This window comes from Leguminivora glycinivorella, chromosome 5 (genome assembly GCF_023078275.1).
Source record: "Leguminivora glycinivorella isolate SPB_JAAS2020 chromosome 5, LegGlyc_1.1, whole genome shotgun sequence".
NCBI classification, from domain to species: Eukaryota; Metazoa; Arthropoda; class Insecta; order Lepidoptera; family Tortricidae; genus Leguminivora; species Leguminivora glycinivorella.
Window position 1 is genome coordinate 10,327,342 of NC_062975.1, and position 67,748 is coordinate 10,395,089.

The 67,748-nt window shown below is 37.7% G+C and overlaps 1 protein-coding gene across 2 annotated transcripts; it reads right to left on the minus strand.

Moving 5' to 3' along the window:
• Positions 1–361: 361 nt before the first annotated feature.
• LOC125226065 (elongation of very long chain fatty acids protein-like) lies at positions 362–46,856 on the minus strand. Of its 2 annotated transcripts, none has more exons than XM_048129902.1 (8): positions 46,507–46,856; positions 22,275–22,350; positions 20,753–20,943; positions 19,906–19,986; positions 17,251–17,413; positions 8,231–8,367; positions 5,176–5,358; positions 362–1,875 (listed from the first exon to the last, which is right to left on the minus strand). In XM_048129902.1, exons 2-8 carry the CDS (start codon positions 22,321–22,323, stop codon positions 1,762–1,764), a joined length of 918 nt encoding a protein of 305 aa, XP_047985859.1. In that variant the 5' UTR covers positions 22,324–22,350; positions 46,507–46,856; the 3' UTR covers positions 362–1,761. The 2 variants fall into 2 exon arrangements, with proteins under 2 accessions (XP_047985859.1, XP_047985858.1); XM_048129901.1 differs by lacking the exon at positions 46,507–46,856 and adding an exon at positions 30,173–30,342.
• Between the last annotated feature and the right edge of the window lie 20,892 nt (positions 46,857–67,748).

Below are 67,748 nucleotides of genomic sequence, written 5' to 3' on the forward strand. Positions count from 1 at the left end.
CGTATGTACCAAAGATATATATATATATATATATATATATAACTCCGTATAGACAGATAAAGTCTAAGAAAAAAACGTACCTCAGTACCGTACAGAAAAAGGTACGGGCCTAGATGGCATTACACCTTTGGGGTACGCTCAGCTAGATGGCGCTAGTACTAATATTTGACATTTTAACACATATAAAGCTAAGAATATGGGCCAAATTGTTAAAACTGTGGTTCAAAAGTTTTAAGCCTTTGTCAAGAGATGGCAGTCTATGCACTGTGATTACATAATTTACTTTGACAGTAACTCTCTATAATACTCGATCCTCTTTGGTATGTACCTAGTGTGAAAGGGCATGAAACACCAGAAAAAATACTGTAAACTTCTTTATTAAAATAATAAATAGAATAGCAAAACAGTGAATACGCAGTATTATTTGAGCATATCTGTCGCAAAAAGCAACCGGCACTTCACATTGCACAACATTCAAAGCATTATTACACCATAACATGATACAAAATAATAATTAACATTAATTAATTGGCGAATCCTCGCCCGCGCACACATCTACATAATAATAGAGAAATAAGTAAGCTGTAAAATGTTTACTTATACAAATAAGTTTTTTCTCATTTAACCTGTCGTATACATATGTAACGTGGATCCACGTTAGTAGCTATCAACTCTAATTAAAAATAATAAGAATTTAATATTGACTGCACGGATCCACGTTTCGGCATGCGAAAGGTTAACACTTGTTTTATATGTGTTTTTGTTCATGTATAGAGTGACTACTCGTAAGAACTAATTTACACTGTACGAGAATTCGCATGGGATATTAGCTGGGTCCACACAGGGCGAGGTAGGTCTCGAGGCAATGTGCTCGAGCGGCAAATGTTCACTGAATATTTGCCGCGCGAGTAAATTGCCTCGCTCTGTGTGGACCCGGTTATTGCGGCATTCGACCGGATTGGAGGTCAACTCCGAGGTGTATATACAATCGCATGCGAGTTCGCGCACCGTATGAATCGGCCCTAAAGCTTACTTATTCTCTAAAACGTAACCTATCGGTGGCCTCCGCCGCCGCCGCTCCCGTACTCGCGAACAAGTACAACAATAATGTCACAACTTAAATGCAATCTATACAGTATTCACACAGACCCGACACATTGTACCGAGCTCATACTTGTTCAGTTTTTGGTATTAACAGTAGACATAATAAACGTGAAAGAAACTACGAAAATACACTTCATTCGGGAAAACTCCGAAACAAAATGGACACTGGACACCTTACAGAATTTTATGGTAACGCATTTCAATTATTCGCATTATGGACTACCTAAGCGATAAAATAATATTTACAGACGATCCACTACCCTCCTCAAACGTAAGCCGAGACCCGAACGTTACAAAAACATTATTTACAGTTACGATAATACACAATGCCCGTCCACGATATCGCGAAGTGATCAAAGTAAGATCTACAATTGTGACTAAAAATTACAGACCACACCTTTTTAAATATCCTACAAATTCCGCATTTAGACGGTTTCAGAACTCGAAAATACTACTCAATCCATTCAGTCGATCGACCCAACACGGCAAAGCGACAAAAGTCGCACGCAAGTTCCGGATCCGTCTAAACGGGACATATCTGACCGAATCGTTAACAATTCATAGAATATATTCGGAATATAGCTCTGTACTTCTAAATTACAAGGCATTCGAGTTGCGGTGAGTTTGTGCAGTGCAGTCGGGGTGGCTCGACGGGCACTATGAGACGGGCCGCCGCCGCACGAAGGCGTCCGCGGCCGACGACGCGTACGCGCTCGGCACCTGCGAGCCCTCCTTGTAGCCGCGCGTCGCCGCCGCGCCCACGTCCACCGCCTGCAACAAATACATTTCAATCACATCCTTACACAGATTTACTAAGCCCTAAAGAGGGCTTTTATTATGAGTAATCAGATAAAGTTAAATAAATAAATTAAAACGAGACCGGTCGTAAAATTGACAACAATGGCAAACGCCTTTTTTTCTAGTTTAACCTAACTTGGGGTCTCTTGTAGGATATTAACCTGATAGGGATTGCATGGAGGGAAGATAATCTGGGGTAAATCCAGGATCCTTCCGCAACTCGAGGATCAAACATTTGTGCCAACCATGCAGTAGCGATTGACATTTATGACATTTACCAACCCCCTTGATACGTATTTGTAGAACTCTATTGGTAAAGTCTTAAGACTCGTAAGGGTGCGGATGGTAAATAACTAATGTAACAGGTTGTTACTGCAGCGTAGACAGTAACAGATACTGTTATTTTGTTATTTACTACTCAGCACCGGTCTTTTAGGGCCTTGTCATCACAGTGCATGTTAAATAACTATAACTTATACCTATTTGTTTTGTTTGAACAGAAAATCATAATATGATAGCATTTATCATTAACGCAATCCATGCAATCGAAATTGCGAGTAGAATCTAGTACTACTAATTAGGTACTAGATTCTACTCGCAATCGTCAACAACGCCATAATATAATTGTCTTTTCACATTATAATTGCTTACAAATGACCTCGACTTGTACATAAACGTGCCAATTTAATTCTTCCCTTACGCGAACAAAATGTAAAAGTACTTGGACAATAAAATTATATTTGTCACAGACAAAGAAAAAACTAGATATCGCAATTAAAACTGAACCTATTCACGCAGACATAAATATTAAAATAGGAAAAGAAGCGCGTGTAGACACGTGAATCACGTGATGCTATTAATTTCCTCGTAATAAATGAAATAAAAAGTGCTATGGAATAACTATATTAGTAGTTTCTCCCACGCTTTTATCCGCTACACAGTTAATTAGCGAATAAAAAATGTAAGCAATTTGAAGAGAAAAAAATCACCTGATAATTCGCTTCCTGCCTGGTGTTAGTCCTTTAGCAAATGGCTAACCACTCCATTGTGTTATTGAGTTGCAATTTCATATAAGCTATCAATGGCACGTGATAGGAAACTTGTTGACATTTGTTTGATGTCTTAATTAGGGAAATTAATTGAATTGAATTTGATGATACATACAATTATATGCATCCCTGTTATTTAACATTGCTGTGATATATAGCTATAGTCTACATTTCTATGAAACATAATCATTTTAGAACCCTTTCTAACTAAAGTCATCACTGTCATCAGACATAAGTATTTTTAACGATTTCTATTGTTGATTTTGTACTACCTCTGATTGTGCGCAACATCTTTCCCATTTCTATTAGTTTATTTTGAAACTTAAATTAAAACTATGTAGTTGCATCAATCACAATAGGCTGACATCGTCACATCGCACTACTAACCCTTCTCGTTTTCATCAACCCACCCTGACTTGCATCACGCTCAAGTCAGTTAGTTTGGTTAGAAAGAGGACGAGCATAAAAACGATGCAAGCTTAGTTCAGCGGCGTGTCGCAACAGGGTATAACATTAACAAACTTCGTTTAACATGACACACATCGAATCGCGTCCGAAAGTAGTATCTCCGGGCGGTGGCCTTGGGGCTTTACACCATTTCGCAAGACGGTATTCCGTACAAGTCTTTACACTTTTACAAGACATTTAAAACTACTACTCAATGAAATTCTTAACCCACACGGGTTATCCATGAAAATCAGAGAAATTCTTATGAATTTCACCACCCCCTTTCTTTCTATCGATTTCGTTGAAGTAGACTGGGATATGGATTTAACTGTGGCGTAGGCGGGAGGCTCGCAACCTGTCACTGCATTATCACTAATTCGTTTTCTTGCAACCCCTTAATTGCTAAGAGTGGCAATGAAACTTGAGTAATTTCATGTGCTATGCCTACCCCGCAAGGGAATACATGCATGACTCATCAACACAAGTATGTGTATTAAATGGTTGGACTTAACGACCAAAATACCACAGCCGAGACATTGTACCGATCTAATACAATATAGTTGCCTACTATTTATGCAATACTACAAGATTGTTGTTAAACAATCAAACGATGACTCAAAAAGGGCGTAATGTGTTAGTAAAATTGGTTACGCAAGTCCAGACAATATGTTACACGAGTTTACTGCCACGACTTTTCAGTGAGGTAATACGATCACACAGGTACTTACATTGTTCATTTATAAAACCAAACTAGCCGATATGTGTTGAGCTTGACAAGAACGAGATTTCGCGAAAAGATCACTATATTAATAATTTAATACTATTAGGGCCACTTGCACCAACGAAAATGGTGAGTTAACCCACCATTTTGTATGGAATTTGACAAATGACAGCCCACTCACCCTGAGTTAAGTCACAGTATAATAAAGAGTACTATCGTACAGTACGGCCACTCCCGCTCCCCGCTTAAAGTGCCGCCCACCCCCTCTCGGTTACTTGACAGTTACCGCCTGTCAAAAACGCGAACAGTTGACCTGTCATATCTCACTCATACAAGCATGGTACGCGTTCACCTACACGAGCTTAGACTGTGTGCTAGGAACGCGCCTCTTTCATATATTTAATCGTCAGTGTCCGAGGTGTGGTTAAGTGGTTGGCGCAAGTGGGCCTTAAGGGCTTATAGGTGACTTTCAACATTGTCAATTAATTTATTAGGACATGTGACAGAAAAACTGACATGCGTTTTTTTAGCAATCAATAAAAGATAAATAACATATTTAAGACAATTAAGGGTAAATGAAAACAAATGAAGTAGGTTAAAGACTGGCAGCTCAATGTCAAATCCGTTTGCCTTTAACCGTTTGGTTAACCAACAACTGTTAACTTGTAACTTCCCGAAAATGAAAATATTTGCTTACGTTTTTTCAAGTTTGGAAAAGTACAGAGTGGACAGTGGTGGCCAAACTTTTTTCATTGGGGGCCAATTTCTGAACGAATTTTAGAGGAGGGCCAGATTTACACCAAAAATGCATTTATACTACAGTCTTGGCCATATAACACACTATTTTGGCCGGATTTAATCCTTTCGCGGGCCGTACTTTGCCTGCCACTATAAAGCCAGGTTTAGACGAGCAAGTTTTGAAACAGAAGTATATGCAAGAAAGAGATGCAGATATTTGCCACTCACTCTTACTTATAGTCGCGTCTCAAAAGTTGCAGCAATAACTGGCAGGTCTAAACTCAGCTTAAGATCACGGTAGTACAGGGGATAGCTTACCATACACAGTCCATCGGCGCGCTTCTGCACCTTCTGCGTGTACCTAGCCTTGTAGAAGTCGCTGAAGAGGAACAGGAACAGGAAGCCGTGCATGGCGATCCAGTAGACGAACACGTGCGGGTACTGGCACGACGGCCGGAACAACACCTGCAGCTGGTGCGTGAAGATCATCACGAACTGCACCTGTAAACAATCAGAAATATATATTAGGGCATTCTTACGTAGACTGACTAAGAAGCGCGGTAAGAGCTTGCGACTTCCGATCCGGAGGTCGCGTGTTCGAACCCGGCTCGTACCAATGAGTTTGTCTGAACTTATGTGCGAAATGTCATTTGATATTTACCAGTCGCTTTTCGGTGAAGGAAAACATCGTGAGGAAACCGGACTAATTCCAATAAGGCCTAGTTACCCTTCGGGTTGGAAGGTCAGATGGCAGTCGCTTTCGTAAAAACTAGTGCCTACGCCAAATCTTGGGATTAGTTGTCAAAGCGGACCCCAGGCTCCCATGAGCTGTGGCAAATGCCGGGATAACGCAAGGAGGATGATTATTCTTACATAGACTGACTAAACCTCACGGTAAGCTTAAGCACAACAAGCCTTGTTTTGTGGGTACTTTAATCACGATATATGCTGGGTGTCCCGTAAACCAACGCCAAAATTGGCAATGGTTTTTGAGATATTGGCCGTTTAATTTATGAAACTTAAAGAAATAATAATTAAAAAGTGCCAATATCTCGAAAACTTTGACATTTTCATTAAAGTAAAATTGCTAATGAAATGTCCTGTCACCCCTGTATAATATACAAATATGTACCTACTTATTGTTATGTAACATAATAATATACCACATAAATTGATAAATATGTACATAACACATTAAAATTGATAGGTTATCAAAATTAACCTATTATCTTATAAACATAAACACTGAAGTACCTACTAAAACCCATTATCTATTCAATCATACACCTGTTGTTTTTACGTTCAGTGACAAAATATCTATTGCCGATCTAATATGAATATGATAATGAACGCTAAACCAGTTCTTCTAAACAAGTTATTTCTTCCTATCACAGATTAATGACTACCACTAGATGCAGCATATAGATAACCAAACCACAAAATTAAAATTTTGAAAAAACCGTAACATAGTAGACCGATTTTCATGAAACATGGCTAAGAACACTCCCGACTAACTCAGCTTTCAGACGAAAAAAAACTAAATCTTAATCGGTTCATCCGTTCGGGAGCTACGATGCCACAGACAGACACACACACAGACAGACAGACAGACAGACACGTCAAACTTATAACACCCCTTCGTTTTTGCGTTAAAAATCACACTTATTCAATCACTACATATTTGTATTTTATACTAGCTGTTATTTGTACGCGGGGATTTAATTCCTAAAGCACGTTTTAAACCCTATTACGGCTCTATTTTTAAAAGTACTAATATTTTTGCTCATACTAATTTCAAGTCATTATTCAAATCTTTCCCGTTGCCTTTTTAACCCCCGACGCAAAAACGACGGGCTGTTATAAGTTTGACGTGTCTGTCTGTGTGTGTGTGTGTCTGTTTGTTTCTCTGTCTGTGTGTGTCTGTCTGTCTGTGGCACCGTAGCTCCCGAACGGATGAACCGATTCTTAGCCATGTTTCATGAAAATCGAATGTCGCGGTCGGGGTTTTTTTTAAAATTTTAATTTTGTGGTTAGGTTAGGTTGTTAACCATATTATTATTAATTATTTCTCTTTATTCATTTTAACTCTTAGGCTAGGCTATTTTATAATATGATTATAAAAGTAAAATACAAAACCACTTACGATCTCACTACTCGATTGCTCAAAAAGTGTTTATAAGGGTTACTGCGAGATCTATCACACTCTAGCTTTAAGTGGAGCATATGAAAATGTATTTTCAAAAACTCAGAGTCTACTTATCCTGTTTTTATATCTTATTTTCTATTATGCTACTCGTAGCGAATGCTAAGATTCTCGGCAAAAGCCGGTAGAAAAAAGCTTTGTGTATGCCGTTCGGCTCAGCTCGTATCAATCGACGCTTTCCGACGTGTAGACATCTTTTACGCTCCTATTGAGTAGACATAACGCTTTTATGCAATCCGATTCCATCTAGATATACGTATGGAACCCATTAGAAAAACCGAATACGAACGAGCATAATCTAAGTTACGTGACATTGAAGCAAGCAATAAACGCGAGTACTTTGATGGCACTTATGTGCGGTCTAGTAGGTGGTAATCTGTCAATACCATGTGGAAGCTTCAGGGCTGTTTTACATGCAAATGTGACATGGACGCAAGTAACCTTTACACGTGTTAAAGGGCTCCGCGATGGTTGACGTAGGCAAACGATTTAACCATACACATACATATTTTGTATACCTCAATTTACTGTTCATAGTATGTCAAAGAATTGTATGTTTGCTGTGACTATGCGATCTCTTGTAGCTTCATCTAGTTTCATATTGATTGTCACTGACAAGAGCCTCAATTATAAGTTTTGAAGTTTTAGAATATCCGACAGGGTAACCGTCACAGAACGTTTTTTAGTTTCAGTAACTAAAGTAACCGTTTGGGGGCGCTGGTCAAATTCTCGATACAATTAATGTAATTGTCCGTGCGTTTACGTTATCGAGTAACGTATTTAAAACTCATAGTAGGCACAACTAAGGCCTCGACAGGCTAGATACTGTGGCACCACTACTAAACTAGTCGATTGATCTATTTATGTTCATGCCTTGCGGACATTAAAATGTTCATACAGTAATAATCACACATACGAGTTTTCCAGCAATTTCGGTGCAGCATGGCAGAAATAAAGGAATTCGTACATATGTTTTCCAGATAGATAATAATTAAGATGAGAAGTAAGGCTCATTTTACTGTAATTAATCCTAATTAAAAATAAAAAATAAAAATAATTAACTATCCCAGCTGGCTTCGGAAATATATATATTCCTTGAACGCGACAATGCTACTCCAAAACTGCTGGAAAAGTTACGACGTCTGGTAATGACTGAAAAACATGACATACCATCTGGAAAGCGGTGAGGTACTTCTTCCACCAAATATACTTCTGGTACTTGGGCCCCATGGCCGAAACCATGTAGTAGAAGTACATGACGATATGCACGAACGTGTTGAGGAGCGCGAAGAATGTGCTGTGGCCGCCTGTGGAGAGAAAAATATATTAAAATTCGATAAAACTTTGAGAACGCGCTGGCACGTTTTTATTAAGAATTGTAAATAAGAAGATAAGGCAGGATTTTGACAGTTTGAAATTTTAAATATAGTATATGTAAATAGCGCCTTCGGAGTAAAGGTTATGCATCAACTTAATGGTGATTCCCTTAGGTTCCCAAACTATTTTTAAGCACCCTTCCCTGCCGTGAAAAATGAAATGTCCACCCCTCTCCAACTATAACTATTAGTCAGGTAAAGTGTGATGTGCTGCACTTGACCCAAGATTCCGCGTCTCCTTTACAATTTTACTGCGCCCCCGGGGGCGCGCCCCACAGTTTGAAAAACGCTGACTTAGAGTCTAGGAGGAACTAATGGAAGTAATCTAAGTAAATGATAATAAATGCACATTATTGAATTGTATCATCTAGTTTTGGTTAGGTTGGTAAGTAGTTTTACAATTACATGATTTAGGTAATTGCTAACTTGCCAAGTAAAATATGAAGATGGTATTGTGTTTCCGAAAATAAACTGACACGCATAACAAACCAATTTTAAAGTAAGCTATTTGCAGAAATGTTCGTATACAGAGAGAATTCAGTTGAAAGGGATTGCACATTACATAAGACAAAATTGGATGCTTAATTAGTAGAGCGTTCAGGCGTCTTCTTGTTACAGTACTGTTGGATAATTATAATTACGATAAAGAACAATTATTTTATGTAAAGAATTCGTTTAGGCATGAACTTAAGTCCACTCCAGTACAAAAAGAAAGTACCTAACTACAATTGAGATTTCCTTGGTTACGTAGCTTACATGTAGATAATCTGTCAACCGTGAAACAAAACTATCGGTATTCACAAAACGAATCCCAAGATTTACATTATTTCATACACCTACCTAATCTATTCTCCACGATATTGATATTACGAAGTTTTCTGAAAATAGCCTAGGTAAGGTGTTACCAAATCAACGTGACTTGTTAAGTTAGAGTCAATCATCGTCATTCAAATCATACTAAATAAATAAGAATGATTTTATGCTTGGTCACAAAATTAACAGCATTATTTTTACAAGGTTTTATATTTATTGATGACGATCCTTGGATATCACACTGTTCTCTGAAATACTTACTTATTTAATATTATAAATGGGAAAGTGTGTGTGTCTGTTTGTTTGTCCGTCTTTCACGGCAAAACGGAGTGAAGAATTGTCGTGATTTTTGAAGTGGAGATAGTTGAAGGGATGGAGAGTGACATAGGCTACTTTTCGTCTCTTTCTAACCCCCCACTTCCCTAACATGGGGGGTGGAAGTTTGTATGGAGCATTCCGCAATTTTCTAATTTAACGCGAGCGAAGCAAAAGCTAGTCTCCCATATATATACATAGAATACCGTAACCCTATATCTGGCCCCGCAAGTTGTAGTATTAAAGTAGCGCAAACGCAAACATCAATAATAAAATTCAGAATAGTACTCTATCCGAGTGTCTTATTTATTTAAAACATATAACTCAACCTCCCAGTGAATTGTACGGTAAACAGAGATTTGCGTACCTGCTTAATTTGAATAGTTCACGTGTCATAGCACTGAAGTCATTGCGTCAAACCGTGACTTGTCTATGTGATAGGGTTCAGTGTCACAAAAACAATGCTTCTATTAATGGTTAAAAAGTACGACGGTATTGAATCTTATGGAAGCCTTCGTAACCTTATATTAATATTTTTACTTAGTTATGATAGAGCTGTAAATTATGGTAAATTATCCAACAAGCTATAGGTATTTAAAACTACGAAATTAAACTTAAAAATCGCCACTATGTTTATAGTTTCAACTGTTTCGAAACGTGACAAACGCCATTTTTATCTCGTAAATGTAAAATATAAAAATATATGTACCTATATGGCAAGTGTCAAATGTAACAAAAATAGTAAAATAACCATAATTTTTCATATCCGCTTATATCAAAAATATTGACCGTTGTCATTATTCAAAATGACGTTGTCTTAGGACGTTGTTCTATGTTTTCACGTCGACTATGCTAATTTAATGAATAAGTAACACAGTCGTAGTAATTCGTTTTTTGTCCAATTTTGTCCATGAATAGTTTAATTAACGGTATACAGTAAAATGTCTGTTCCGGGTTTGAATTTACTTATACGTAAGCTGTAGAGGAAAAATACACATCAAATAATGATCCTACTGAAAGAGTTGCAAAACAAGCTGATGCTAATACTGGAGTACCTATATATGTACTTACGTGTGAAAAAAACACACACACACACACGGAAACGATTCTATTGAAGTAGATTGCAAAACTAGGTGATGAAACTGGAGTATTTAAAAAGTCATAAACGGCGAAAGATTCACGAAAAAACAGAACCTTTGCAGCCAAACCCATTATTATTCGAACTATCTGAAGTCTAAAGATTGCAATATAACGCGCTATGCGGTCACCATACATAGGCAGGTGCTTTAATACTTTGTTAAATATTACACCACCGCGTGCCAGCGGCGTCCTACACTATTGTATACATTTCAAATTCTTGCGATTGTTTACACCTACAACTCGAAGTACAGGTCGTAAACATCACTAAAATAAGCGGTTGCGCTGTCATAATCATAAATATGCGAGTGCAAATCTGCGGTAACCGTGATTTCCAAAATATTCTGTTATTAATGTACAATTTTGCTTTACGTAATTAGCGCAAAATACGTAAAATATCTTAATATGCATGTTAAACAAATAATGTGATAATCACTACATAGTATAAAACAAAGTCGCTTTCTCTGTCCCTATGTCCCTATGTATGCTTAAATCTTTAAAACTACGCAACGGATTTTGATGCGGTTTTTTTTAATAGAGTGATTGTAGAGGAAGGTTTATATGTAGGTATAGTACCCGTGCGAAGCCGGGGCGGGTCGCTAGTTAAGAATAAATTAGATATTGTATTGGAGTTAATAAGTTGAAGATTAAGTTTTTTTATGTTGCTTTACGTGTTTCTCGCTATTGTGATTATTTTTAGCTCGCTATTTAACCTGCTCTTACTATTATGATTATTATGACATTTACGAACCCTGACAGCATGTTTCAGTGACAACTAGGTTGTGTAACGTTAACCATGACCGCGAGAGCTCAACGCGTGTCTCCCGGGCTTTATTCGACATGCACAACTGTCAATTGCATCATTAAAAAAAAACAAATGTTGATATTATTATCACACGTGGATTATATCTTCTGTACAACCAAAAGGAATTTAAAAAAGTTATTATTACAATACGGTCTATAGTAGGTTGGTTTGGTTGTACACCTCGGACACTGGCGATCAAATATATGAAAGAGGCGCGTTCCTAACAAACAGTCTCAAGCTCGTGTAGGTGAACGCGTACTATGCTTGTATGAGTGCAATATGACAGGTCGACTGTTCGCGTTTTTGACAGGCGGTAACTGTGAGGTAACCGAGAGGGGGTGGGCGGCATTTTCAGCGGGGAGCGGGAGTGGCCATACTGTACGATAGTACTCTTTATTATAGTGTGACCCAACTGTCGTTTGCTAACGTCTAATTTTGACAGGTGATTGTACCAATTGGACAAGTCACGATTTTTCTAAGAGAATCAACGGTACATTTTCGCATGTCGAATAAAGCCCCTGTTTATTTTTTATGTGATAGACGAACCAGCAAACAGGTTGCCTGATGGTAAGCGATCACTGCCTTCCATGGACACCCGCAACACCAGAAGTGATGGAGGTGTGTTGCCGATCTTTAAGATGGTACGCTTATTGAAGATTTGAAGGTCGTATCGGTCTGGAAATGCCGCAGTCGACAGTTGATTCCACGTCCGTTTGATCAATTGAACAGTTTAATCCGTTTAACCAGAACGATGACTCACGTGACATCGTTTTAGAAAGTGCTGATGCATCAAGTCTTTCGGCCTTCGACTGGATTCGTCGGAAACGTTTAGACGGTGCTCGTTGAATGCAGATTATAGACATGCGATGTTATAACAATTTGCTCCCGTTAGTTAATATGCGTTCTTGTAAGTTATATAGGAACTATAAAGATAATGAAACAAAGTAGACTTATCATATTATGAATGCGAAATATCTTAGGTCCAGAAAACAGCAGAGTGCAATTGGCGATCGGTAGGTTTGTACAATATAGTTACTACAACTGAAAATTTCAGAAGTAAGTTTATGGTAATTCATATAATTTCGGCTGAGCATTTTCGTTTGATACGCTTTGGTGGAACTATACAATCGTTGACGTGTTCGTATCTAACGCGATTGGTCGCATAGACTACACGCTTGGTTCGCATTCTTGAACAGTTGTTTCAGTAAAAACATTTTTGGCGCCCGTATTTCGACCTTACATTATCATGCATATTATAAATATAAGTCAATGACACTATGTTAAATGAAGCAATTACATATGTTACGAAACCGTTCGAAAACCACCCTGGTTTTCGATCCTTTCTTCGTTTAGGTTAAGGCATTTATTTTCTATAATTAAAATCAATTTTTCCAATTTTTATCAATTTAATAATAATAATTCAATTTAATTTTAATTAATAATCATGTATCTGTTGACATTTCAATTTGTTTATTCTTTGACTAAAATATTCAGTATTGTTCGAGTCGACATTATGCATTTTATAAATCTTCAGTATTAATTTATTCAATTTTTAATTTCATGTTATTGGTAATGTTTTAATTCATTCACATACTACTTGACTATTTTTTAAATAAAATATTCATTGAATTGTATAATTATAATAATATTTCAAATCTCTAGTTAAATCTAAATTTACAAATGGCAATGTGATAAGTTCAAATTTGACAGCTTTTAGAGCTTTTTGAAAACTTACGGTTATTCCGCGCTCCACAACGACAATTCACAGTGTCACTGTCTTTGTTCTTCTCAAATTTATTCATATTTTTACAATTTGGCATCCATATCCATGTAATTTAGAAGTTTACATGGTCCTTACGAAGCCTCTGAATTGTGAGAGGACAAGACTGTGGCACCGAGTCAGGCTCCACCTATGCAACGGGTCTTCATCATCGAAGCCGTGGGTCGACCAGGTTGGCGCAGGGCGTATTCAGCTGCGTGCAGGTTCCAGGGCTTCCACTCATCGCGTCCCATCCCATCAGCCAGGATCCAGGACGGGTGAAAGTCGCGACGAGCACACGCAGCATCCCATTGCAGTGGGCATCCATCCGTGACCAGCAGTCAGTCGCGGGATCCAGCCAATTCAGCGCCAACTAGACCAGTCCAGGAGTATTCAGTGGAGATCAGCGGGAGCCAATATTCAAGATCCAGCAGCATCCAGCCCAGGAGGAAAACGAAAAAAGTGAGATCGTTCCATTTCCTTTATTATTCAATCCATATTCCTTTGTTTCTTCCTTTTCTGTGTAGCTGCAATATTCATTAGGTATATAATTCAGTACCAAATTCATACCTATTCAAATACCAAATTCATTGCTTTCCCATTCAGTGCAGAAAGTTAATTCATTGCCATAGTTTGGATTAGAAGCCAGTAGGCATTTCGATAGGATTATTCACTAGAGGTATTCATTTTAGTAGGTATAACCTCTTGACCCAGTTCACAGTAATACATAAGATTTTAATATTAACTATCACATTCACATAATTCCTATACAATACGATAACAATAATTCAATAATTTTGTAACTTTATTACGCTAATTTCAATTAAAAACTTCAAAAACAATAGGCAAACACGTTCTTAAAACAATCTTGATAACTAACTGCAGTGCAAATAAGTCGTAAACAAGATTACGTAATACAAGTGCATACCTGATTCGCATAGCAAATAGTTTTAGCGCCTGGAGATTTTTTAAGAGCAAAGTTTTTATTTAAGGTCATAATTTGTACCAATATTTATAGGCTCATTTTTTAGCATTTTATTATGCCACAATGTCATCGACACAGGATTTACATCAACTTAATTACAAACGTGACCTTATTAAAGGTAAACTTACTGTTTTTCACAATTTTGTGTCGCATTTAGCTGCTGACCCGCAATTAAATGAATTACAGCTTGCAGAGTTGCAGTTACGATATGACAAAACATTGCCGCTTTATGATGAATTTGACACATTGCAGACGAATATTGGTATATTATCAGAATTCACAAGCGAAGAGTGTATAGAAGATGAGCGGGTACTATTCGAAGACATCTACTTCGCTAGCATGTCGCTAGCGAAAGTACTAATTCATAAGTATGCAAAACTTAATTCAGTAGTAAAAGTGTCCCCTCAGGCTCTTAAAAATACATTAGATATGAGGATAAATAACCTACAGTCTACGACAAACACAAAGGTGTGCAAATCTGCACGCGACATTTCTATAAATTCAAATATTCATGTCTCGGTATTTAGTGAGTTCAATTCAATTGTTCCCAGGCACAGATTGGCGCCAGAACAGAACTCTCGTGACCAGTTTCCAAAAGTTGACCCTAGCGACCAATACGTACAATTCAGTGAGTCGCCGTCAGTCCAGGGGTACTCATATCAATATACATCGGCTGCGTCTCTTCACATAGAGCGTAGTTTGGAAGCCAAACATGGCTATACAATTCACAGATGCAATCCCAATCGTGTGGCGGGAGCACCGATCAACTCCATGTACGGTCACGTCATTGATAATTCAGAGTTGATCAGTTTCAATCATCATCATTATTGTCATGTGTACATCTTGATATTCAAGTATTACCGTCTCACTTTCTTGCATGCAGGGCCTTTGTTGAACATGAAAACGGTACAGCTCTTGTTATGTAACTTAACAAGAGAGCGTGAAGCACTAGAGGATTCACCTATTCATTTACACATTTTTCACACATTTTACGCACATTCACATAGGTACATCTACTGATTCAAATTTCACCCAAACAGATTCCAGTCTCTTCCTCCTTCCTTCCCACTTCCTGATGGGCGATCCACACATTTCGTTCCACGTGCACAGATTGCAGCCTCCAAGACATCACCGCTACGTGGCACACAGCAGCAGGACAACTTGGAAGGCATCCATGGCAGCGACGGTATCTCACGGCCTGCACCATCATCTACCCTCCCCCTCGGCATACAGTTGAAGTCACAGACTTCAAGGCGGGAGCATGTTACGAAACCGTTCGAAAACCACCCTGGTTTTCGATCCTTTCTTCGTTTAGGTTAAGGCATTTATTTTCTATAATTAAAATCAATTTTTCCAATTTTTATCAATTTAATAATAATAATTCAATTTAATTTTAATTAATAATCATGTATCTGTTGACATTTCAATTTGTTTATTCTTTGACTAAAATATTCAGTATTGTTCGAGTCGACATTATGCATTTTATAAATCTTCAGTATTAATTTATTCAATTTTTAATTTCATGTTATTGGTAATGTTTTAATTCATTCACATACTACTTGACTATTTTTTAAATAAAATATTCATTGAATTGTATAATTATAATAATATTTCAAATCTCTAGTTAAATCTAAATTTACAAATGGCAATGTGATAAGTTCAAATTTGACAGCTTTTAGAGCTTTTTGAAAACTTACGGTTATTCCGCCTCCAACGACATTCATTGTACCGCTTTCTTTTGTATTCTCTCACAATTTGGATTAAACCAGCACCAAACTACAGTCCGCTTATTATTTCACCATCAATACGAAGACCTGAGACCAGCGAAGATTTTACAACATATCTTATAAAATATACAATAGGTTTTCATTAAGACATCAATCCACCCCGTTTTTTCGTGATATGTTGTTCATTACCATAATGTTTTGGTAAATTCATTTGAATGGCAGCTGTCACCACAGTATAATTTTACATATCGTCAGTAGTTTGTAAAGGGACAAGTGTGAATTGAACTCGCCAAACCGATAGTTTTTAGGTTTTTAGGGTTCCGTACCTCAAAAAGGAAAAACGGAAACCTTATAGAAGAAACTACCGAACCGATTAACTTGAAATTTGGCACACATATGTAAACCTGTGACCCAACGACGGACATGTAATTTAAATTAAGAAAATTCAATTATAGGGGCCACTATATTGTGTTACATATCAAATAAGCCTTTTATAAGTATTTCAAAAATATTTTTTTTTAATAATTTTTAGTATTAAAGTAATTTTCATTTAAGAAAATAGGCAAAAAATTAACATCCCCCCCCCCTCTTATCTCCGAAACTACTAAGCGTAAAATTTTCAAAAAAATACACGAGACAGTTTTCAATCTATATATTACAGGAAAACCTATTAGTATTAATAATTCTCAATTGTTTATTTTTTTCAAGGAATGTGCTGGTTATTTGCTTTGTAATTTTTTTATCAGTCTGATCCGCCTATGTTTTTAAATACAATTCCTAAATTATAATTTACTTGTTACACAAAAAATACTTTAGGTCCCGCTAAAATTATAATGTCTCAGCAAATTAAAAATATTGTCTGTTGTTTCATATACTGTGCCAGTGCTATACTAGATAGGTTCTCTGGTTTGGTTTTTATCAAATATAATAGAAAAATATTTAATTATTGTCAAAGTAAAATTTGTAGTTATAATTCGTACTTAGTTAAAGTTTTAAAACCTCAGTTTCCACAATTGGCCTCATATACGTTGCCTGATATGTTTTAAATTATTAAATGATAATCAGTATCACCATCTGAACGAACACATTTTTTTCTACATGTTTCCGAGGTACATTTCTTTCTTAGCCTGCCCTTTATCTTCTTTAGCGTTATCCCGACATTTCGCCACGTCTCTGAGGATCTGGTTTTGACAACGAATCCCAAAATTAGCATCTATCATAGGTGAGCTATCTAAACGAGCATTTTTACATATTTCGAAGGATTTTTTCATACCTGGTGCGAACTTAAGGCCCATCCAGACGGAGAAGGGCATGATGCCGTGATGTATGACGTGCAGCGTCGAAGCCTGTTCGTTCTTCTTGCGCAGAATGAAGAACAACGTGTCGAAGAACTCTGTGAACTTGCTGAAGTAGTACCACCAGCACGTTGCCGCCATCTGCGGGTACCGTCATTTATCAATGATTGTAACTTTCATGATTTTTATTACATTATCATATACAGGGTGGGCCAGTGATAAATTCACTTTTGTCTCGACCTCCTTTGTCAAAATTACAAAACATTGGCATATAATAATGGTGTCATTTAAAAGAAAAAAACCGGCCAAGAGCGTGTCCGGCCACGCTCAGTGTAGGGTTCCGTAGTTTTTCGTATTTTTCTCAAAAACTACTTAACCTATCAAGTTCAAAACAATTTTCCTAGAAAGTCTTTATAAAGTTCTACTTTTGTGATTTTTTTCATATTTTTTAAACATATGGTTCAAAAGTTAGAGGGGGGGGGACGCACTTTTTTTTCCTTTAGGAGCGATTATTTCCGAAAATATTAATATTATCAAAAAACGATCTCAGTAAACCCTTATTCATTTTTAAATACCTATCCAACGATATATCACACGTTGGGGTTGGAATGAAAAAAAATATCAGCCCCCACTTTATATGTAGGGGGGGTACCCTAATAAAACATTTTTTTCCATTTTTTATTTTTGCACTTTGTTGGCGTGATTGATATACATATTGGTACCAAATTTCAGCTTTCTAGTGCTTACGGTTACTGAGATTATCCGCGGACGGACGGACGGACGGACGGACAGACAGACATGGCGAAACTATAAGGGTTCCTAGTTGACTACGGAACCCTAAAAAGTAAATTTTTATTCAAAATGGTGTCTTACACGGGAGAACAGCGAGCGTTTTGCATTCAAGCTTTTTATGAAAACAATCGATCTTATGTGTCTGTTCGTCGGCGTTTTCGACTTGAGTTCGGATTCGGGGTGATATTGCTTGGCCTCCCAGGAGCCCTGACTTAACTCCAACTGACTTTTTTTATGGGGTTACTTGAAAACTAAGTCTACTCAAATAATCCGGCAACCACAGCAGAATTAAAGGAGAACATTCGCCAAGAAATCCAAGCAATATCTCCGCAACTTCTGACGAAAGTCTTTCAAAATTTACAAGCAAGGCTGGAAGAGTGCCGCAAAAGCCACGGACGACATCTTGATGATTTAATTTTTAAAACGTAAAATTTATTTATTTGATATCATACTTTCTAAATATACTTTTTATTTCAAAACCACAAAAAATCCTATTATTTCAATTTTCAAAAATGCATTTATCATTGGCCCACCCTGTATCTGGTCATCTAAAAAAAAATATATCTATTCTAATCCACCAACCCGCTGGGTGGACAGCGTTATAGCAGGGAATTAACACAGGCGCCTATTATTAGGACTGCAGAAGACCGTCCTGAATGGAGAACTTTGGTGCGCAAAATAACGACCTCATGGTCGCGACCCTCAGCCATGAGGAACCGAGGGAGAAGAAGATATCTGATCTGTCTGTATGACTCCTTTTTCTCCAACGTGAAGAAAAAGGACGGCATGTTGTCTATGATCAATTGAACATATTTGTATGATAGTGCAATATCGGCCTTACACATAATTAAAATTACAAACGACTTAATCGCGTCGAGTCGCGCGTCGTAGCTAGAAGATGTTGATGTCAACTTTGGCCATCTGCAGTTTGCTCCGAGGTCAAGGGGGCAATGCCGTCCTTGAAACGTCGGAGGTTGGGTTTAAAAACATAGTTTTAGGCGATTAAGCCCCGTTTGTGTTTAAGGACGTCACTAATGTCAAGGATGCTCAACTTTCACTGGAGGTTTCTGGTTATATGGTAATATTTGAATACGTAAATTATGTAGACGTTAGTAATTTTTAGATGACAGATGTACCTATTTAAATTAGGTGCGCGTAAAAGTAGGAAGGACTGCTGGTTTTTGTGCCATATAAAAAAAATTAGGTAGCAGGAAATTTTTGGATGACAGAATTGACAGATGTATTTAAAGTTGCTGCGCGTAAAACTAGAAAAGTCTGCTGATAAACCATTAGATAATAATCGTTTGTCATTATCTGTCATGTCATGTTATCTGTCTGTCATTTATGTATTTGTGAGAAGGGACAAAACAACTTTTTCAACTAATCAGTTCAGTAACTGTTTTATAAATAAGGGTAGGACGTTAGGCGTTTAGGTACTTTATCTTGTATTTCAGCTTCATTCGAGAAACTCGACGTACCTTTTTATTTATACCAACTATTTACATATGTAGATTACAACTGACTATTGTTTATTTACCCAGAATAATATATGTAAGATTATATATTATATACATACATATTATATACATATAACTAATTTCTAGTGGTTTCCATAGGACAACCATGTACTTCAAACGTGTTTGTTTTTCAAAAAAAAACACGTCAGGTTGGTCTAGTTTTTTTTTGCTTAGTTTTGAATTGTATTGATCTTGTTAAGCATCAGTGAACAAGATGTAAGTTTAATCATTTTAGTACTAGTATCAGCGATTATACGTATATGGAGTGATATGGACGAAATTAGTTCGAGTGCTATTGATATTATTTATGTATCAAATACAAACCCTCATTGCTGTTGGGCTCCGCGAGTAGTCGACGAGTTGGCAACTGAAGTTGTATTCGCCCCACCAGCCGCTCATTAGGTACTGCAATCAAAAACATATCTATATTGACTAACATTAACATTTGGACGACAGAAAATATATTAGAGCCATAAATATTTAAGTGGTTTCGCGATATAAATGTTTTTGCAAAAATATTCGATAGTATTGATGATGTATGTGTACGGGTTCAAAGTACGAATGAATATTATACCTACTTAATTGAAATTTATAGATCACGTCATCCGCGAGGACACGTGCTTTGATTCGAATCTTCATGTCAATAAAGATTGCGTTTATCAAATGTGCAGTTCTCGAAAAGTTTGTACAAAAATTAAGGAAAAAGTTAAATTTGTTTTTATTATTCCTTTTTTGTTACCAAGATTTATTTCTTGAATTGAGATTTTAGTCAGTTTTATTTGGTCATTAATGTTCTCTAGTATCTATATTTTCTTAATTTTAACAATTATCCTGTATATATATTACCAAAGTCGACTTATACCACTAAATGTTGGTAACAAAATAGGATCAATTAAAATTTGCTGACGTGGCTATGTACAAACTTTTTGAGAACTGCATTTTGATACAGAATCTATCACAAATCCGGTAAAAATCAACAAGGGGAATTAAATCGGTTTGAATATTACTTAATTACATTTACGTCAATGTTTTCCGTCTGCGAGGTTAATTATCTCACAATACGTCATAATAGTTAACCCATTTCCACCCGTGAAGGCATCATGCTCGTCGACGCGGAAACGTATTGTGGCGGAATGCTAATCGATCTGTGTAATGAAGTTTGGGGGTTTACCTCATAGAATATCCAGGCACTGAAGAGAGTTTGAAAGAGGTTATACACTATGAGGACGCGTCGCAGCTCGAAGGGTTTCCTGTTGGCCATGAGCCGGGGCCCTAGGGACTTGGAGAAGTAAGCGTAGCCCAGGCATATCGCGACCGTGGGCCACGGCGACGACGTCATCGGCCAATCCTTCACCCGCGGATCTGGAACACAATCATAATTCTTTTCAACACTGAGCGGGCGTGCCGAATTATTTCCATAAAATAATTTTCGTCCCTCCTCAAATATAGGCACGTTACAAATTAACTGTTTTAGGTCACGCGAAGTGGGAACGTTCCAGTTTTCAGTTCGGTTAACTGAACTACAATGCTGTTGGGAATCTGCTTAAATGGAAAATTTTGGTATTTCATACGTTAATTACTTGTGTAACTACGAGCACGAATTTTTCACAACCGTACAGCAATTTAAGTACAATGGGTGATATATATGATGATTACAATAAGTCATACACTACAGGTAATAGCACTAGTTGACCATTGGACCAGCAAGGACGACCTGCATTTATTTACCTAGACAAGTCAAGCAGCGGCGATTATGATTTTTCCGCATTTAGGTAAACAATAATTACTACGTCAACTATTAGGTACCTACGTATATCCGGTTTTAAATACTCACAGAGGTTAATAGATTTTCTGAACTGTTGAAAATACAAGTCGTTAGGTACCTATAACATCAATGGGAGTTAGAATGCCAGGTAAATAATATTCAAATGTGAATAAATAGCGGAGTGAAGTGTTAGTTTGTGCGTCATAGCGCGGATCTGCGATCAATGCCGGTTCGGCACATGTGCTGAAGCTTAGAACATTGACATAACTACGTTTTCGTTACGCTAAGACGCCGCCACGGTGCGAAGTTGGAGTGTGGAACATTCTAAGGCTTATGTAATTTTGTTGAGCAAACTCTGCTGGTAAACCTTGGAGCAACCGGCACGGCTAGCAATTGGCGCAAAGTTTTCGAAGCGACAGACATGCATACAGTCCGGTGTACAGGGAACCGTCCAACGGGAAATACAAGCACATAAACACTAACGACTTCAACAATTTGTTTATTTATGAATCGGTTCCGGAACTACAATAGCTGCTGTACCTCATGGGTTTACCACGCATTCGCGGTTTTTCATTTACTCACTACGTGTCATACGTGTTTATTGTGGTCTATTTTTTTTTGGCTAAGTGAGTATATAAAACTCTTTTTATAAAAAGATACGTCTATAAGTGATTAAACAGTTTTTTATCTTTTAAATAACCTAACCACAAAATTATTTTTAATTAAAAAAAAAACCCCGACCGCGACATAGCAGACCGATTTTCATGAAACATGACTAAGAACACTCCCGACGACTAACTCAGCTTTCAGACAAAAAAACTAAATCTAAATCAGTTCATTCGTTCGGAAGCTACGATGCCACAGACAGACACGTCAAACTTATAACACCCCGTCGTTTTTGCGTCGGGGGTTAAACAATTATACTCACCACTCCTGTTGTCCAAGAGGTCTCTGTACCAGTTGTAGATGCTCGTCATTTTGAAGAGCTGGTTCTACGCAGTTATCTGTAACAAGTAAATTAACTTATTAAAAATAATGAAATTATCAATTATACACAACCGTAAAATAATTACAGTATACGTTATATTTGAGTTGTTTGAACTATACATAAGTAATTAACATATATTATATTTTATTGATTATGTCGAACGTATCGGGTATCGCCCGCCTGCCAAAATAATATATTTGAAGTTTTTTTTAAAGAGTAGTTTTTGTGATCAATTCGTTTTATGGATGCCGGTTCTCAACCAAACTAGATTTGTTAATTCGGTTTATTTCTACCTAACTTGAATGTCATCGAAAAGCAACATCCTTCGACTAGTTCTACTGTTGGAATTTTAATACATCTAACGAAAACACAGAATCTAACATCTATATAAAGCATTTTAATACGTTGATAACTCTATATTAGAAATTTGGTTGATCTAACTTTTTGCGTTTGTAAGTTATTGATGATGGACGTTGACCGGCGAAAATGCACTGTGAACAAATACGTGAAAAATCCCCTTGGTCTGGGTCAATGATTGCTAAATTGTTGAATTTCCAGAAAACTACTAGGCAATAATTATTGCCCAAATCATTATTTCATTAAAGGACAATTAAATAATAGTGGCAAAATAATTCAAAATATCCACTCCTTGCGGTCCACACGGAATCAACAGACAAAAAAGATGGATGAAAATCTTGTTCAGAGGATGATGAATACTATTTTCAGAAAAGTCCGTAATTTTGTGCATAAACATACTGAATGATTGAAATATATGTGACATGCTATAAATTAATAAACGATCTTTTATATTCTGCAATAAAAAATATTGTTTACTTTTTCTTTTCATTTAAAAATTAAATTCCTCCCATCGCGTACCAATTCTAAATTAACTATGCTTTATTTGTGGACTTTCCACAGAGATGGATCCTCATGCTCATGTGCAAAAGCATCGTATAGGTAGACGTGGAACATTGTTGTAAGAATTACGGAACTGTTGACTACCTATATCTAGATTTTTATCACAGCAATGTTTACATAGATATCAAGTTTAACAGGCATTAATCGCCAATACAAGATTACGAATGATTATATATCCTACCCCGAAAAGAGTATGTGACTAAACTATGAGTCAGCGTCTTAAAATCCTATCGATAACACAATACAAGTTGATAAGACCATTCGTCATAGAATCTGCCTTCAAGTCGATAAATTCATCGAGCGAATAGGTGCGTCAGATTATTTTTTTACTTTGATAAATCATTTTTTGTACGTATGTAGTAATTTGTAGTTACTACATAGTGCACCTATACAGTATTTAGTTGAGAACGAGTTCTATAATGATTCGATTACCTAGAATAGAGCAAAGAGAATAGAGTACGCAGAAACAACGTGACGTGCGGATGCGGAATAGGAAATATCATCGTGCGTCGCGTCGATCTCGCGTAACGCTATTGCAAATACGAATATTTAACTTGCTCGCTTTTATACACACATTGTGCCAGGGCCGAGGTTAAACTATATTGACTACTGAGGAAAATTGGTCGTACATTTATAAAATAAGACAGGTTTTATAGGAAACTAATTTTTTGTAACCCTTGTTATTTAAATTTATGTATGTATCATATATATCCAGCGTGATAAAGAGGACTGTTTTGTCTCTTACAAAGGTGTGTTAAAAGTTGAATTTTATGTTGGCTGATATTTTTTTTAACGTCTAAGGTATACGAAAACAAAGGAGAAAAGACTTGCATGTTATTATTTATTTATTGGAAAACAAACAGCACATGAAACGTGTTACCAGGTACAATAGAAACAGGAGGCTAATTATAAATTCTCACAGATAGAAATCTTATAGAAATTAACTTCACTAGGTATTAGGTATTACTAGTAGGTATACAAACATGTATTACTAGCAGGTATATTTGGTAGGTACATTGTAAAGTTTCTCAAGTTCTTTTTGTGATGCAATAAATAATATTTTTAATTTATTTACGTAATAGTTTTAGTAATGTTATATGGAACAAATGTTTGAATGTAAGTGTTTACCTAATCGAATCCGTTTAGAACATGAATGGTCGCATTGAAACATTTGAACGCCTCGCCCCCTTCTAGTTCTGCTGTTAGCCGCATATGATAGAATACGGGACTAATTATTTCTTGACTTAAATAGTGACATGTTTAGGTATTCTTTATACGTCTAGTTGGCGCTCTTGATAATTAGGCAACCTAAGTTACGCTTACAAGGCTAATCCATTTCGGAATATAAAATACTTTATGCGTTAACTGGACTACATACATATGTTAGACAATTTCAAAATATTTCATTAGTGTACAATATCTTTGAATCAGACAAAATCGTACCTAAATGAAAATTTAGATCAAATAAAGGCGTTCTTCATTTTCCGGAAATCTATTATTTACACGGTAAACATACCATTTTACGGACTGGATACGCTACTTCGCGAAATTTACAAGATGTTTGAGAGATTAGCAAATTATATTTCGTCAACAGTACTATTGTTGTAAAATAGGGAAACGAGGTAACATACAATTGTACTTATTATAATATCAACAATAGAATGTCATACATTTTCAACTATGAGAACTTGCATCTGTTTGTATGATTACGCGTTGTTACAAAGATAATGTTTTGAATAGTAGCATCTCATCTCCACGTATGAGGCAACTGTTCACACCTAACGAATTGAATTATAGGTATAATGGAAAGTAAATATGAGGTCGTAGCTTGTGACATTAGCACGTTTGCACTAATGCTCACGTTTGAGGCGCTATTGTCACGTTCTTCGAATGAGACAGCTATCCTGGATGATGACGCTTCTAAGGAAATGGCTACAGTTCAAATTGATTCTAATAACAATCCTTAATATACAGAATAAATGCTAGCGCATCTGCGTGCTGAAGCTACGCAAATTTTCTCATTAAAAGAAATTTGTTTTAGTATCGTGGGTGATTGATGTTTTAACCCAAATAGCCGAGTTTTCGTAATCTTTCCTTATTAGCAGTTTATTATTTGAAAATACAATTATGAAGTAAAAAGTTCATAATCGATATCACTATGATACGCAAAAACTTCCCAGCTTTATATTTTAGAGGCTTTATAAATATATGCATAGTCATCTTAGGTAAAGTCACATTGCGAGAACTTCAAGACTTTAAGTCATCTATAAAGTGTTACTTCTATTACGTACTTCATATATATATTCAAACTGACTTTTTTAGGTTTTACTAAGTGAATTGTTGAGTCGTTTTAAGAGTGCCTGTATTATTCTATATCACTTGTCTATACATATAATAGACAGTAGGTATGTCAAACATAGTAACACAGAATATATCTTATACTATTAAACGAGCAATTCTTGTATATTTATTTATTTATTTATTTATTTATTTATATATTTATTTATATATACCGACGATCTCGGAAACCGCTCTAACGATTTCGCTGAAATTTGTTTTGTGGGGGTTTTCGGGGTGAAAAATCGATCTAGCGTAGCCTTAGATCCCGGAAAACGCGAATTTTCGAGTTTTCATGAGTTTTTCTTTCGCATTTGTAAACGTAAAATATGGTCCTTAATTTCGCCGCGCGCGCATCGATTCCGCTTAGCTCAGTCGCACGAGGTCGGTCTAATGTACGCAGATAGATCGTAGGTGTCAGGGTTTCGAATCCCGGCCAGAAATTAAGTTTTTGTTTTTTGTCTTTTTTTTTTGTTTTTGTATTTATAAGAGTTTTTTTTTATCTAAAGACGTGATATATTAAAATAGAACCGAGCGAAGCTCGGTCGCCCAGATATTAATAGTACAAGTACAGAAGGCCCACTGTTTTGATGTTCCCGAAATGCCGCCTTTTTAAATACCTACAAAATTCTTACAAAGAAACGAGCCGCACGTGCGCGGCGTCCGGCGATAGGGTTACCAATGGATCCAAACGAATTGATACTCACATAAAATGTTATACTATTATATTCAAGTCTTGGGTACTTTCTAGGTATATATGCTGTATTTATATATTTTTGTTCAAGTTCCAACATCATAAGCCTTATTGAACTTTTCCGTGGGGCTTAATCGATAGTAGATCTGTGTAAGAATGTCGTTTGGTATTTATTTTATTCAATATGTCTATTTAACTAAGTACGAGTATTATTAGCCATTCCACACGCGGGCATCGCTTAAAAAATCTTCGCGACGTAAAGTAACAATAGAAAGTGCGAACGTGCATTCAGTGAGAACACGCGCCACCCCTGAGTAGGCCGCGAACTCGCGGCCGCCAGGATGTACTTGTAGCTTGTAGCGCGGCGATAGAATCGCGGAGTGAGCCGCCCCTGATAGTTTTTTTTTCTTTGTTTTTTAATTATTATTTTTTCTTTTAACTTTTGAATGTGCTTGTATTGTTTTATATGTGTTGTATGTTGTTTATCACGAATAAATGATTAGATTTGGATTTGGATTTAATTTGAGCTCCGTGGCCAAATAAAAATCAACTTCTAGGTACCGTACCAGTACACTATGTATTTCTCAAAATGCGCTATTGTATACAAGAAACACGGTAGACTATTTCGAGGAATCGTTCATAAGAAGCACAACATGATTGTTAGCGGTAATATACAAGACATAGTAGTCTAGCGATTATCAGTATTATAGGCGAGGTGAGCGAGATGGTAAACTGGAGTGATCTACGCAAGACTGAGGGTTTTACGCTAATACCGTAATTGACTTGTACATACATACAACACATAATACAATCACGCCTGTATCCCATAAAGGGGTAGGCAGAACACATGAAACTACTACAGCTTCAGTGCCACTCTTGGCAAATAAGGGGTTGAAAGAAAACAAAACTGTGACATTGCAGTGACAGGTTGCCAGCCTCTCGCCTACGCCACAATTTAACCCATATCCCATAGTCGCCTTCTACGACACCCACGGGAAGAAAGGGGGTGGTGAAATTCTTAACCCGTCACCACACAGGTAATTGACTTGTATTGTATGTTTTTGATAGGTATTGAGTATTTTAACGTACTTACGTACGTGATACGAGAATATACGACTTCGTTCACAGTTCGCGCGCTATCAGTTCCGTAGAATGGTTAAATTTTTCTAGTGGTATAAAAAAAAGTGTTTGACATTTTGTATTTTAAATCCATTGTTTCGTTCTACTTTATTATGAAAGACTGTTAATTTTCTATCGGTTGAACATAATTACGGTATAAAATGAAATTGTGTCAACACGCCTATTGTCTCTGAATTGCAATTGCAGGCAGGTTGTTAGTTTCCGCGGTTAAGGCATTACTAACACTAACCGAAAATAACGAGATGGCACAGCGCAGTCGGTCTAGCCGTCCGGCGCTTGCGCAACCGCCTATTGTGCGGGACCTTGACCTGATCTTCGCGGCAAATGCACTCGTACACTTGAAACTTATTCAAATTACCCATTATACAATTTTTTTCAATTCAAATTGAAAAATAAGCAATTATAGGTCAAGTGCATGTCAACGACAGAAACGATGTGTTTTAATAATAAATCTTTTAATAATATAGATATTTAATAGTTTGAATATGTTATCGTAGACAAGATTCATCACATTTTTTTAAACTGGTTCTAACACCAGTTTATCAAAAAACAAGCCGAGACCTTGAGTATTACACACGATCATCAATAAACAACAATCACGGCTAGCGCTTACGTCGGCAAGGTCGACTTTTATAATTCGCCGGTAAGTGTTGCATAAGATGGTAATGGTCAGGTGATCTCGATTCGAACGGTGACACAAAGTCCACAGTTCACCCTTGGAGGACAAGCGAGCATGTGGCGAGGAAGGCCCATCTCGCGGAGCCCGGCAACTTTCACCCGTGCGGACCGCGGCGCGGGCGCACCGGCACCGGCCGCGCTTTACGTAAGGGTGTTGCGCCAGAAGACCGCCCGCGCCCTACCCGAACCACTGACCCACTGCCTTAGACGGCCACCCCACTATTCGATGCATGCCATGGAATGTTCTCCAACGTTGACTTGCTACGACTAGAATAAACTTTGAACCCAAGGGCGGATACGTGTATTGACTAGGCAAAAGGTACCACTTTAAGATGTACATCAGACAGACATACATGCTTTCAGAAGTTCTTCTTGACAACCAATGATATTAGGAACTATACTAAATATAACTATAACCTAATACCTATCCATTCGCAGAATCCAAAGGTTTAATAATACATAATTGAATAGGTACCTAGGCTAGGAGTGAACGATACCAGGAAAAATTATAAATTTAATAATTAAAATGTCCTTAACTTAAAACATAAATTAAACATAAACAATAAACACAAATAATGTAATGCAAGATCAGAACAACTTATTGCTCAAGACCGAAACGTCAATACGAGCAAAGGTGAGCTGACGACGTCAATTCAGCAGGAAAAACACCCGGCGAATGTTATCTTATTTTTTTCATTAGCGAAGGGACTTTATATGAAGGTAGGGCTGCCAATGCTCCCACTTGGGTCTTTCCAATATAACGAAAACAAGAGATAAGACAGGTTAAGTAAACAGGCCAACTGACAGAGCTGGAGCGAAATAAGGGCCTTTCGACAGTGAAGATAACGGTTTATGAACATTTTGTAGAATTAATTAGACGTAGACTGCATGATTAAAGCTAACATCAAATTCTTTGATATTTGAAGCGTCGTTCGCTCTATGGTGGGTCGGAATTCCATGTAGATGGGTGCATCTATTAGTTAAATCTGAGTAATAATGTCACAAGGATAAGAGTATTGATTGCGCAGGAGGCAATGGCGCGAGGTTGGGACATTGCGCAAAGACATCGACATGCCGCCATATCAATTTGACGCGCGAAGCCTACGCCGACCTTTTATGTAACTGAAGAAGACCGAATTGTCAAGTTTTAAATTAGGGTCATACTCATTCCAGTTCGATCGAACGACTGTTTACAAGTTTGGTCCACGCTTTAGACACCAAAGTTCAATGTTACCTAACAACACAAGGTTTTTGAAAATGTATGTCGGATAAATTCGAATTGATAACGAACGGGTGAATAGTTAATATCAACAATTTCAGATGAAATTAATTTGGAACTATAAATTTCTTGTTTTATGGGTTTTAATTTAAGGACAACCATTTATATAGGTACTAGTACGCCATGCTACTAAAATAAGCAAATTGTTACCTACTAACAATATGTTAAGTCAGTTGGTACATACATTACATACTCTCGTATGTGGTACATTTAAATATGTAATTGGTACAAACTCAACATTTAACACAATAAAATTGTGTAACATGGTCAGGATAATGTGTTATTTCAATTTTGAAACATACTGGGGCGGTGTCCTCGACAATAAAGTATTGCATAGCAGCCGACAGTAACAGTCGAAATCACAAACTTGAAACCATTTAGCTAATTTTGAAAGTTTAGCTATGTATGCAACACGCCACAAAGTTTGTAAACAAACTTGCCGCGCTAATGGCCAGATTGGCTTCTATGCGTGTCTAGGTCAATAATCAATAAACCAAAATAGTTATGCGCTGACGTTTAGTGACAATATTATGAATGAAATCTACTGTTTGTAAACAAATATACCTAGTTCATTCCCCTATTTCTATAAACAATATTTTATCAAAACCAATTAATTTATACGTACTTGTACTTAAAATGGATGGTTCCCTCGGGGGAGGAGTAGATTAATTAAACAAGACATAAAGTAATGAAAACATTAGGTTCAATTTCCGTAATTTACTACCCGCTTTTAATAAAACTTACTACTTGAAAATTAAAAAATAATGGTAATGTTCTAATTTTGGTACGTACGTGCAAATATTCGAAGGCGCGCCGAACGGCAAAAGTATACCGGCTATCCTTTATACAGAGTGTGCTTGTTTAATGCACCTCGTGAATACAAATAATAACGTATCGACTTTCGCGTATCACCGTTGGTGGATCAGGCTGTGGTGCCGTCTGCGAGCCCGGCAGGCGACTGGCGGCGCGAGCGCAGCGCGGCGCTGACAACCCACGGCTCTGCGTCATCACTACGTCACTCACATTTTTATTTAAATATTTGCTGTCCAATATCTAAAAGATCACCTCAAACCGAACTTTAAGTTTTTGCTAGGACCTCGAACTTATTGGTTTTATTTGTTTTTAAATCCACATTGCAGGATTAAAATAACTCGTATTATTTGTGCCGTTTGTATATCCGAGGTCTTTATAGAGAGTACGTCGTAGACGTCGCATCGGACCGGTAGATGGCGCCATCGTTCGTTGTAAGTCGCTCCGGCGTCACACCGCCGCGATGTTGGTAGTCCCGTTTTTCCCCACCTGCAACACAAGGCCCCCCGCGCCCCGACCCGCCACCAGCCACCCTCATTGTTTCGTCGAACGCCTAAGTGACCGGTTGTCGCGTATTCCGTTCGAACATTTTTACAGCATGGTGTCTCGAAATTAATCTTTTAGTTTCTATTTCCTTGTTATTTCTGGTCAAACCAGAGTTATTCGTGTTTTTATTTAAAAAAGTGGCTTATAACGTTTCGGAATTATGAAATTTTTCAATTTCATCCGTCAATTCTTTCTTCCCTTTTAATTTACGCTCGTTCGTCTTGAGTAATGAGATATATTATGCCTCGCTAGCGATCATTATTCGTCTTTCGGGGTTCTCACTATAGAAATGAACGAGCGGTGCTTTATGATTCTACCCACTTTTTTGTAAGAAAGTTCCATGCTGCAAAAATCGTTACCGTTAATCAGTTTTCTTTTTAAACTATTCGCATTTCCGAGACTAAAGTAGGAAGTGTTATCCGCGTATTAAAAGTTTCGCGCGAGAATATAAGCGGTAACGTAGGTAAGTTGCTCCGCCGGGGACCACGTGCTCCGGGGACCACGTGCTTCGCGACCGCGGGCTGCGCGACCTGCGGGCTGTGGCGGCGGCGGCGGCGGGCGCGGTGGAGGAATACCGCGCTCCAAGGAGGTTTGAATTTCTCCGACGAATGGGTGAGCAGATTCATATTATTTTAGAAAGAACATGTTCGGTTTCCGATTCGGTGCGGAGGCCCCAAGCCACGTGTCGGCGCCGAAACTTACTGTAGCGCTGCGATAGCGCCGCTGACCGCGGCAGTGTTGTCCGCCGCGTCGGCGCCGCCGAGGTTGCGTAGAAGTTGCCTTCTCGTTAACGATGGCCATCTCTGCGGTGCCGCCGAACAACGTTGTGGCCGCCGCATAGGCGTCGCGTGCGACGCTGTAAGTATGTCTGCTGCTGCCCCGACGCGAGCGCCGTGCCGTTAGTGATCAGTCGTCAATACGCAGGCTACCAGCGCGGCCACCTTCTGCCCCCGCCACAACGCCGCGAGCCTGCTGAAGCTGTCCACCAGTATCGCTGGCCGCCACGCTTATGCTGGCGCCTCGATGGTGATGCAGAGCGTTCGTCTGCCGTGACAACGCCGCGATCCTGCTGAAGCTGTCCACCAGTATCGCTGGCCGCCACGCTTATGCTGGCGCCTCGATGGTGATGCAGAGCGTTCGTCTGCCGTGACAACGCCGCGATCCTGCTGAAGCTGTCCACCAGTATCGATGGCCGCCACGCTTATGCTGGCGCCTCGATGGTGATGCAGAGCGTGCGTCTGCCTTGACAACGCCGCGAGCCTGCTGAAGCTGTCCACCAATATCGCTGGCCGCCACGCTTATGCTGGCGCCTCGATGGTGATGCAGAGCGTTCGTCTGCCGGGATATCGCCGCGATCCTGCTGATTGTCCACCTGCTGTAGCTGTCCACCAGTATCGCTGGCCGCCACGCTTATGCTGGCGCCTCGATGGTGATGCAGAGTGTTCGTCTGCCGTGACAACGCCGCGATTCTGCTGACTGTCCACCTGCTGTAGCTGTCCACCAGTATCGCTGGCCGCCACGCTTATGCTGGCGCCTTGATGGTGATGCAGCGAGCTCATCTGCCGTGACAACGCCGCGATGCTACTGAAGCTGTCCACCAGTATTGCTGGGCGCCACGCTTATGCTGGCGCTTCAGTGGTGATGCGGAGCGTAATACTGTTAACCGCTGCACAGGCGTCGCAATCCTTCTGCTGCGTCTGCCGTGACGACGCCGCGAACTCTGTTGATGCTGTTCACCGATGTAGCTGACTGCCACGCTGGCGCCGGTGCCTCCCGCGCTGACGGCGGCGACCTCGAGAAGGCCACCGAGCACGATACTGCGTGACGCGACAGGGCATCGAGACGCCTTTCGAGCTGACGACGGCCGTCTCAATCTCACCGCTGAACATAACAGCGTCTGCTGCAGTGACAAGCTGGTAAGATTGCTGATGTGGGCCCTTGGTGCTGCTAGCCGCCACGCTGATAACGCCCGTCGCGCCTAAGATGTCACGCTCACCGCGAACACTGTCTTCCCCTACAATGGTGCCACGACCACGACTATCCAGGCTCCGTCTGCTACGGTATCGTTGCAGACTCTGTTGCTGACCAGGCTGATACTACCCTCCAATGTGATGCCGGGCGCCGCTATCAGCTGACATCCCGTACACTATGGTATCCACTCTTCTCTTTCCAGTTCCCGTGAAGTACGACAGTATTTACACTCTATTTTGACCAAGGACTCCTCCGTCGCCGAAGTGAGAACAGATAAATTCTAAAGATGCTACGTCCTAACGTGGTTTGGACACCCATAGTTGAACGAGGTAAGACGTCAATAACCGGACGAGGAGCCGCACTGCTGCGAGGGTGTCCTGACGATGTTCGCGAGCTATCTAATCGGAGAGGCGCCTCGCGAGACGACCCTGTGATTCCTGTACATCGCTCATTGTGTAGGTCAAAGACATCGTAAAGGTTTCCGGAATTAAAAAAAAAATCTCTTTCAGAATGTCCAGATCTGAATTCGAGCCAGCGTCCTGCATCCTGAGCGTGCGTCTGTTTACCGGGACACCAAAACCGATCGGTAATCTGGCCGCGGGGGTTCCAAGTACACGACGATTTCCCGGAGGCTTGTGGCGCCCACTGTCCATTCGAGAGATTAACTTATTCGCCGAGCCTCTAATAAACAAATTGGGAAAAATAAACCCGCTTCGCCTTAGTGAACTTGAGATTCCAGCTCAAAGCGAAAGGGGCGAGGAACTCAGGAGGACTTCAGTAGTTATCATCTGGCTCGACTATACTGAATTAATATAGTGCTTGATTCGATCGTAGAACCTGATTTCATCAATTTCACAACTTTCGTTGTCTACAGAGGAAGGTTGCACCGCTGCAGTTTCCAGCATTACCTCGTACAGCTGCCGATAGCTGTAGGCCAATCGCCCCTGTTTTGATTGCATCTGCAGCCCGATAAGACCTTCAATAATCGGAACATTGTACGAAGTAAAGCTCTTCCGATGGAAAATAATCTTCAACAGGCGGTGGCGCCGGCGACTGAAGTGACATGCAGCCGGATTAAGGTTCACATAGCACTATATGCTATGCACAGTTCGGTTGTATGTTATGTTATGCTGTACGATGGCAGGACTACATCTCTTCTGTTACGAGTAACTACGACAGTAACTGCTGACTCCAACAGACTGTCGTACGAGGTCAGTATGCACCCCCTGGGAGCCAAGTAAGTGACCTTCGGTGACCTCGCCTTCTGCTTCGCCCGTCATCGTACCTCTTCGTCTGCGAGAGCCCTGCATTACGGCGTACAACGGTACATATTAAGCCTCCGCCACACATAGCGCTAACGCTACGCTATCAGCGCGCTGAATGCGCGTGCATTCCGCTCGCGTCCCGCGCGCGTTGCGCTCGCAATCAGCGCTCGTTAGTTCCCGCTAGCGCCCACTGGGCGCAACGCCAGCGTTTGTGCGGTGCACCGCCATTATTGCGCTCCGCCTACGCTCTTAAAGCGCGCATGTGTGGCGGTGTTTTAATTCACCCCTTGACCTGCTACCACGACGTGTTCAGCAACCACCAGCGATGCGACACGGACGTCTCCACCTCTCAGTCTACTCTGTCGACCTTCATTGCACGAAGTAGAAATCCGTCGCATCGTGTTTTGGATTAGGTAATGGATTACCCTAAGAGTCAATGACTGACTTGAAGAAATCGACTGATACCTCCGTCCAGTATAGTAGCAATCGACAGCGCTCGTACTTTTCATCTTCTAGGCTAGTTTTACCGAGCGATCGGTATCCTCAAATGCCCTCACTAAAAAGAGTTCAGAGTTCAGGAGTCTCGCTTGCAACCGCGCTCGCTTGACGCGAAATAGTCTGATCGAAAAATACCAGTATTGTAACAAATAGCCCTTGGGCGCGTGAGTGATGACCTTTTTCTGTGTTTGATATGGACGTAAGACGTTGGACTTTAAATAGTCATATCATAGCTAATATTGATTTAGATAATTTTTACGAAGGGTTGACAAAAGCAGTATCAATTACGTTACCCTGCTACAGTACAGATAGTTACACTACTTTTACAGTTAATTTCCACACTTTGTGTCTGAAATTGGGTTTATAACCTGATAAAATAACGTGTCTGTTAATAATAATAGTGTATCTAAGGTTTTTGTATCTTGTTCAAGTCAGCCTCGCCTACATCTTTTTTTTGGTTTTGATCTGCGATGTATAATAATGTCATTTCTCTAACTATTCGCTGACTAAAGCTAAACGTCATCACGAAAATCTCTTTAGTCGTTTCTGGCACCGAGATATTCGCGGATCGAAGGCTATTTCGACTGATACATCTGTCAAATCGGTTCAACAACTGATTCACTTATTCTTCTATGCTATGCCAATAGGGCTACCAAAGGCTTGCGCGCCAGCTGACTCGCCACCAGGAGATAATAAACAGGTCTCTATAAAGACCTCGGATATACAAACGGCACAAATAATATAATAATTTTACCTTCCAATAAAATTGTTATTATTTTGCCTGGTATATCCGAGGTCTGAGTGATGCCTTCCTGGTAGGCTTAATATACCGTCGGCACTTCTCCTCAACAATGAGGGTGGCTGGTGGCGGGTCGGGGCGCGGGGGGCCTTGTGTTGCAGGTGGGGAAAAACGGGACTACCAACATCGCGGCGGTGTGACGCCGGAGCGACTTACAACGAACGATGGCGCCATCTACCGGTCCGATGCGACGTCTACGACGTACTCTCTCTATAAAGACCTCGGATATACCAGGCAAAATAATAACAATTTTATTGGAAGGTAAAATTATTATATTAAATACAATTTACAACAACTAACAACCATGATAAATTACCGTTTCAATATATGATTCTGTACCACTCAATACTTATGGAATCAAAAATATGTAAATAACTTACGAAATATTCGTCCAATTATTCAAAGAGAGTCCTCCACCTCCAATGGTAGCCAATGAAACAATATTTGGCACCTCAAATGATCATTGGCGTTATAAAGCAATATTGAGAAGAATGTTTAGGTAAAACAATTACTTGCCTAATTATTTAATAATTGCAATGTTGATTCAACATGACCGTAAAAACCGTAAATAATTACGTACTGAATGTAAATGTTTTCTCCAAATTAGAAATATCATTAAAAGATGATTTATAAGAAGTTTCCAGAATAATTGAATAGCTTGGCTGCTCCAAATTAAGATTTGACTCACAACTCGACTTCTATATAATTATATTTAAAGCCACACACAGGTCGAACGCGATTAATTAACATTATTTTTACCTTTTGTGTGTGGCTTTAAATATGTGTACAAAGCGCGAGAACTTAAAGTGTTATATTCTATATAATTTTCTGCATTTTGTTACCGTAGTTAATTGCAATTCTTTACGCGCTATCTTAATATTTATGTCAATACAGACAATGAAAATACATAGTAGGTAGATTACGTTACAAGGGCGGTAATGAGAAACGAGTGGGAATAAATTCAATCTATTGAATTACAAATTTCCTTTCTGCACTTTTTTTTTTTCATTCTGTAACTTCTGATTCCAGTCCCCGCGAATGATACGGGCGGCTGAATTCAATTAATCATTTTTTTTTCCTGTATGCACATATAAAATCTGTGTGTAATAATGAAATATGTGAAATAATGTAATGATGAATAAATGAATGATAATGAGTTATGTACCATTAAATTTTTTGAGTTTGTTAATTATATAAGTGATAAATTTCCTTTCTGCACTTGTATCATACGACGTTTTATTTAAGTACACTACATATCGGACGTCTAAAGTTTTGACATAGGATAGGCATCGACATACAAATTCTTGATACGTATTTGTAATATTTGTAACTATCTTTTTGTAAATAAATATTTTATTCGACATAGAAACTATCTATTACTATTGTAAATAATAATTAGATTGATATAATATAATACACTTATATTATAGTTACTTAGTTATAGGTAACTAGTTTTGAGACATCTCGACCATTATGTTTTGTATAAAATTTTTGGTTTTGATACTAAGGTTGTAATGACGCTATTATGTCTATGGTTTATTAAAAATAGTAAGAACGGACTTTTAGTTCCAGAACTTAAATATCGAAAATTACATTTCGACTTGAGGTTTGTAATTACATATATTATATTATTAATAAATTAATGCAATCGACAAATAGTCTACATGAGATTTAAGGCAGTGTTGTTTATTTGTTGAAAATATAAAACCATCAAGAATTATTATTTTCATTATTTGTATTTCGAGCCCGGTCATTTATAAGGCGTACGTGATAATGATAATTGATAATATAGATCCAACAAGTAGAGACCTTTTGGAGAGATTTAATTTCATTTAAAACGAGAGCTGGAACCCATTCACTGGTACAATAGATAGTATAGATACCCGTGAATCGGTTTCAGCGGGCATTGGAAATGATTGCAGATAAAATGGAAATAATAGATACGTTTGGGTGAATTATAATGAAAATAGCCTGCAAAGAGGTTATCGAGGAAGGCGGTAACATGTCAGTCGTAAAATGGCTACCTGACGACCAGCATGAGTGACTCAGGTGTTTCAAGAGATGCACTGTTGAGCAAAAGCCTTCCCCTTCTTCCATTCTTCCCGGTTTTGATATTAAACATACGATATTAACACTTTTTTTCATATGTTTTGTTTCGCTTTGTCGTGACTAAGGGTTCCCGTTGAACTAAACTACACAACATCGCTATTTGGAGTCGATCTCCACTCCCACAACTATAAAGTCATAACATTTTTATTATGTATTAGATATGTAGATATGTAATTAAATATACAGTAAGTGATATATGGTGTTTTAAACATGATCTAAAAAATATGTCGATTTCATGTATGTAACACCCTTCACTAAAATCAAATTTCGATAAGAAACACTTCGACATATTTATTTATTTTATTTTATTTATTTACACAAAGAAAATTACACAGTATGACAGTAAATAAAACTAAAGCACCGTGAATTTTAAATAAACATTACAACAAGTAACACAAAATAAAATATTAAACAGCAAAATTAAACATAACATAACACACTAAATATACTAAATAACAGATGAAGGCCTAGCATCCAATCTCACACAAAACCTCAGGCATTCGTCATGTACAAACGCCCATCTGCTCGCAAAAATATCTACATTAGGTGCCCCGTCTAAAAACTCATTCACCATTTGTATTGCACGAACTAACGGTGACTTGCGGCGAGACACGGTCCGTGCGGCCGGCACCGCCAGTAAAGGGTGCCTACGTTCACGGAAGGCATATTTCGTCACAGGAGGAACAAACAGACGTACCAGCTGGGATACTAAAACCGGGCAATCTGACTCCCCCTTCAAAATACCACAAGCAACAGACATCAGCACGAAATTACGCCTAACTTCTAACGAGAAGAAACCCAACGTCCCCAAAAGGAATTTTGTTGGGTACAAGAATGGGTAATACCCGTAACTTATATATTTGGATTTACCTTTGACTTTTCTAAAAATTCAAGAGAGATTTTAATTTTAAAGTAAGAAAAAAAATGTTATGACCAAAGAACCAGTTTTTGACCCTAAGTGTTCAACTTTGATGCCAAATATCACAGAAACAATGAGCTTTGAAGTAATTATGAGATACTATTTTGTTTAAAGACGACGCTGTTAATATGATAGGCTTTAGAAACTATCATAAAATCATTGGATTCAAATCGAAGGTCATTGACGCATAGAACGCCCTTAATTGAAAATATACCTCCTTGTAGGATGCAATATATGTACGAACAGACGGACATAACGAGACTAAACAGCTTTTCTCTATTTTAGCCCTTGCTAACCCCGAAAACTGTTGACTTATAATTTTTCCCATGTATTAAAATACCTACTCTAGGAGGGCGAGTAGCTATAAAATAAATATCTTATGGATCGCGCCAAATTTATTCTCTTTTATTTTATTTAACACTAGCTTTTGCCCGCGGCTTCGCTCGCGTTAGAAAGAGACAAAAAGTAGCAAATATCACTCTCCATCCCTTCAACTATCTCCATTTTAAAAAATTACGTCAATTCGTCGCTCCGTTTTGCCGTGAAAGACGGACAAACAAACAGACACACACACTTTCCCATTTATAATATTAGTATGGATTATTTTTGACAAACCCGCAGTTCCTTATAAAAGTAACTAATGGAACATTTTTCTGGAAACCAGTTTCTGTCGCTTATTTCGTGACGCACATGCATTCGTCCACATGCCGGATTTTGAACAAGTATAGATTGCCATTGGTTCAGGTCCTTGACATCTAAAGTTTTTTTTCTTATTTTATTTTATTTTTTAAACGAAACATCGAGCATTTGGACGATTACGAGAATAACAATAACAACTTATTTTGTGTCTAAATATAGAATCTTTGTTTGATCTCTATAAGAATTTCAGCAAACTTTTTTATGTAACTTTCAAATAACCTTTCATTCTTTTGTAATAATAAGTAGGTACTTAGTTTATTACGTATGTTCCCCATACGAGGATATTGTTTTTGGTGGAGTAAATAACTGAAAGAAATTTCTTATTTTATTTCTATAAATATTTCATTACGTACAGACGTAATAATACTAATAAAGCCGCGTTTATATTTGTCTGTTGTGTTGTGTCGTGACGCATCAGAACGGTATCGGTTTCAACCATTTAATATCGTTGCATTCACATTTATCTGATGCACTGTGTTGTGACGGCTTGTGTTGTGTCGCGTCACAAGCGAACCCGGTCCGCGTCAGACCGGGTGAGGTACGGGGGGCGGGGCAGCGACACGACACAGCTCCTTTGGCTAGTGTGAACGCGCCAGTCTTGTGTTGTTACGCGTCAGAGCTACAAGTATGGATGGCTGCAACTATGTTTTTTTTCAAACTGTGCCTTCGACGTTCTAAAATACTGATGAAATTTTTCAGGATCACTCTCAAGCTCTTTAACGAGACTATGAAACTCGCCTTTACTCTCTCTTTTTCTAGTTACTGGATGAATCCAATACCTCCTTCTCTTTTTTTCTTTTGTAAGAAGCGTAGCCAGCGCCAACAATTGCAATTCATCTTCAAAATCGGAATCTGAATCGGATGATTCTTGAAAAAACATTGTGTACGTGTGAGCTATCCGAGTGCTGAGAACGAACTGATAAAAAATTGCGTCAGAATGCGTCATAACACGTCATATTAATGTGAACAGTAGCCATCACGACAGAGAGCATCACAACACGACACGACAGACAAATGTGAACTTAGCTTAATGCTCTTGGTATGGAAAAATATGCATATTTGTAAAATTGACGTAATACTAATTCAATTTTCGTTTTAATATGACTGGTTACAGTTATTACCTTTTATTTGTCAAAATGTATTCTATACAAAAATAAAATAGCCCGTTTACCAACATAATATCTAAAAGCATTTACTTATAAATTATTTTTTGATAGGTAACTGTAATAATTTCTAAGTTTTAAGTTATAGCACAGAATATATAATAGTACAAGTACAGAAGGCCCACTGCTTTGATGTTCACGAAATGCCGCCTTTTAAATGCCTACAAAATTCTAACAAAGAAACGAGCCGCACGTGCGCAGCGTCGGACGATAGGGTTGCCTATGGATTAAAACGAATTAATACTCAGATAAAATGTTACACTTTATACTCCAGTCTTGTGTAATTTGTAGGTATATAGTTATACAGTAGGTATTTATATATTTTTGTTTAAGCTCCAACATCACAAGCCTTATTGAACTTTTCCGTGGGACTTAAGCAATAGTAGATCTGTGTAAGATTGTCCTATTTTATTCATGATGTCTATTTAACTAAGCACTATTAGCCATTCACACGCCGACACCGCATATAAAACTTTAAAAAATCTCGCGACGTAAAGTAACAATAGAAAGTGCGAATGTGCGTTCCGTGAGAACGCGCGCCACCCCTGACTAGGCCGCGAACTCGCGGCCGCCAGCATGTACTTGTAGCGCGGCGATGGAATCGCGGAGTGAGCCGCCCCTGGTTATAGTGGGTACCAATGACGTTGGCGGTGTGTAATTGTGTATATGTATGTATAATTGTCAGCTACAACCTACCTAGATTATGGTTTTTTCGAATATTTCGCTACCAGTGAGTGACTCGTTAGCTGGGTTCTCAATTCGTATGCGCTTTTCCGTAGTTTTTCTATTCTATTATAGGCGACGCTCCTTACGCGCTGACGTTTTTAAGAAATAAATAAATAAAGATTGGGGGACAGTGTGTTACCACCATGCCGGCATTTACTGAAACCAATAATAATATGATCTATTGGCAATCGTTTGCGCATATCAGCAAAGCATAGTTAAACTAACTGTAAAATTAATTTTCCGAAATCCGCACATTCAATGTACTGTGTGCACTTGGCAATTGTCATTATTACTCACATCACTAATACCTACGAGCTGTCATTGCCCTTGCTTGACAAGTGTCTGCGCTAGGCTTGTGCCGTTTCGTTCGTTGATCGGAGCGCTCCGATCTCGTTCAATCGCTCCCACGAACTAGTTCGCTCTTTTAGGTCTTTTGCTCATTTAGTTCAGCCAGACCAGCGACCACTGCGGTCGGAAAGATCAGAACGAATGGGACCGAATAGTGTCAAAATGATACGAATAGTCCACAGATAGTAACATTCCGGGCCGAAAGGTTGTAAGTAACCGAAGTTTAATATGAAAACTTGACTTTTTTTGTTGCTCTGCTAAGTAGCTCTCGCTCTCGGTCGGCGCGGTCACACATTCGTTCCCGATCCAAACCGCTCGCGCTCGCCGATCCTATACTGAACTAAATGAGCAAAGACCGATTCTCAGACCACGGAAAGATTCAGTTCATTTCGGTCATTGATGGGATTTTATTCCTAACAGTTCATAGTTCGTGAACGACACAAGCCTAGTCTGCGCTGTACATTGCTGGCAACATTTTTATTCGAAAGTCTATTTTAAAGTCATTTTTTTTTATTTATCCTCCTAAGGCCCAAGGCGAAATTCGGCTTTTAGTCATTGCGAACCACGGTCCTACCAGTAGTACTATTGTTTTATACTCGTTCAGGCCCAAACATTAGGAACACATTTTTTTAATGTTATTGTAGGTACTTGTATGCCACCAACAGCTTTGGGGCATATTTATTATCGGTTTATGATGCCTTTTAGGATAATTTGATTTTAATTAAAAAAGTCCTACAGGAAGGACCATGGGCTTATAAAAAACGTTATTTATATTACGAAATTAAAAAACTCACTTATGATTTTTTTCTTTTTTATTTTTCTTTAAAGAATACAATAAAATAATAGTTTTATTTAAATAATACAATGCACTAACTACTTTTCATCAGTCTTTAGTGGCTTACTAAACCCAAAAATTAAAATTTTACGCTCTTCTTGGACGAACGTTACCCCACTGCGAGCGTGAGATCGTCCTCTTGTAGGCGCTCCTCGACGACGTCCTGCAGAAGCTGCACGGCGAAATATCGGGTCGTGCCATGGATAGGCTTTGGAATTAGTTTTGACAGAGAAATATCGACATAGGAACTAAAATAATCTTACTGGGATCTTGTTTGACCAAAATTTGTTTCTATGAGTTTTATGTCGCAAAAGTCTGTTTCTTCATCTTCAGTTTCTATTTCTAATTCCCCAAGAGCGAATTATATTTATCTGTCATTGAATCTTACAACAATAAAAGCAATATGTGTCAGTTTTTGCAACCACCACAAACATTATTATTAAATTATGTAGTTGTATAAACCTGAGGTACTACTCATAGGACTTAATATTTTCACATCCCGTATTTCGTAAAATATAAGCAAAATCCATGGAATTGTAACTTAACTTCTTAAAATAACTATTAAAAAAGAAGATTATTTACAAATTAGTAAAAAGGTACTCAATATTACATGAATAAATACGGATTTACTAACCTCTCCTTCACGAAATACCCATGTCGCCGTTTGTAACTTGTCAGTTGACACTTTGTTTTTTTTTTTTCAAGCTTATAAGTGTGTTCACATTCGAAATAAAACACCCCTTTACAAAATCGGATAAGTCAGTTTACTTTGGCGCGAAATATGAAATCAAAATGTCGGCTTTTATAATAAGTCCTACTGGTAGGACCGTGGTACGCTATGACTATACCGCCGTTGAAGAAGCTGGGTCTGAATGACCAACTTAATTATTACTATAGGAAGGACCTTGGGCCTTAGGAGGTTATGAATTAAATTATGGCCATGGTTAAGTTAAAGAACCATGTCAGTTTGGGGCTTTTTTTAAAAAGCCTACTTGGTAACATACTGTCTAATGTCATTCACATTTAACATTATCTTCCCTGAAACAACTGACAGACAGCTCTTAATAAAGTTACTTTACATCAATTTATCTACTACTGTTAGACACTGACATATTAAATTAAACATGTCAAATCCATAGATTTATTTATATATATTAAGCTAGATTGAGTTGTTAGGCCAAAAAGTGTGTCCACATGAGAGGGTAAAGTTGGGGCTGGTGTCCCTCTCGCACTTATTGCCACTGTCAAAATCATTTGAATGACGTCATCACTGTCATAATTTGGGTGTACCAGTCATATTCAAAGTTACTACCAAATCTAATCTATACCCAATTAAAGGTTTTTTTTAATTGCGCAAATCTTTGGTTTTATGGCTTCATAATAATGACTTACCAATTCATTACAAGGTATTAATACCTTTGCCTCGATATAATACAAAAATAATTTAAGAAGTTTATAAACTTAGTTATCATCAGAGATCGGATTTTTGTGCGTCACCTCATACTAAAAGTCATTAAAATGACGTAAGTCACTAAGAATGTCGCAAATCTGTCCGATCTCTGGTTATCATACAGGTAAAAATACTACTACTATAGTAATCTCTTTATCACTGGTCACACGTGCGAGAGGGACACCAGCCCCAACTTTGACCCTCTCACGTGGACACACTTTTACTAGTCTGACAAGAACGCCTTTCTGCACTGGTGATAAAGTTCAATTTAGTATGGCAAAAAAAGTGTGAGCTATTGAAATGCCTTGAACAATGCTTATCTGAATATCTAATAAGAAAACTATGTTTAGAAAATTAATTATCAAATAAAGAATTAAAACATTAAATAAATGTCAAATACAAAGAAAAAGTGACCAAGGCCTCCAAGTGTTCCGAGCTAAAAAAAATAAAATTTAAAGAATTAAAATTTCCTCTTTTTGCAAAAATCTTTTGTGCTAATGTTTTCTAAAATCATTAACACAATGTAACATTAATATGTAAGAGCAAGAACAATAATTTATTTTATACCTACCCTACTCCAACAGGGGTGATTGGCGTCACAAGTAAATGGTAAGTACCATAATTACTTAATTTTAAAACAAATTCATAAATATTAGACATGTACAAACTATTGATTCGGCCGACTAGGCCAACTACTGACTAGTCGGCCAGATAATTTGCAACTTAATTCACCAGTTTTTTATAGGCAAAATTTTTCAAATATTATAAATGGGAAAGTGTGTGTGTCTGTTTGTTTGTCCGTCTTTCACGGCAAAACGGAGCGAAGAATTGACGTGATTTTTTAAGTGGAGATAGTTGAAGGGATGGAGAGTGACATAGGACACTGTTTGTCCCTTTCTAACGCGAGCGAAGCCGAGAGCAAAAGCTAGTGAGAATATACATTTTTCATTTTTAACAACTGGTTTGCCTTAGTGGGTAGGGTAGTGATCCTGACTACATCCTGACATTTATTTTTGTGATCATAAGACCTTTGTAAGGTATAACGAATCGGTACATAATACAATTATATCAGTTTTTTTTTATGTTTTTTATCACTTATATAGTGCCGGCCTTTTTGGCCGACTATAAGTGTGGCCAGATAGTCGGCCTTACCGACTAGTCGGTATATCCCTAATAAATATACTATATTCTGTTAATATGCTCTGATCCATTACATCTATGAAAAGGATTTATAAAGTCCATACTAAATACGAGAGCAAGAGTTTCAACCTAGTGGTTGGTAATATGAACAGATTATACTAATGATACTTTTCTTTTATTAATGTCGCTTACAGTAAGCACTTTTAAATTGTCAACAATATACAATCAACTGCTTGCCCTTAGAGTTGGTCAAAGACGCCTAGTCTTACAAAGATGACATATAGAAGACACCGGTTCGAATCCGGCCTTCACCACTGGTGGTGCTCGTCATTTTTAGGGTTCTGTAGTCAACTAGGAACCCTTATAGTTTCACCATGTCTGTCTGTCCGTCCGTCCGTCCGTCCGTCCGCGGATAATCTCCGTAACCGTTAGCACTAGAAAGCTGAAATTTGGTACCAATATGTATATCAATTACGCCGACAAAGTGCAAAAATAAAAAATGGAAAAAAATGTTTTATTAGGGTACCCCCCCCCCTACATGTAAAGTGGGGGCTGATATTTTTTTTCATTCCAACCCCAACGTGTGATATATTGTTGGATAGGTATTTAAAAATGAATAAGGGTTTACTAAGATAGTTTTTTGATAATATTAATATTTTCGGAAATAATCGCTCTTAAAGGAAAAAAAAGTGCATCCCCCCCTCTAACTTTTGAACCATATGTTTAAAAAATATGAAAAAAATCACAAAAGTAGAACTTTATAAAGACTTTCTAAGAAAATTGTTTTGAACTTGATAGGTTCAGTAGTTTTTGAGAAAAATACGGAAAACTATGGAACCCTACACTGAGCGTGGCTCGACACGCTCTTGGCCAGTTTTATTTCTTTAATATATGACATCTTATTTCGATTTTTAATTTATATATAGTAGTGTGGCTACATAAAAAACACAAATCAAAATATTTGTTAAAATAATTTGATTTGTTCCCATAGTTGCGAATATACAATCAAGTTTTGGGAACAATAATAATATCAAAATATCATTTAATATTTGTCAGTAGCTTTAGTAGGGCCTGCCTTAGCTTACGAAATTGGTTGGTCTGAGAGATAACTGGCGCCTACTATCTATGCCAAGCTTAATGAGTCCAATATTATATTACAGCTCACGGAGACTAGTAATAATTTTATGCCTATCTGAAACTTTACTCCAATAATTACTCCAATAATCATTACAAACAAGTCTAATTATCAAGATAAATAATTTACCTTAAGAGAAGATGGAGATTATGTTTTTGCTCTTTTTTATAGGTGTCCACAGGCTTCCTGTTTGACGGATGACAAATAACTCAAAACCTTTAAGGCAAGGTTTTGAGTTATAAAGGCATAAAAAAATTATTTACTGAGGTATTTATATAAATGCACAAACAAGTCTTTTGTTTTTTCCAGTTGTCTAAATCAGTTAAAGTATTATGGAGGTTTTGGGCTCCTGAAGCTTTTTATTCTGTGAGTATTTTGTCTTGTCGAAGTTCAATTTAGTGAGGCATTATATTATAATACTGACTCAAATTGGTTTGTTTAACTAGTAGGTTAAGCGATTGTTATTAATGATAAAATAGCAGAAAAATATTTAGAAAGCAAATGATTCATTGTAAAAAAGATTGACTAGATACAAACAACAGAGAAGTTAAATTATTATTTATTTAAAAAGCATATTGGCAATATGGATTTAACTTTATTACAGTAAATGAAAATGTCTATTAATTATATTGGAATTCAACAAGTAAATTCTTTAAGTGGGCGTGTACAAATCTTTACATAAATTCTTGAATTAGAAAAGTTGATTCTCTTACCTTAGTGAGCGTCACCGACAACTCGATTGTCAAGTAAAACCCAATGAAAATTATTTAACCGAAATATGGTGCATTACCATTAACAAACAAATTTATTTGACGAACATAACTAGCACTTATCTAGACGCCGTCAGTTTCATTTAACTACACTCGATGACTAATTTAGGTTATAAATATAGCTGTCACTTGGTGAAACAAAATGTAGAACCGAATATTGTCATGCTTCATTTGTCAAAGCAACAAGAACGGAAGGATGTGTGACGGCTTTAAATATTTAGTTGGAAACCAAGCTAAACTCATTTGTTTTTGGATTATAGCAATTTGGCACTAAATGGCACTGTATAAAACGAGATATTCAGCATTTAAAATGCATTTCCTTCTCTCGTTTCACTTTTCTTCAGAGCATTCCGTTCCGTCCGTTCCGATTCCGATGATGTGTATCGACGCTTCAATGTATTCAATGTGTCAAAAAAAAAATCAAATTTTAATAATTAAGTTGCAAAATATCGAACACAATTTTCGATTTATTTTGGCTTTTATATACCCTTTGGCGCTGTAGATTTTATACATATATTAATTTTATTATACTCTGGCACAGCCGCCTATCACCATAAACAGGCGGTTAATTTAAAAAAAAAATGGCGCGATGAGAATCGTCTTTTTTCTATTGACAAGTTGGGTATGTTTCAGTACAATCGATCTATAATTTCATTCGTTCGAAGGTCTGCGGAGTTCCATAAACGACTAATCGGCAGGCGCTGTCCTCGAAAATAGAGAGGAAATTAAACAATGAATGTAGTAGGAGCATAAGCCCGGTCGTCCAGACCTCAGCATTTCATATATGTATAGTGGTCCAGACCATGCGCGCGAATCACGGCGCGACGCCGCAAACGTGAGTGTGGGACTTTCTGCGTATCGAATCCACACTCGCGTTCGCGGCGTCGCGCCGTGATTCGCGCGCAAAGTCTGGAGCGGGCTATAGATATTAAAAACGTTTAACTGGGAATCGATGCAGGTATTTATCATCTCATTCAGGCTTAGGTATTTTGTTTTTACCTGATAGACCGGTCAACCAAATCATGGCACTAAAAAAGGCGGCAACTTTGAAAACTAGGGCTCACCGGCCAAATGTCTGCATAAAGCGCGTGCCTTTCTAAACCTTGATATTTGTTGTGCCTTTCTAAACACTTAAAAATTGATTGAAAATGTTGGGGTCAAGGTTTATTCCCATAGAAAATTAGAATATCGCGCCTTTCCTTGTGCTATGATTTGGTTGAACGTCTAATTTTATTTTACTTAAATAAAAAATGTTTATGCTAGCGCCATCTAGTGTTAAATAGCAATACTAAAATCATTCAAACATTGCCTAAAAGTAGATACTACTTGATAACAGATGGCAGTAGTAGTCTCAAAGTTACAGGTTATACATCGAAAACTAACTACGTTACTTATAGTATTGTAATTTGTAATGTTTATGAAGTAATAATGTATTGTTTTGATAAGTTTTGAATATCAAAACAATGTAAGTAAATAGCTTTGCAAATATGTAGCCCTTAAGTACAATTATAAGTAAATGTGTATCCCTGAGAGATTTTTTTTTGGTAGACCTGATAGCCGAGAGACAACGCTTCTTTGTCCTGTTTTCTCCACAGTGCACCAGCCTGGATACTATCTTTTCTTTTCACGTTTAATCTTTGATGGGATGAGCATGAAAATGAGACAGAATGATTGCCGAAATAGTTGTAAAATTAAAATAATGTTTTTTTTTCATACCTACTTTAACTCTTTACTGCAGAATACGAAGCCATAACATATGGCGGATATGAAGTTCAATTGAAACAACTTTTATTGCATGTTATATGGTTAAGTTTCGAAAACTTATTGTTAGCAAATACAAGCATAATTGAGTAGGTCCAAACGAACTCCAGACTGAAACTGAAAGTTGCATGCCTTACCGCTACTGACACATTGTTTGCTTCCGGTACTGCGTAATAAAGACCAGTCCCATGGACGGGTTTCAAGTTTTCTACTCAAGCCCTTGATAGCTTCAATCTATTTTGCTCATCGCCTCAGGATTCCCCATAAAACTAGTTTAGTGCTCCCGTGGCCGCGCCGCGCCGTTCCGTTGAATGTAAATTGTAGTACGATATGCGGTACATCTTCTGTGGATCTCTTTTATGTACACCTACATAATTATTTGATAATATCTGTGGTGAAAACAATGTATGTACTTATAGAAGGCTCACCTAGGTTGTTTCGTGAGTAGACATGTTTATTTATTCTCCAAGCACTTTTGCAGCTTACTGTAGGTACATAGACCAAAGGGCATGATTCAGTTTTTGACATAAAGTCAAGATTCAAATAAAAAAGAAAAATCTTGAAATAAAAAAAGAACACCTACCTACTTGGTTTCACTTTTTTGTGTGTAATTAAGATTTATGTCTTATAAGACCATTAAAAGACATACTCCAATAAGGACATTTTTAATATTTCTATTTAGCCATTCAGGAGACAAAACAAAAAATAACGTAGCGCAAACGTTGTATGGGTTAATCGGTCAGTTACTTCATAACATATCAGTAATAACTCTGATGATTCTGATATGGCACGTTGCAAGGACGTGTATAATCGCCATCTCATTCATTCGATTGTTTTATGGATAATGGATAAGTACGTATAAAAATATAATTCATGTAACGAGATGTGCTAATAGATGCACTCTATTTATTACTTGTTTCGAAAGTCTTCCAGATATAGGCACCCACTAGGGACCTCTATTGTTAGAATACTGAACTTATAATAATTACTTATAGGACGCTACAGGAGCGAAAATGCTAAAATGAAAGGAGCCCCCATTTCAATCTGGGAATTCTAGTTCAATATACTAGTGTTATTAAATAGATTTATCGAAAAAAAATGTCCATTGTGAACAACTCGGAAAAGATATAGCGAAAAAAATCTTTTCCCCTCACTAGCTCGGAAACACGTGTTTTGTCCTTTAATACCAGCGGGTAAAAACGCATTTTATCCACTAGTGGGTAAAGTAATTTGACCTTGAATAAAATCAAATTAACTGCTTTAAAGTCGATAAAAGTAGGTGAATCTAGTAATAAAGATGATTTACCACCTGGGGAACTACTGGAAGCAGTGATAAACGCATTTTTTGCGTTGTAGTTTCCTCGCTCTTATAGTGAGGGGAAAAGTTTTGTGTTACACTCGGGTGCAAATGTATTTTACTTCTCGTGTGTTAAAAAACTCGCAAGTTTAGGATTCTATTCTCGAACCACTCGCTTCGCTCGTGGTTCAACTATGGAATCCTTTCACTTGCTCGTTTTTCAATTCCACACTCGGCGTTAAAATACAACTTTGCCCCCTTGTATAACAAATAACTATTAAAATCGAGGTTCCGCTCTCGACTGTTTCCTCTTTCAAAGTTTAATCAATTGTAACGAAATCTGAGAATCTGAATAACACTAAAATAATCTGTGTCGCACCGTTTAGTTTTTAGCCTAATTGTTACCAATTTTGAATAGGTACCACACTTTCTTTACGCCATAGGTAATCAATAACGCCGTTTTTGGAAATTTTTGATGGGCTTTAGCGTGTCTAAAAATAAGGACATAGATAAAAATAACAATAATTTGTCTTCAAAAATCATTGCTCTATCTTCAAAAACCAGGGTGGAAATAGTCGAGAGCCGTTGTATGGAGAAATGACCCCTCTTGTAGCGTCTTAAGCGAATATTCGTGATAACGCCTATCAAGTGAAATATCCAAGGGAAAATGAATGTTCACCTAAATCTAATACGTAAATTACAAATGGATCATATTATCACCAGTTTTAATAAAACTTTGTATCATGGTATCACACTGTATAATGCTGTTGGTGTGAGTTCCAACTTCCAAACGATCAAAAACAAATTTAATATGAATATTTTTTGAGTTAACTTGTAGGAAAAGGTATGTTTATTACCTGTAGGTACTAAATATTTTGAAAACAGGCTGGGCTGGTTTTTGGGTCTGTTCATATAAACTTGTTGTTTACAAAATCAAAATCCTGTTAAAACGTTAATAATCGTTGTAACAAAGATTTAAAATTTGAAATAAATTGGTTTCTAGGACTTATTCTGTGTTGACAACTTTTTCTTAGACTACGTCGGTAGCCGTCGGAGACCCGCCAATATAGTTTTCACGCTTGCCTGCAACTCCCGTCTCGCGGGTGTGTCTGTGCATCTAGAGGGACTTCAAGTCGGTATGGACTATGGACTCGCGCAAGTCGCGCACGAGGACACGAGTTATGCTAAACCGCCTACGCCTGCGATTGACATGAACGTTGCTGACCCTAAGAGAGTTTTCATATTATCCGATCCGTTAACGTATGTAGGAAGAATGTGTCAGACAAAATCACAGATGGCACCTTTAATATGTAGGATATCGGTCCTACATGCATAGTGGACGTAAGAAAAGGTGGCGGTGGCCGTATTTTTTCTATAACATACCTACTTTAAAACGTTAATATTTGGTTAAAATAATTTAATTTGACTGAGCCCTATAAGTTAGTTAAAAATACATATATGGTAGTGCAACTACTTAAAAATATAATAGGGAACTTGACTGTAGTAAAGATAAAATATTTTATACCATGCACGAAATATAGCATCAGATAATTATAAGAAAAACATGGACAGAAGTTATTTTTAAATCCAATTTTTATTTAATAAGTCAGGTAGAAATATACAAAGTAACTGAGTTGACCGTGACGTCACTCAATTCGATTTCATATAAATTTCATATTAGCAATTTAAGTCGTTCAAATTCGTTTTGACAGTTCTTAAAAAGAAGCTGATTTGACTAGGAAGCAAGTAGCCTATTCAAAATATTTGGTTAAAATAATTTGATTTGTTCCCAAAGTTGTTAAAAACCTATACATTCCTCAAGAATAATGATGATATTTATTGATTTTAGGAGCTATGTAAGTCAATTGTAATCTTTGTGCCAACGGGCACGCGTCACAGTAATGACACGATCTCTATCTAATAAGTTTACCTAATTTACATCTATTGGTGTATCGTCAAATATTTGCAAAGGTCACAAGCTACGTCAGACGATGCTAGTCGCGACGTCATCTATTCGAGATGAGATGAGATATTTATTTAATTCTTCGTACAAAGGTCGTTGTTTTGCCCTTCTAATTGAATTAATTCGTTGTTATTTTTACAAACATGCGTGCTATATTTTAATGAGAGCCGGGGTGAGATAGTCTAGTAGGTACTCATAATGCTTTCAAGTCTTGCAACTGCATTATGTCGGGTCGAACAGTCTGTGTTTAGTGCGTTTTCACATTATCCGATCCGATACCGAGTCAGGGGGCCGATTTTTGAATTTCGGCCATTCGATTTCGTGAAATTCGTTCAATAGTATCTCCACTACTAGCGATTTAAATTCTACTAACAGAATCGAAAACTAGTGGTCATTACCACTCATCATCATCATCATCATCAGGCCTTGTACATCTTTACAGATGATTTAAGCAGCGTCTCAGATCTAGGGACAGCGGCACTTGTGGCTATATAACCCGATTCGTGATCGGCATAACCTACCACATCTGTCACAAATAAAACTAGAATTAGTCTCTATCTCTACACGAGCGCGATCCTCGTTATGCCTTATTGCCCGTTTTCGGGCTAAGTTTTGAAACCAGGACCTGTCATGGGCTTCACGACCTCTTAAAAGGCTGGCCCTCCACTCGACGCGGTTTGCTGCTAGGTCTTCCCACGAGTTAAAATCTATGTTAAAAGCTACCATATCGCGCTTTACACAGTCCTTAAAGCGGAGGAGTGGGCGTCCTACATTGCGCTTGCCTGATGCGATTTGGCACAGCATAGTCCGTCTGCTGGGCAAACGAGTACTGTCCATACGCTGCACAATTGCACATGGCCCAGCCACCGCAAGCGTCTCTGCTTTAGGAGCGCGGTAATACTAGGCAGCTGAGCGATGTCCAGCACACTTTCGTTGGTGACCCTATCTTTCCATGTTATGTCGAGTATACTCCGAAGACAGCGCATGTGGAAGGTGTTCAGTCTTCGTTCCTGATTAGCGTACGACGTCCAAGTTTCGGCCCCGTACAAGAGCACGCTTAACCCTTAGATGCATGATTTTTTCTTTTAACTAGAAATTAATAATGTGATAGACAATGGTTTTCTGACTCTAGGAAAAATAATAAAAAAATATTTAACATCGATTTTAATACTAAATCAGTGTTAGAAGTAAAATAGGCTAAATCTTACTTATATAAATATATAATTACTAGTAAAATTTATAAGAAAACTTTTACTACTATTAAAAAGGTACACTATTTGAGAAACCCCTATGATAAAATGATTAAACATAAAATAGTTACTAACTCTGAAAAAATCTGCCTGAATCATGTACTAAAAATCACCATCATCCAGTTTTTTCACACTTTTCCGCCATTTTTTCTTAAATGGTTGGAAATAATGTTTTTATTTAGTAATTGAGATGTAGGATCTAAGAAAAATAAATAAAAAAGTCCAGCTTATATTTTGGCTATAAACTAGCCAAAATATACATACATACATACAAAATATACAAAATATACATACATTGTAGCCAAATGGCAACAATATGCATTTAAGGGTTAAGACACAAGTTTGGTAGACAGTCATCTTGGTCTTCATCATGAGGTGTTTGTTGTTCCATATTCTTGCACGCAGCCTACCGAACGTCGTGGCCGCCTTGCCTACGCTTGTGGCTTATTTTCCATGTCCATAAATACGAAGAAGACAGTAATTCTAGCGCAGGGTTACACATTCCAGCCGTCCATCTCGCTGGAAGGCGTACCCTTGGATGTAGTCGATAAGTTCTGCTACTTAGGGTCGACCGTGTCGAGCAACCTTTCTCTTGATGCAGAGGTCAATATTCGCATCATTACCACTAGTTTTAAAATTACTAGCCGTCCTTTTTCAAAAATAGCATTACGTCGTTTTTCACAGACTTTCGAACGGCGAATTCGTGCGTTCGAAATTCAGAAATCGATCCCCTGGTCTGTCCTAACTCCTAGCCGGTAGAGACCCTGCCTGCAGTCTGCTAAGTCGCGGGCCGGGGTCCGAATCCCTGCAGTAGGTAAGGGCATTTAAATGTATGATGACTAATGAGCACATATGCTTATTTGTTCCTGAGTCATGGGTGTTGTGTATGTATATAGGAATTTGTATATTACTCGTATATATTATACATATATATGCCGATATCAAAGTATCCACAACACAAGCCTTCTTGAGCTTACCGCGGGGTAAATCTAGGTAAGAATTTCCTATAATATTTAAATACATGTACAATATTTATATCAATTTTTTTTTAATAGCCTATAATGTGTCCCACTGCTGGGCAAACGCCTCCCCTGTTTATATCAAATATTTACTTTTTTTCACATTTTACACGAGCGCACGTTGATGTCGTATGTATTGTAGTGCGGGTTGGTTGAAATCAAAGACATATATAACTCCGTATAGACAGATAAAGTCTAAGAAAAAAACGTACCCAGTACCATACAGAAAAAGGTACGGTGGCCTAGATGGCGTTACACCTTTGGGGTATGTACGCTCAGCTAGATGACGCTAATAATATTTGACATTTTAACACATATCAAGATAAGAATATGGGCCAAATTGTCAAAACGAAGGTTCAAAAGTTTTAAGCCTGTGTCAAGAGATGGCAGTCCACAGATGTCATATATACCATAGATCAAGCAAACGTATCTACTTAGCGTGTCAAATGAACTCAGTGAAATCAGGGGCGGCTCACTCCGCGATTCTATCGCCGCGCTACAAGTACATGCTGGCGGCCGCGAGTTCGCGGCCTAAGCAGGGGTGGCGCGCGTTCTCACGGAACGCACGTTCGCACTTTATATTGTTACTTTACGTTGCAAGTTTTTTTAAGGTTCATTATGTGATGTCCGAGTGTGGAATGGCTAATAACGCTTAGTTAAATAGTCATCATGAAGAAAAAGTCCCACGAAAAAGTTCAATAAGGCTTGTGATGTTGGGACTTGAACAAAAATATATAAATACTGTATAAGTGTATATATACCTACAAAGTACCTTACCAAGACTTAAATATAACAGTAATTATAACTTTATAACATTCTAATTAAATTCGTTTTAATCTGTAGACAACCCTATCCTCCGACGCTGTGCACGTGCGGCTCGTTTCTTTGTTAGAATTTTGTAGGCATTTAAAAAGGCGGCATTTCGTGAACATCAAAGCAGTGGGCCTTCTGTACTTGTACTATTACATATTCTGTGGTGAAATCCACTGAGTTGTCCGTCTTTAATCGCAGCTTGCAGCTTTCGTGCGTCAGATTTTGTAAGTTGAAGTCAACAAAAACATTAAAAATGCCTCGTTACGTGATATTTAATTACAACAACACAAAAATTATGAACACTCAGAGGCCTGAGACATATTTAAAAACACAGGCAAGTAACAACTTCAGTACAAAATCTGACACGCTCGGCCGCCATACAAATAGATGAACTTGTTTCTTCTATCTAGTTCTGTGTGGCAGTCTATGCACTGTGATTAGACATTTTACTTCGACAGTAAGTGCGTGTTCACATTATCCAATCCGATATCGGATGTCGGACCGAAATCCCATACATTACAGGCGCCATCTTAATTATTTGTTTTCTAATGAAATCCTTCCGACATCCGATATCGGATCGGATAATGTGAAAACGGTCTAACTCTCTATAATACTCGATCCTCTTTGGTTGAAATTAATATGTAAATACATGAAATTGTTATGTTATACTTTTTTGTTACCAAATATTAGGTGAATTTTAACTTCTGATTAGCAGAAACGTCTGCAATCGATGCCACTAGGCTTAGAATAAATTTAAAAGTGGAAAATGTCTGCCTTGGGTGAGACTTGAACTCACGGCCTCTGGATCGATACTCCAGCGCTCTGCCAACTGAGCCACCAAGACTTCAACCAAGCCAGCGAAATTTTCACTACTAAGGTCAATGGGACCCGTAGCGACATCTACCGTAAGAGTGTTATAAAAAACTGAAACAAAATGTATATGGCACATTTTCTATCAAGCAGAAATGTCATCGATCGATACTTCAAATTTTTTAAACTCGGCCAGAGCGAAATGAACCGGTGTTCTGTGGTCGCAAATTCGAGTCCTGCCGAGGTGTAATTGTCATTTTTATGTTGTCAAGATATCCTTATTTGGCTAAGATATATAAGGACGATATATACCGGGATTGACAAAGCCCATACAAAAAAGTGTACCCCTCAAATGTATGGGCCTTTTAGGGATACAACTAGATGGCGCTGTTTCGCAGCCTGGAAGTGGAAAAAAACATTCTCCCCAAATATTTTTGCGTGTTTTTATTTTATATAAGAACAAATGACATAATATTTCTAAATTTTAATATCATGACGGGGCATTTTTCGAGAAGAATCACCACAAATATTTTTTCTAAGGTAGTTAAAAAATTTTATGTTTTTCCTACTCAGAATCACGAGTCCTTTCGATCTAGGACAAAAAACAAGAGACAAAAAATGGTCGCAAAATTTTCTATTATTTTGCATACTTTCCACTTTGTAACCGCTGTAAAAACAAAGTGTCTGAAAATAACAAAGTGGAAAAATTAAATTTGGGACGCTTTTTTCCGCCTAGTGGGATGGAAAGTGCTCGTGATTCCGAGTAGGGAAATCATTAAATTTACCTAGTTTAGAAAAGAAAGTTTTTGAATCTTTTTTCGCGAAAATGCCCGATGGTGATATGATATCATACAAGTTTATTTATACGATAACATACAAATTTATTTTTTTCAAAAAATAATTTAAAAAATAAATTTGTAGACATCAGTGCAGTTATGATAGTATTTAATAGATGGTGCTAAAAAAATGAGATACTATTCTTAGTATGAAGACTATCAATCCTATATAAATCATCCTTGGTATTATATTACGTTTATAGGAAACAATTTTTAATATTGTGTTGTGTAATCTAAAATATTATATAAACCCTAATCAACGTAGTTACCTATGTATAAATTACTTATGAGTCATTTGGTTGGGTGTGTGAAAAATAAACGAATATTTTTTTCTAAAAGTAATGTCAAATAGGTACCTATAGTGTGAATTGGGGTTGTCCTTGAAACATACAAAAATCCAAAAGAGGAAAAAATTAATTAATGTTTGTTTATTTACACTTTTTACCTGACTGCATACAATATACCTAACTTTACATATCTAGCTGATTATAGGTATCTAAGTTATTGACAACATAATGATCTAGTTGTAAAATACGGGGTACGGCACATATTAGTATGTAGATGTGTCACCGTTGTAAACATTTGCAAACTGCAATGTAACGAAGCTAACATGATACGGATACATACATAATTACATAATTATTATATTGATCACACAGTACACGTGGAAGTCTGGGAATGAATTTTACTGTACAAAGGTACAGTCAAGGCCAAATATGTGGTCAAAGTGCTAACTTTTCGTAGGTATAAGCGGTCACACCCAATTTCGATTCACACCGGTTCTGGCGCAGACGTATACTGTACACATGTATAATTTATTCTTCATGAATTTAGTATAAGTACCTACATATTTTAGATTATCGCAACGGTACCAAATAGAAGTAAGTTTAGTTTGGTGCCTCATTACACTATTATTAAATATTAATTGAGCTAAGTAGTTATTTAACAGGTTATAATTATTTCATTTTCATATAGGGGATAATAGCGAATACCGAATGTAGAGTCTGTTCCGAAAGAGAAGAGTCGTGGAATGTATGGGGCCCGTGACTCCCAGTGGTAATTGCCCGCTGTACCTATTACCTAATAACCTATTTTTAACCTCCGACGCAAAAACGACGGGGTTTTATAAGTTTGACGTGTCTGTCTTTCGGTTTGTGTATGTGTGTCTGTCTGTGACATCGTAGCTCCCGAGATGAACCGATTTATATTTCGTTTTTTTGTTTGAAAGCTGAATTAGTTGGGAGTGTTCTTAGCCATGTTTTATGAAAATCGGTCCACTATGTCGCGATCGGGACTTTTTTCAAAATTTTAATTTTGTGGTTAGCTTATTCCGAATGTTAGATACCTAACTATTTTCCGCCGCTGGATTACGATGACATCTCAATACCTACCTAATTACACACATATAACCAATTTTATTAACCGCAAAGCGATAAGTGCGATCAGTGTTCTAAATGCACTTTTTTCTACTCCCGTGTTGTTATTCATCATTTACAGTGTCGTGCATAGATCGTTAAAACCCTACATAAAAGATGCCCGCCCCCGCCCGGCGCCCCGCGCACCCACGCATACGATATAGCACTTAAAGCATTGTTAGGAAGCCTTTAAGGGATATAACGTGGGTGCGCGGGGCGCCGGGGGCTGGCGACGTCGCGGGGGAGTGCGAGCGACAGGGTGAGTGCAGGAACAGAGGGGAGGCCGACAAGTCAAAATACAGGAAATAGTGCGAATTTCACGAAAGTTATTCTAGAAGACTATTAAAAAGTAAGTGCATGGTCGTAGAAAAAGTATTGTATGCAACGGTGTTTAACTGAGTCAAAAAATACTCGTGGCGTCTTTATTAACAATTTTCGGTTTCGCCTCAAATTGTTACTCACGCCACTCGTCTTTTTTGACCTCACTTAAACGCTAGTTGCATAAAATACTATTAACACCTACAGTCTATTTAATTTTCGAGTTTTAAAATTGGCCGACGGAAACTAGCACAATAACCCTTGATTTCTGAAATTTTAGGCTATAAAATAGCCCGTTATAATTGGTTTGATGTTGTTTTTGCTTTGCCTCCTAGTCACGTTGCGTGTTGCGTGGTCTTCGGTCTATTACGAGTATCGGTATTAAGAGGATACGATACAGGCCAATTCTCCATACAAGCGCTCTCGACTATTACTTCCCTGGTTTTTGAAGATAGAGCAATGATTTTTTCAACAAAGATTATTATTATTTTTATCTGTGTCGGACCATTTACATTTTTTTGCTATTTTCATTTTAAAAGACGCTAGAGCCAATCAAAAATTTCTAAAAACGGCTTTTTTCAATATGGCTCAAAAAAAAGGTGTGATACTCAAGATCGGTAACAATTAGCCAAAAAGTCTAAACGGTCCGACACAGATTATGTGATTGTTATTCAGATTCTGAAATTTCGTTCCGTTTAAATAAGTTTTGAAGGAGGAAACAGTCGAGAGCGGAACCTCGATTTTAAAGATTTTCGCAATATCTTTTAACTGAGTTGTTCTTAATGGACAATTTTTTTTTCGGTAAATCTAGTTAATAACACTGACTTAACTGAAATTCCCAAATTGAAAGGGGGACTCCTTTCCATTTTAGCATTTTCGCTCCCGTAGCGTCCTTGCCTCCATTAATGAATTCTGCTAATCACTTCGTGGTTACTTGGTGGGTTGCGAGTTTACTATTAAACTAGCTTTTACCCGCGGCTTCGCCCGCGTAATAAAAGTATTCTTATTGAAACGTTTACAAAAAATAAGATTTTCATTTGGATCCGTAGGTTTCTTTGTAGGTAAGCGGGGCAATTCTCGACTGGGGGGCCATTGTAACTGATCTATTTGCTGTACGGTCAGCCAAGAAAGTGGTTTACCACTTTTCGACTCTATTGATCGAAAAGTGGTAAACCACTTTTTTGGCTGACTGTACCTTACACATATTAATATTGTTTTAAAAGAAATTCTTGCAATTATTGTAGAATTGTTACACAGCGACCACAGCGTAGGTAGTAGGTACGAATATGTTTGTATTTTACCTATATAAATATTTATACTGGGGAAACTTCATACAACCCACATAACCAGTATCTCGACGCTATGGTCGGTAGGGTAAAAAGTACTTCCTTGCATTATCGCTTACAATTTTTTCCATTTTGCTTATAGGTACTTATTGCAAACGTAAACATATAAAAAATAAAACCGCCTTCAAAAAAAGCGTGTTACAAAACACGGAGAAACTAAAAAGCCAAAAATAATAAACCTTCGAATTCAGATTTCTTATCGGATTGCAATAATGTAAACATCCAAATTATAAAAAAATCAATTATTTTTGTAGTCGGTACCAGACCTGTTCGTCGCCTTGCTATTTCCTGTTTGCCCCACCCAACCATACGCAGGCTGGCCCCGACTCCAAAAATAATTGATCTATCCCTATCCCAATCCCTATCCTTATCCCAATCCCAATCCCAATCCCAATCCCAATCCCAATCCCAATCCCAATCCCAATCCCAATCCCAATCCCAATCCCAATCCCAATCCCAATCCCAATCCCAATCCCAATCCCAATCCCAATCCCAATCCCAATCCCAATCCCAATCCCAATCCCAATCCCAATCCCTATCCCAATCCCAATCCCCCATCCCAATCCCAATCCCAATCCCAATCCCTATCCCATCCCTATCCCAATCCCTATCCCATCCCATCCCTATCCCATCCCTATCCCTATCCCTATCCCTATCCCATCCCTATCCCTATCCCTATCCCTATCCCTATCCCTATCCCTATCCCATCCCTATCCCATCCCTATCCCTATCCCTATCCCTATCCCTATCCCTATCCCAATCCCAATCCCAATCCCATCCCTATCCCTATCCCTATCCCTATCCCTATCCCTATCCCTATCCCTATCCCTATCCCTATCCCTATCCCTATCCCTATCCCTATCCCTATCCCTATCCCTATCCCTATCCCTATCCCTATCCCTATCCCTATCCCTATCCCATCCCATCCCTATCCCTATCCCCAATCCCAATCCCAATCCCAATCCCAATCCCAATCCCAATCCCAATCCCAATCCCAATCCCAATCCCAATCCCAATCCCAATCCCAATCCCAATCCCTATATCCCTATCCCTATCCCTATCCTGTATCCCTATCCCTATCCCTATCCCTATCCCTATCCCTATCCCTATCCCTATCCCTATCCCTATCCCTATCCCTATCCCTATCCCTATCCCTATCCCTATCCCTATCCCTATCCCTATCCCTATCCCTATCCCTATCCCTATCCCTATCCCTATCCCTATCCCTATCCCTATCCCTATCCCTATCCCTATCCCTATCCCTATCCCTATCCCTATCCCTATCCCTATCCCTATCCCTATCCCTATCCCTATCCCTATCCCTATCCCTATCCCTATCCCTATCCCTATCCCTATCCCTATCCCTATCCCTATCCCCCTATCCCTATCCCAATCCCAATCCCAATCCCAATCCCTATCCCTATCCCTATCCCTATCCCTATCCCTATCCCTATCCCTATCCCTATCCCTATCCCTATCCCTATCCCTATCCCTATCCCTATCCCTATCCCTATCCCTATCCCTATCCCTATCCCTATCCCTATCCCTATCCCTAACCCTAACCCTAACCCTAACCCTAACCCTATCCCGTTCCTGTCCCTGTACCTGTCCCTGTCCCTGTCCCTGTCAAATTATCATGCTAGGAGGTGAACTTTGAAAAATCCTTTCCTAAGAAAGTTCCTTAGAGGACCACTAATGGTCCTCTAAGGAACTTCCGTGTCAATTTGAAATCTCTTGAACCAGAAGTAAAGATAAAAACTAAACCTATACTTATGGCTATTTTGGATTATGTTATATTTTATTTAAGTAAGTACCATATTTTATTTTATAACTTATTAACAAAATTAACATAAAAAGTACATATTAGTAGTTAACTTAAGACAAATAAAATACAATTAAATTAAAAACTAATCTAAATTAAACTAAGTCAACTTAATAATTATAAAGATATATACATAATATACATATATGCAACTAATGGCTATTTTGGATATTTTAACCCCATTGCACAACAACAGGGGAGAAAATTTCTTTTCCACCTCATTAGATTTTAAAATCGTTGTACCTATTTATCGTGTTCAGACCCGATAAACCATAAAAACGATACCCATATTGTGTTTTTGACTTTACCCCCTTTTCACCCCTTTAGGGGTAAAATTTTCAAAAAACCTGAAAAATGTATTTAGTCATATGTCTTTAGGAATCCTCCTATGAAGTTTCGAATAAAATAGTCAAACTAATCTTGTTTCCCCATACAAACTTTGAACCCCCATTTCACCCTTTTAAGAGGAGAATTTTGAAAAATCCTTTCTTAGTGCTTCTCTACGCCATATAAGGAACCTATGTTTCGGCTGTGTGTTGATATATTATGTCAGTTAGTCAGGCAGTCAGTTTCTTCTTTTATATATTTTTTGATATTTAAACCCCATTGCACTACAACAGGGGAGAAGGTATTTCACTTCCGCTTCGTTAGATTTTAAAAACGTTGTATTTATCGTGATCAGCAACCCAATAAACCGTAAAAACGATACCCATATTAGTTTTTGGACTTTATCACCCCCTTTTCACCCTTTCAGGGGTTAGATTTCAAAAAACCTGAAACACGTCTTTAGTCATATGTTTTTAGGATCCCTCTTGTGAAGTTTCGAATAAAACAGTGAAACTAACATTGTTTCCCCATACAAACTTTGAACCCCCATTTAACCCCCTTAGGAGACGAATTTTGAAAAATCCTTTCTTAGTGCTCCTCTACACTATATAAGGAACCTACGTGCCAAATTCGACATCTCTAGGACCAGCGGTTTCGGCTGTGCGTTGATATGTCAGTCAGTCAGTCAATATCTTCTTTTATTTATATATTTTTTTGATATTTAAACCCCATTGCACCACAACAGGGGAGAAGGTATTTCACTTCCGCCTCGTTAGATTTTAAAAACGTTGTATTTATCGTGATCAGCGACCCGATAAACTATAAAAACGATACCCATATTGATTTTTTTACTTTATCACCCCCTTTTCACCCTTTTAGGGGTTAAATTTTCAAAAAACCTGAAACACGTATTCAGTCATATGTCGTAAGGAATCTTCCTGTGAAGTTTCGAATAAAATAGTCAAACTAATCTTGTTTCCCCATACAAACTTTGAACCCCCATTTGACCCCCTTAGGAGGTGAATTTTGGGAAATCCTTTCTTAGTGCTCCTCTACACTATATAAGAAACCTACGTGCCAAATTTGAAATCTCTAGGACCAGCGGTTTCGGCTGTGCGTTGATATGTCAGTCAGTCAGTCAGTCAGTCAGTCAGTCAGCTTCTTCTTTTATATATTTAGATAAATAAGTAATAAACAAATATAAAAAAAATTGTAGGACCATTTTTACACAGAACTAATTGTTGAGTCCGGTGTCCGGTGAGCTCTAGAAGGCTTATGTTAAGTGTACTCAGACGACATAAATTCAAAGAAAACATCCATGACCTAGGTACAAATATCTGTACTCATCACACAAATGCCCTTACCCGGATTTGAACACAGGACCATCTGGGCCAGATCCGTCGTATTCGTATTGGTTGGAAAAGGCGATCTGTACAGTATTGAATGCGGATGCGCACGCCGGCGCCGCTTCGGTGTCATAATCGCATAAATATCAAAATTTGGTGTGAATACACAAATGCACTAGCCATACATGACGCAAATATGAGCCATTATGCCACAGTATACAAAAGTTATAACTTTACAGAAACATGCGAATGATTACACGATTTTTCTGTCCGTAAACACGCGGTTGTTTTAAGCGATAGACGCAGCGTTGAACGCACGCGATCACAGTCGAAGCATAATCATAAGTCGCGGATTTCTACAAGAGAATCATGCTATTCTTAGACCCCCGGTCTGGTAAATAACCTACTGAAGTCAAGCGCTTGGAGAAACGCCTCACTGCATGAAACAAACGGCGTGTTGTATCGAACTTTATACTGTGCATACCGAAATCGAGACATTTGGACAATAAATATTCCGTAGATATGGGATAGGTTTACACGACAATACCAGTACCTATGTTCCTTTTATAAATTTGGTACAGTCAGTATCAATAGTAGCAAATGAAACACCAAACCTTACCAAAAGTATTCGACATCCTGTCCGCCACAGCGGCTTTTTAGTTCCGCAGGTTGTACATACAAGCTTTTTACCCGAAAAAAAGTATCCGAGGTATGTGGGATTTCCCTATAGTACACTTATCTGCGACTGCGACGGATGTGTTAACGGATCTGTGTAGACTATAAAAATAGCCAGGGCCTGTAGCCAAGACTACAATCGTGGACGTTCCGTAGCGAACGACACGTAAGTCCGTTATCGGATGTCGGAAGGATTTCAATGTCGGTCCGACATCCGATTTTGGATCGGATAATGTGAAAACGGACTTACTCGCTGTTTGGCATCAATACGGAAGAGCGATAGAGAAAGATAACTATAATACGCTAGGAGAGTGAACGATTGTCACTTCGGCTAGGCCGTCTGAAAGTTTTTTTAGGGTTTCGTACCTCAAAAGGGAAACGACGAAATCCCGATATTCTCGATGGGATTTTCATGACAGTTTTTGTACTTTTGGCTACTTCTTACCCTACAAAAATAGCCTGGAGAAATAATTAACATGTCTCGGAACGATCGACGGAAAAACTCACACGCCATCTACTCGTATTCGTACGTCAGATTTTTTTGTTTGATTTTAAGATTATCGATGAACGCAGTCAGTTATGACTTATGAGCAAAAACTTGATTAATGATAAGTATTTATTAACTACTAAAAATATTATTTTTAAAATTATGTGGCGAAGGAAATTCTCGGTCATCGACAAACGTTGAGATTTCGTATCGGAAATAACTATAGATACCTACGTATTTTCTGAAAATAAGCACAAGTTAAAAGTACTAAAATCGCTGTCAATAGAAATTGTCAACAATGTAAACAAACCATTATATAAAATATCAATATTTTAGCACAATTTTATTATTTTGAAGGTTGAGGATCATAATGTGATATGAATTGATTAAATAACACGTGGATTAAAAAAAAAAAAAAAGTCATTTATTGTCGCAAATAATTTTAAGGTACAATTACTTAAGTATTTATTTCTATCATGCAACTAAGAGTAAGCTACGCTATGATACAGTACAATCATGTCTATGTTCTATATTAGCTATGATCACAACTAGCCAGTATCTGATGAGTTAGAATGGAAATTAAATATATTTTAACTACAAGGTTTGTTTACATTGTTCACAAGTTCTATTGACGGCGACTTTTAGTGTTTGACAGTGTCCCAGTAAATTCCTCTTTCAGTCTTATGCTATACTTCTAATCTCCATAAGTAATAAATGTGACAGAAGGGTTGGATGTCATCTATTGAACATTAGCGTCTTGTTAGCATGTCGCTGCCGTTGGTAGATACTGGTAGATATCTACTTTTACCTTATCATGTCATAGAAATCTCACAATATTTTCAACACAGAGTTAAACTGTTACTATTTTCTTAACATATATTTTGTAGGCCAGAGAATTTATATGTAGAACGTGGGTTTAATAATAACATGTTCTATAGAACCGGTATGCCTTTACTTCCTACGGCGATAGATCAAAACCTTCATTCATTTCTGCCGGTACCGTATGGTTGTAATTATGTCGTGTTAAATAAAAACGTTTTGATTAAGTACCGAAATGTTTGAGGTACACATTTTTAGGGTTTCGCAGTCAAAATGGCAAAAGAGTTCCCTTAGTTTCGTCGTGTACGTCTGTCTGTCTGCTTTTCCGTATTTTATGATAAAGGTGGCAAACTATATTATCGTTGGCCGTAGGGAGGGAACCACATCATTCAAGAAGTTCATAAATTTTGCCCATATTATGTTGCTTAAGGTTCAATATTTTTGATATCACGATCCATTTTGTAGTAAAAATAATACATTTATAATTATATTGCTTAAAATTTTAGAAATTTTATCAGTAAGTAGTAAAGCCACATATTCAAACAGTTTATTTATTTAGGGTTGAGAATTATAGCACTCATAATATCATAATGCATCATGTTTTGTTGAATTTGGAAGTAAAAAACTATACTAATGACCAATTGGGGGTCGTTATACTTTGGGCTTGATTCAACTCTTTAGTGCGTTTTCACATTATCAGATCCGATATCGGATTTCGGAAGGATTTCAATAGAAAAAATCCAAGATGGCGCCTGTAATGTATAGGATATCGGTCCGACATCCGATATCGGATCGGATAATGTGAAAACGCACTTAGGATGAGATTTACAAAATAATTTACTTCAGGTTTTTTTTCAAACCTAAGTATAAGAAAAATCACAATTATGTATGATTTTTCATGCACAAAAGATCCATGCTTTACCGGCAGAAGCACAACACTATAATATGTTGGTTTGTACTGTTGTAGGAGTAGGGTATAGAAACGTCATTATTGAAGATGAAGCATAACGATCCGTGATAGAAATCAGTAAGAATATTCTAATAGAATACACTACATAGTATGTAGTTTCGGCACAAGAATGTATGTGGCTCTCTCGCTCGAACTGTTGGATGTACCTAAGTGATACATATTGGCAATATTGACATCATGTTGGTATGAACAAATTGGTCGAATTATAATATACATATACCTAATTACTTATGTTGTCCCTTCGATCTCCACCCGTCGCCATCTTGAGCAAGTCTTCGAAAATGTCCGGTTCATCCCACCATCTCCTCCTCGGTATGTGAAATCCTCACCCATCTTGCTGCACCTGCACAGATATTTCATCCCATCCTGTAGGTGCATAGTAAACATGGCTAAACTAAACAAACATATCATATAATATTAGTCGTAATTTATTTTTATGATACTCTAGGATTCTGAAGATCGAACAAATGAAGGTTACTTTTCTTGACATTTATTATTGGCATTGCGCCTTTGTAGAATGTCGTGTCCAGTACCCTCAAAAACGCCGAATTAGTTTGGTAATCAAAGTGTGTCAATGACCTTTTTGTACACTTACTGTTTTTAATTTGTATAAATTTAGGTTCCTACTTTTCCCTATATTTAATTATTACCAGCACAATCATTCATTATTCGCGGTCCCGGGTTCGAATCCCGGTAAGGAAATTTATTTGAGCACAGATATTTGTTCCTGAGTCATGGATGTTTTCTATGTATACATTATATATATATATATTAACGTATGCGGAATGAAATCTGGACAAAGTTTTGATATTGTACAGAGTAAGTAAATAAATAAACTAAAATAATGTATAAATGCCAGATTAAAGTTTACATATCTGTCATTTAAACTGGTAAGTTTCATGAGTATTGGATTCCTTTTCTCGAAATGATGGTCAATCGAGAAGGACGACCTAGCGAAACTGTTTGTAATTTCTACATACTAATTTTCTGTGACCGAATGCAAAGCCCGAGGAAAGTTTTGTAGGAAGGGTTAGAAGCTAACAGTCAATTTATAATATTTTTGCGTCCTTTTTCTTTACAAAAAACTACCGCAACAAAGCGTGGTCCAAGAAAACATTACAGCATTGGCTAGTTTTCCGGGAGAGATTTGATTAAAAGAAATGTCGGCCCCCTAAGGCACAAAATCTCACAGAGAGCTCGAGACAGCATTCGAATGGGGCAGCGAAAGTGATAAAAATTATCTTGAAGACATGAGTATCGATACACATTCAAAAAAAGTTAGGCCTATAGTCTTCAAAAATAAAATAAACAACTTTGAAAATGCTGCTACGCCGTTAAGTCAAAAAATGTAAAAAACAGCTGTTTTTGCATTTCTGGGTTTATGAATGACTAATAATATGTCGAGTAAATGGAATTTCACGACAAGAAAACTATTATTTTGAGAACACTAATGATCCTAGGGACAAGAATGTGAAAAATGTCGAGCATACGAAGCTTCTTTAAAAAGTTATCACATGGAAGATAATTTTGGACCTTAAAAAATGCTAACATTGGTTTTGTCGACACCGATGGACATAAAGTATCACAAGTTCTGTTAGAAGCCTCACATTGGCGAAAACTAACTCTTTTATTTATCGATATTCAATACATAATTAAAATCACGAAAGATATCAAAAATAAACTATGTTATATTAATTTTATAAGACATTGAATTTCATTCCGCATACGTTATGTATGTATTTGTATATTATATATATCGTTGTCTGAGTACCTGCGACACAAGCCTTCATGAACTTACCGTGGGACTCAGTCAATCTGTGTAAGAATGTCCTGTAATATTTATTTATTTATTAACTAAGCAAAGTTTGTAAATAAATACTTACAGATATAAAATTCAATCACAACTGAACT

Excerpts from the sequence above, each read along its gene's own strand:
- LOC125226065 (XM_048129902.1), bottom strand. The coding sequence starts at position 22,323 with ATGACGAGCATCTACAACTGGTACAGAGACCTCTTGGACAACAGGAGT. Across the intron at positions 17,414-19,905 it reads GGAGCCCAACAGCAATGAGG|ATGGCGGCAACGTGCTGGTG; the intron begins GTTTGTATTTGA and ends CGGTACCCGCAG. Across the intron at positions 8,368-17,250 it reads GGGCCTTAAGTTCGCACCAG|GCGGCCACAGCACATTCTTC; the intron begins GTATGAAAAAAT and ends TTCTCTCCACAG.